Genomic DNA, 72,089 nt, shown 5'->3' on the forward strand with positions numbered 1-72,089 from the left:
ATATTCCATCATGATTCATACATCTGATTAGCTCAATCATTTAGCTTGAGCACATGCCTAGTATCTTCAACTCTTAATGCAAAGTTTACTATGACTTGAAGATTTGGACAATCACTTTGCTCATTTTGTAGCTTAGATGCTTGCCAAATAAGAATGCTATTCTCTTTGTTTTTCTATCATGTCCTCAACAAAATTTTCTTTGAGAGAGCTCTTACCATGTAACAAAGATAAAATAAACTTGACACTATCACTGGAGGTGGGAAAGGAAGGTTAGCTAGCACTAAGCTCCATCTTAATTTTTGACCTTGCTAAGGGAGAGATATTTCAAGTTGGAAACTACTTGAGCTTTGCCTTTCTTTTGAATTTCCTCCTTGACATCCAAGGTTGTGTTGGTTGCAACTTTCACATACACTATGAAAATCTCCAAATGTTCACCGCGCTGTTTTAGCGCGTTTTGTAGAGAGAAGGTGTAAATTCAATGAGAGAAACAAGAGCGAGGAGGGCGGGTTTTTTTTGTGTGTTTAAAGTATTACCGTAACTGTATCCGCTATTATTACCGCTGTTATTACCGCGTTCATTGCCTTCATTATATCCGATGCTAAAATTTAGCGCCTAAACTTTCAAATTATGGATTAACTCCCCCCTCCCCCCCCTCTTCAAATTTTGGTGTTTCCCTCCTCTCAATAAAAATTAAAGAGTATTGTATATACTTTTCAAATATAAAAAAGAAGAGAAAGAAAAAGAGAGAGAGAGAGAAAGAGAAAGAGGGGGGAGAAGGAGGCGTGGGATATAAGGCTCGGTCCAGACGCTACGGCGGAAATGCTTCCCACAGGGGCGTCTAAGTTGCGTGGCAAAAACCTATTTTTTGCAGTACATATCACCTTCCTTCGGGCCTTCCATTTTTCTTCCGGCACCCCCCCACCCCCCGGAAGAGCTGCTGGCCTCTCTCCACCTCTCTCTATTTTTTACCCTTCTTCCTCCAACACCGTTTAGATGAGGCAATGGTAGAACTGCAGAAATCCTTTCTTCCTCCAGCCTCGTCTAAACCTACTCTAAGATTACCGTTGTTTACAACTAAAATAATCATTGTCATTTGATTCACATAATTGAGTATATTCTCAAATCTAAACAGAGGAAGAGGAGGGAGAAAGAGGTGAATGGATTACACGATAAAAAAACTTCATAACTGCAAAATGTTTATGAATCATCTTCCAAAAGATCTCTATATGAAGCATCATCCAATTCTAAGCCCATGGCTTTTAAATGAGTAAAGAGAGAAATTGAATTGTCATTTGTGGATGCATTGCCTGCTTCATCATCTTTGAGTTCTTCATCCTCCATATCATCATCTTCATCAGCATGACAATCATCCTCACTAAGACTTGCTGTCACCAGACTTGATTCATCGACCTCCCTGTCCTCTATTTCCACCTCATCCAAAGACGGACGTGGAAGAGGGTCGAAGATAGTCTCCACTTCATTAGTGGAACAAATGGTTCTCCCCCGAGGTGTTACGAGAATTACGAACCAAAGTTTTGGTTGGTGGATTGTTGGGATATAGATGACCTATAAAATAGAATCTCAAAGTGAGTAACATTGGTATAACTAATGCTACAACAAGTAAATAAGAATAAAAAAAGGTACATATCACTCACCTGCTCACAGTTGCGCGGTAAAACTAAATTGTCATACCTCCCTCTGTGATGCACACTAGAGTCCACCATGTAGAGGCCATTCTCATGTCGTCTAGATATCATGGATGCTTGAGAGTCAGTCGTTGCCTGCATCATCCCCTATGTCATCGCCTACATCATCTCTAGAAGGCTCTAGAAGAATCATAAAGGATCTACAAGAATCTAGAAGGATCTAGAAGATTCTAGAAGTTTCTAGAAACATGGAGAAGATTCTGAAAGAATCTAGAAGTTTTTGGAAAGCTCTAGAAAGTTGAAGAAGGATCTAGAAGGTTCTAGAAGAACTAAAAGGATCAAGAAGGTTCTAGAAGATGGGAGAAGATTTCGAAAGAATCTATAAGTTTTGGAAAGATCTAGAAATTTGAAGAAGGATCCAGAAGGTTCTAGAAGAACTAGAAGGATCAAGAAGGTTCTAGAAGATTCTAACCTCCTCAAGAAGAACCTAGAAAGTCCTAACCTCCTCAAGCACTAGCATAAATAGGTGTCTTGGGCCACAAGCCCCTCAGTCTTGCCAACACTAGTTGTGAGGCTCCTATGAGGAAATCCCTCTTCTAGTTCTTGTCTTATTTTCAAGTCTTGTCCTTGCAATCAAGATTTTTCTTGTACTCAAGTCATGTAATCCAAGTCTTGTATCTAGCTCTCTTAATAAAGTATTAGGTCTTATAATATTAAGCTTATCATCAAATCCAAGGTCTTGTACATTGTGAGCGGCTCCTCTTGCTCTCTTCTAGCTCTATACGCGCCGATAACAAATTGTCAAGACTACCATCTCTTAATCTCTCAAGCCATCATGAAGCCGATGATGGAAGGTGTCATCAACGCATTTCAAAGCATCCAAGCTCAGTTACAAGAACTTTGTGAGAGTAATGCTCAACTTCAAGCAGGGAAACCCCTAATCTTGGGACGAGCGTTGCAAAATCTTCAATGTCAAATTCAAGAGCTTCAAGAGACAAGGACACATCAAGCACAAGCTGCAAGATCTATCTATTCTCAACAACATAAGAAGGAGCCGAAGGTCAGCATGCCTGAAAAACTTGATGGGACTAAATCAAAGTTTAGAGCTTTTCTCCAACAAGTGCGCCTCTTCATTCAAATGCAACGAGAGCGTTATCCACATGATGCCTCTCAAGTAGGCCTTACTGGGACACTCCTCTCGGGTGAGGCTCTCTCTTGGTTTGCTCCCTTACTTGAAAAATAATCTCCTTTTCTTCATAACTTTTAAGCTTTTGTGTGGGAATTCTCGGCAACCTTTGGGGAAACTTATAGAGCAAGGGTTGTTGAAACCAAAAGTAGAAATCTCTGCCAAGGATCGATACTTGCATTCGTCTATGTATCCTAATTTCAACAACTCACTTGTGATCTCACTTGGCATAAGGAATATTTCATTAGACAATTTTAGTGGGGATTAAAGGATGACGTAAAAGATCTTTTATTGACTATCCCAAAGGTTCACACACTAAGCGAGTTCATCTCTCAAGCAATAGAACGTGATAATCGACTATTTGAGAGGAGACAAGAGAGGCATCTTGGGGCACCATTATGACCCCAAACAGAAGTGACACATAATGGCTACACACCTCAACAGGGCCATGAATCAATCATTGAGCCCATGCGAATTGATTGAGCACGGTTTCACCTCTGTCAACCCAAGAGAAGCAATAGCGATGCATTAATATCTTATGTATGTATTGTGGAGAGCAGGGGCACATGGTTCAACAGTGTCCAAGGAAGAGAAGGATGAAGGTTCATGGTGCAATGGCCTCAACGTGTTCGGAAAACATGGACGCACAACCCCAATAGAGACCGACCGGTTGGACAAAAGACAAGCAAAAAAAGGTCTCTTTCTTCGCGCCGCTAATTCCACTTCAAGTTTTATGCTACCAGTCAAGATCCATATGCCAGGTAGCCACATGGATTGTGAAGCATTAGTAGATTGAGGCACAACCGCGTGCTTCATGGACAAAGATTTTGCAAAAGAACAAGGCACGCCACTTGTGAAGAAGTCCAGTTCAGCAACTGTAGAATTCATGGTCGTCCCCTCGCTTCAGGGGATGCTAGGTATGAAACTCGTCCCATAGAAGTAACATTACATGAGCATGTTTCAAGAATAGCGTTCAATATTATACAAAGCCCAAGAAACCCAACTGTTACTGGGCTACCGTGGCTTGAATTACATAATCCTGACATCGATTGGAGGGTTTGGAGAATTGAACCATGAAAAGTCCAAAAGAAGAAGGGAAGGCATAATAGGCATATATATCTTAGAGCCAAGTTCTTCATGCGTGCAGCCAAAAAGTATCCGACTTTCCTGATATTTGCAACACCAACCGACACGTTGACAAAAAAAATCATGGAGGCATTTCCACGTCAATATCAAGATTACAATGATGTTTTTGAGAAGAAGAATGTAGCCTCTTATCGGAGCATCGACCCTATGATTGTGCTATAGAGATTTAGGAGGGAACCCAACCCGCTTTTGGCCTAATATACAAGCTATCTCAAGATGAATTGGTAGAATTACGGAAAAATATTGATGAGAATCTTGCTAAGGGGTTTATATGACATTCAAATTCCCCAGCAGGAGCTGCAATACTCTTTGTAAAAAAGAAAGGTGGAACTCTCCGGATGTGCATGGATTATAGGGGCCTAAACAAGATCACCGTCAAGAATCTCTATCCCCTTCCCTTGATCCTATAGCTTCTTGTGCACCTTGTCAAAGCAAGAATATTTATCAAAATAGATGTTCATGGTGCTTACAACCTAGTGAGAATCAAAGAAGGTGATGAATGGAAACAGCCTTTCGGACAAGGTATGCCCACTTTGAATATACCGTCATGCCATTTGGTCTCACAAATGCCCTAGCTGTTTTTCAACATTTAATGAACGACATCTTTCGGGAGTATTTGGATTAATTTGTGGTAATATATTTGGATGATATCGTGATATTTTCCAAGGATCAAGAAGAGCATGAGCACCATGTACGATTAGTGCTTGAAAGGCTTCATGCATCAGGGTTATATGCAAAGTTGGAGAAGTGCTCTTTTCATCAATCTAGGGTGTAATTTCTTGGTTATGTAATTTCTGAAAAGGGAATCTCCATGTATCCAAAGAAGGTTCAAACCATCCTTGATTGGGATACACCCACCTCGTTAAGAGATGTTTAATGTTTCCTCGGATTTGCAAATTTTTATCGTATCTTTATATAGGGTTACTCCAAGGTGGTTACAACACTCAGAAGGTTGACATGCCATAATAAGTTTCTCTAGGAATCAGAGGCCGCAAAAGCATTTCAGACTCTCAAGCAAGCTTTCACGACTGCACCCATTCTAATTTATGCCGATCCTACAAAGCCTTTCATCCCAGAATCAGACGCTTTAGATTTTTCCCTTGGCGCTATTCTATCTCAAGTAGGAGAGGATGGTCGAGTGCATCCAATGGCTTTTCGTTCCCGCAAGTTCTCAGCTACAGAAATCAAGTATGAAATCCATGAAAAATAGCTCTTAGCAATCATCGACTCCTTTGACACTTGGCATCATCTACTTGAAGGAGCTCCTCATACGATCAGTGTCTGTATAGATCACAAGAATTTGGAATACTTCATGACATCTTGCGTCTTAAATTGTCGCCAAGATAGGTGGAAATATCTTATCAAGGTTTGATTTTCTTATCTCTGATAGACCTAGCCACCGTCAACAAGCTAAGCCAGATGCCTTATCAAGAAGATCCTACCTTGCACCTAGAGAAGGCGACACAGCATTTGTTCAACAAGAGTCCGTGATTTTGAAACCTAAGCAGCTTAAGCTAAACGCCACCATGAGCCAAGCTCCTGAAGATTCTACTTTTATTTCTAAGGTGAAGACGCAAATTGCCAAAGACCCACTTGCTCAGAATATTAGACAACAACTACAAGGACAAGAGGTTAATGAGGACTTTCAAGAAATTGATGGACTAATTTACTATAAGGGTCTTCTCTATATTCCGCCAGGACCAACACGCTTGGAGGTACTTCAGCAACGGCATGATCTTTCATCAGCAGGGAATTTTGGGGTTAATAAGACCCGTGACTTTTGGTGGCCTCAAATGTGGAAGCTTGTCAAGGAGTATGTAGGCACTTGTGACACTTGCAATAGATCAAAGGCCCCTCGTCATCGTCCTCATGGGTTACTCCATCCCTTGCTCATTCCGACCAACCCATGGTCATCCATCTCCATGGATTTCATTGTAGAGCTACCCTTGTCACAAGGATTTGACTCCATTCTAGTAGTCGTGGATCGATTTACAAAAATGGCACACTTCATCCCAACCACTAAAACCATCGCCAGCGAAGGTATGGCCAAACTCTTTCTACAACATATCTATCGTTATCACAGATTACCGGATGACATAGTTTCTGATCAAGGCCCACAATTCATCTCTAGCTTTTGGAAAAGCTTATTCAAGCTACTCGGAGTACAAATCAACCTCTCCTCAACCAATCACCCACCAAGTGATGGACAAACGGAGAGAGTAAATCAAGTTTCCGAACAGTATCTCCGTTGTACTATCAATTATCACCAGGATAATTGGGTCGAGCTCCTACCGTTAGTAGAATTCTCCTATAATAAAAACTTTCATGCCTCCACCCATCACACTCCATTCTTTGCTAATTATGGTCAACATCCCAAACAGGATATCCACAGACACTATCAAGTCAAGAATCCAATTGCTATTCATCTTACACAACAGTTATTTGCAATTCACAAAGAACTTACTATTCATATCAAAGAAGCTCAATCCAAGTATAAGGAAAGTGCAGATCTCCATTGCATGCAACATCCAAAATACAAAGAAGGGGATAAAGTGTGGCTCCTCCGACGTGATCTGCGTTCGTCTCGTCCCTGTCAAAATCTTGATTATCGAAGGCTTGGCCCATTTTAAATTATTCGCCAAATCAATCCAGTCACCTATCGAATCCGATTGCCTCATCCATGAAAATCCACCTGGTCTTTCATGTCTCAGTCCTAGAACCTTGTCACACATCTAAGGTCCAAGGAAGAGCCCTACAACCAACTCCTCCGGTTGAGATTCAAGGACATGATGAATCTGAGGTCGAGAAAGTCCTAGATTCTCGAGTTTCGCGTGCCAGGTTACAGTACTTGGTACGAACCTGCGAACCAACACACAATCTACAGCTTGCATCTCTCAAAGTCCAAGAGTTCCATCAACAACATCCATGGAAGACCATCTCAAGGAACACCACAGCTCCTCGTGGAACTCGTCGCTAAAGGAGGGGTAATGTCATGGATGCTTGAGAGTCAAATGCCGCCTGCATCATCGCGTATGTCATCGCCTACATCAAAAGGCTCTCAATGAATCTAGAAGGATCTACAATATTCTAGAAGTTTCTAGAAACATGGAGAAGATTCTGGAAGAATCTAGAAGTTTATGGAAAGCTCTAGAAAGTTCAAGAAGGATCTAGAAGGTTCTAGAAGAACTAGAAGGATCAAGAAGTTTCTAGAAGCTGGGAGAAGATTCCGGAAGAATCTATAAGTTTTTGGAAAGCTCTAGAAAGTTGAAGAAGGATCCAAAAGGTTCTAGAAGAACTAGAAGGATCAAGAAGGTTCTAGAAGATTCTAACCTCCTCAAGAAGAACCTAGAAAGTCCTAACCTCCTCAAGTAACCTCCTCAAGCACTAGCATAAATAAGGGTCTTGGGGCATAAGCCCCTCAGTCTTGCAAACACTAGTTGTGAGGCTCCTATGAGGAAATCCCTCTTCTAGTTCTTGTCTTATGTTCAAGCCTTGTCCTTGCAATCAAGCTTTGTCTTGTACTCAAGTCATGTAATCCAAGTCTTGTATCTAGCTCTCTTAATAAAGTATTAAGTCTTATAATCAATATTAATCTTATCATCAAATCCAAGTTCTTGTACATTGTGAGCGCCTCCTCTTGCTCTCTTCTAGCTCTATAAACGCTCATACCACTAGACACATTTGCAAACCACTTGCACTCAAAGATGAAGCTATGAAAGGTTCTAAAATGAACCTTTATTATCCTTTCAATAGCTTTGCAGTACCTGGCTTCATCACCGTCTGTGTCAAAGTTTCCCATGATCGCACAATCCATGGTGGTTCTACGCTTGTTAATGTGGCGTGTACGAAAGTGACGACCCTTTGACCACATAGAGTTAAAGGAAAGGCACTACAAAATAGAAACATATATATTAATTTATCAAATACATATTAAAGATAATTTCAACAAATAGTGAACAATATGGTTTAGGTATATGAGTACTCTACCTTTGGTACACAGCCTCCTGCATACTCCCATCCTTTGTTGGTGATGTCTTCTATGCACGCTTTTTCCTCGGTCATTCTCTCATGAATCCACTCTACACCAATGAGATCTGAGAAACATGCAAGGTGTCTATGCACTCGGGGTGCCCTCCTTCCTCCATGTGCTTGTTTCCATGCTTCCCTCTCTTGCAAATGCCTGGACTTTGCCACTGTCCACAAGTCCACCCACTTGATCATAATCTTTGCATTGAGAATGCAAAAGTTATCGACCACTCGGGATAGATTTATATCTATGTTAAGTAGTTTCCCCTTTCCACTTGTCAAGTGTGAAGTCATCCTTGAATCTTCCTCCTCTGACCACATGCGAGGCATTGAAAGATCAACTTGTGCCAAATACTTTGATATGTAAACAAATGCCTCTTGAACAATCCACCCTTCGGCTGTACATGCCTCTGGTTGAGACCATAGCTACACAAAATCTTTGAGAGTCTTAAAAAACCTCTCTAAGAAGAACATCCATAGTGCGTGCACTACTCCACATATAGCTATCTCCTCTACCACATGAAACAAGAGGTGAATTTGACTAAGAAGGAACGATCGAGGAAATGCATCTTCAATGGCACACACAGTTTTTGTTGCAAGTGTTTGAGCATCAGGGAGAGCATCTATTTCGATTTCCTTGGAGCTCACAAATCTACAAGAAAACACACAAGGATACACTAAGTGCTAGTTGAAATTGTTGTGTACATAAAAAAGGTGTAGTCGAGTGGAGTCTTGTGGTGTACCTTACTAGCTCTCCTAATTTGAAAATAGCGTCCCTGACTTTCTTGTCCCAACATATACACATACTCACCCGACAAAATGAACTACAATGTAAATCAGGAAAAGGGAAAGTGAGTGATAGTCATACACACAAACTATAGATAGAATAAGAAGTATGAAGATCGTGGGACTTCAACCCATACAATTGAACGCTTCCACCCTTCTTCACTTTTGGGAAAGCTCCCTTTAGTGACCTCATGTATCCTGTTGGTGTGCGAATAGAGGAAATGCTACCCTTGACCTTGTCTAATTCATCTTTTGCTAGCATTCATGGTGCTTCAGGAAGGACAATCTTTCCATCTGGGGCACGCCGTGGAGTGGCAGAGGTGAGGAGACGTTTTAAAAGCCTCAAATCCTCCCTCGCACCCAAAGAGTCCTTCTTGCCAATAATGTGGTCCCATAGTATTTGGGCTACATTCTTGATTATGTGCATGGGATCTAAGAGGTGTATTTTCAAGTCCTTCGAATATGAAAGCCTTAAAAAAATATGGAATACCTTGACATACTTTTTGGTGGAGGACACAGAGCCGGATTGTTGTTGTGGTGTTCCTCCCAAATGGTTGCCGAATCTGCCATTGTGAGCTTTAGAGGAGTCTTCCCATTTTTGGAGCCTTGTGCTTGATATGCCCTTGGGGTAAGAAACGATGGTTGTTTGGATAGATTACCTTGCGGAATGAATTTGGCCTCTCCATCACCAACGATGGCCCACAAGTAGGACATGAATTGTGGCCCGATGTGGAAAACCTTGCATACATATCATATGGTTAGAGAGATGAGTGAACTAAAGTGAGCTAAAGGGAGCTAAAGGGAGAGAGGGAATGAGGGAAAGAGAGATAGAGGACAGGGGGTTACCAGAAATCTCTCCAAGCCTAGGATAGTCATGCATAGTCCACATAAGGATTCCCCTCACTTGAACCTCTCTCCCCCCCTTTGCAAGTGAGACATCAACGATAGGAATGCCTCTCCATAACTCCTCCATAAAAAAAATGGCACACTTCATCCCAACCACTAAAACCATCGCCAGCAAAGGTACGGCCAAACTCTTTCTACAACTTATCTATTCTTATCACGGATTACCAGATGACATAGTTTCTGATCAAGGCCCATGATTCATCTCTAGCTTTTGGAAAAGCTTATTCAAGCTACTCGGAGTACAAATCAACCTCTCCTCAACCAATCACCCACAAAGTGATCGACAAACAAAGAGAGTAAATCATGTTTTGGAATAGTATCTCCGAGGTACTATCAATTATCACCAGGATAATTGGGTCGAGCTACTATCACTAGCAGCATTCTTTTATACTAACAATTTTCATGCCTCCACCCATCACACTCCATTCTTTGCTAATTATGGTCAACATCCCAAACAGGATATCCACAGATACTACCAAGTCAAGAATCCATCCGCTATTCATTTTACACAACAATTATCTGCAATTCACAAAGAACTTACGATTTGTATCAAAGAAGCTCAATCCAAGTATAAGGAAAGTGCAGATCTCCATCGCATGCAACATCCAAAATACAAAGAAGGGGATAAAGTGTGGCTCCTCTGACGTGATCTGCGTTCATCTCGTCTCTGTCAAAATCTTGATTACCGAAGGCTTGGCCCGTTTAAAATTATCCGTCAAATCAATCCAGTCACCTATCGAATCCCTTGTTGCTTGGTATCCACTAAGCATGTGATCGGCCAAGCTTGAGGAGGTCCAATGAAATGCAAGCTAGTGCTAGAAGAGAAGGTCGACCACAACAATGAGGGGGCTACCTTGGGGGTATACCCCCCCCCCCCCCCCCCCCCCCCCCCAACACACACACACACACGTGCGCGCGCACACACACACACACATTGTGTGAGGTGCAAAGTACAAGAGCTCCATCTCCTTCTCCAAGCTTGTAGAGAAGTGGAGAGCCTACACAAACACTCTTGGCTATGAAATGCAAATCCAACCAAGAGCCATGCTCCAATGCTTAACACCTTCACAAATGACCCAGAAAGTGCCTTCTGGATCAAAAACTTTTATTGGACGAAAACAATCCACAAATCCTTCTACACAGTGGACCAGCTTTAAAACGGCCAAAACTTCCTAGAAAAACAAAATTTATTGCTAAAACACTTCAAATCAAGTCCTGTTACAATCTCCCCTTTTCAAAATTAACTCTGTCCTCAGAGTTGGAAGGAGGGAAATTGTTCTAAAAGAAGTTGTTTTTTGACTTCTTTTGCGCTAAAAGAAGTTGTTTTTTGACTTCCCACCTTCTCCTCTTCTTTTGAACAAGTGCTTTGTATGTGTGTAAACATTCCAAGTAAAATTCCTTGTCTTTGATTGCATCCAATCTTAGCAAGTGTTTTCGGACTTGACTACATTCCATGTCAAACCATTTCTTCTTGGTTCTATCCTTCTTAGACCTTTTGCAAAACATGTGTTTCACCGAAAATCATTCGTTTGCACAAGAGAAAATTACTTCTTTGAAAACTTTCCACTTGCATTCTAATGTTGGGCTCTCTTGATGCTCTATCATGCTTAACGTTTGGTCCACCATATCAGCATATATAAGTGCTTGTTTGAAGTCTAGACGTAGGTACAAATGATTCACATCATGATTGGAGGCTACATGCTCGGGCCGTTTACCACACTTGAGGTCAATACATAACATCCTATGATCCGATTCTGGATTCCATTCACCAAGTGTAAAACTTTGTATGCATTCTAGAGTAGCTTCTGAGAACAACATATAGTCAATCACGCTATCACCATTGTTCTTTCTACATGTAAAGTCATTGGTGACTTGCCATAGAGATACACCATTTGCAATGAGCATTTTGGTACTTTTGCACATATGTAGCAGTGACTTTCTATAGTGATTCAGTTCTTTTGCATCATTAGGACTTCGATTATACATGTATGAGTCATCCATTCTTCTTGATACATGCGGCATGTCGACTTGTTGTGTGTTGTGTTGTAACATATTTGTGTGAGCATTCATGTATCCAGAAACAATGACTTCACCTTGATCCTTGTAATGAGCAATGGCTTCATCTAGTTCAACAAAGGGCTGATCTCTATCCATATTCAAGAGAGCATAAAAGTTGAAGTCATAGTGAGAAATGTAGCAACCAGCCACAAACATGACTTGACCATTTGGTGAGCTGATTGTCATCCATAAGAAGCATTTATACTTATCTTCTTTGACGATGGAAACATCTTTCAAACCCTTTTTGGTCATACATGCTACGCCTTCTTGGCCTCTTCGTTGCTTGCATTTTTGGCCCACATCAAAGAATGCACATAGTACTTATCAAATCCAAGAATTTGTTGCGCATCATGCTCCCATGTTTCGACAAGAAGTATCACATAGGAGTCATTGGTAAGCTCATCAATGCCAATTCCCGCATTCCATGGATACCCGTTACAATTTCAAAAGCTTATTCGCAAGCGTGAGTTGGTCTCATAGATCATATACTTCGCCAACGTCGGGGGATATGTGTTCTCTACGTGAGCCGGCAGGTGTCGGGCCTCTGGCATTGGGAGGTGTGAAAGAGAGAGAACAAGAACAACAGATGTAACTGAATCTGGAAATCAGCGTAATCATCAATTAATCAATTAATACATCTGAGTACAACATAATCTTTAGCCAAGGCGAGCTGTTAGTAGCGCCGTCACTTGGATCATCTGCTAACTAGGAGTTTAAGCTCCCGTTTATAGGATTAACCGGGCCGTTAATGACACTGGACTTAACAAAATGTTGATTCAATCTCTAATGGACGATGGTGATGGAATTTTTTCTTTGCTGCTTTATCTGCTTCAAATACCTCGCGGATTCTGCAAGCTTCGATTCACTCACTGTCTCGATCATCAAGATTTGATTATTGCCAAATATTGTGCAGCTTCTTACTCTATTTGATTTACACTCACTTAATTTTCGTTCTCCATCTCTTCACCTCTTTCTTCTTTAGCTTGAGTCACTTGCTTATGCATGAGAGAGGGATTGCCTTCTCCTCCTTCGACTTCTCAAGCTTATCTGAGAACGAGAGAAAGAACTCCCCTTACCACTTCTTTACGCCTTGGTTGGAGAGCGAGAGAGAGATCTTTCTTCAATGCTTGCCTCTTGTGCCGACTCTCCCAGCCCTTTGCTTTGCCTCCCCTGAGAGAGAGAGAGAGAGAGAGAGAGAGAGAGAGAGAGAGAGAGAGAGAGAGACCCGTTTTGCTTCTCAAGCTGAGAGAGAGAGAATCTTTTCCTTGTCCAAGATCCTCGCATGCTTTCCTTCGAATCCCTTTGCTAAGAGATATCTTTGCCTCCTTTACCTTGCCGAGCATGAGAGCGAGAGAGAGGGAGCTTTGCTCCTTGCTCCGACCTCTTCCTCGCCCTTCGACTCCCTTCAACTCCCACGTTTCCTCCTTCCTCTTGTTTTTGTCTTCAACAACCCCTTAGCTCTCCTTGGTTTCTCTTCCTTCCCTCGTTTTCCTGCAATGCCTTGGTAGCTCTCCCCTTTTGCTCTCGTTTTCTTGCAATCTCCTTCTCGCCTTTGCCTGCTCAAGCCTCGACCTCGATCTACCTTCTCCTCTTTGGATTGCTCTAGCCTCGCTTGGACCCCCCTTCAAAGTACCTTCCTCGCATGCAATTTCCTTGACCAAGCTCCAAGCCTTGGCTTCTTCTTGTTCAAGCTCGAGAGGGAGACTTCGTACCTGTTTAAGCCGAGAGAGAGAGAGAGAGAGTCGTTCCTTCATTAGCAAAGGACCATAGCGAGCTTCCCCCTTGCGCTCTCGGTTCCTTCGTGCATTGCTTCGTTTTCTTCTCCTTGCCCTCGTTCAGCAACAAAAAAAGAACTCCTCTTTTATTAATAGCCCTCTCCCTTTTAATGCAACGATAGTGCCGTTGTTGTGGGAGCGGTGCCGATGACATGGCAGGGCCAAGGCTCGACCAGCATCAAAACCAACGGGAACATCTCCCAATTCGGTCACCATGGACTGTTGCCCAGTTTTCGTTTCATCGGCACGATCATCCGACCCCCAAACAGCCCATCGCAAGCTCCTCTTTGCTTTCTCTGTGCCCTCTCCACTGCCTGCACGCTTTCCTCCCCTTCTTTTTTACTTGCTTTTACCCTAAAGAACCCTTGATTAATTAACTGGGTGGCCATTAGCCATGCCCTTTAGGTGGGCGGCCGATTCATCACGCCATTTAGCGTACATGTCGATCCAAGCATTTTCAGGCAATGGCAAGCACAACATATTTCTCAAACAGTCCTTCATTAACAATATCTTCATGAAAGATGATGCCCACATTACCTTTTGGACAGTGCTATACGCCTTCAATATGCAAGAATAGTATTCGGAGAGTTTTCCTCTCTTTGCATTTGCTCAAAATTACCAATTTTCTGAGCCCTGCCTCTGTTGGATTTATCCCGTAATCATTGCATTCCAAGAGATGACATTCCAAACACAATGCTCCTCGAGCACTTATTGATCTTTTAATTGCACTGTATTCTAGAGTAGCCTGTTGAACCCAAAAACTCCCAGATGGCACTCCGATCGAGCGGACTGGACTAGCACAGAACCGGCCCTCGACGAATCTTTAACGGCTAATATCTTGGCAACCGGGACTCTGATTCGCTGATCTGAGACCGACGCGCTCCATAAAGAGATCACTTTAGGCCCATGCATTAATTTCGTTTCTGTCCCCTCAGTTGTAGTTGCCCAATCCGGTACGGATCTGCAATCGACTTGAACTTGAAACTGACATAGCTTCTTTGCCGTACTCCAATCGACGAGCCGTAAAGACAAGCCAGTAGAGCACTTCAAGCACTGCAGTTTTAGATCATAATCTCCCATCTGTACTCACTTCAAGCATAATCATTTTTGGCATCATTAAGGCATCTATTGGCCCTTTTAAGCCGCATCTGACATACATTAATCATTAAACTTGGCCCGTTGACAAGCCATGATCACTCACCATTAAATGTTTAGGCTTCAAGAAGCTTAGCTTGCATTTTTGTGCTCTTTTTCTCTACATGGCAACGGAGCTGCACAACATTAACCCCCTCTGAACCTGCACAACCTCCGGTTTGTGCCAACAACACTTCAATCTGCATCTGCTACTACAGGTATCTTAAGCTCCTTACCCATCATCAGACTCACATAACTGGTAAACATATGAAAAAAAATGAAATATGGATTTTACCCTATCATTAATGTTCTAGCTTAATCATTAGGTAGCTTCCCATGAAAAATCTTTGAACCGTATCTGTCATATCTTCAAAGCATTCAATCATGGATAACTTGTTTAGTGAACCCCGCCAGACTCAAGTGCTCCAATTAATGATGCACACGGCTTGACCATTAAGCTCTCTTTAATGAACCCTGTCAAGCTCTAGTATGCCTTACTCTGTCTGCACATGGAATGGCCGTCAAGTCCTTTACTTCAAGTTATGTTAGCAGAACCAACTCAATAGATGTGAAGATACTTCATCAATTATCCAAAGAAGTCAACTCGAAGCTAACCATGTAACCTTATTGACTTCATAACCAAAAACTCTTCTGAATTAGTGTAATCTAAGAAACAAAACCTTGTACCGCATTCCTTTAAAAAAATTTGCACCATCCTCCAGGATCATAGGGAAGATACAATAATTTCCAATCAGTAGAGCATAAACATATATTAACCCATAAATATTCATGAAAACCACCTGGATCATATGGCATGTAAAGTAACTGACAACATTTATAGCTAGCATGATAACCTCCTAGGTCATAAGGTAGTGGAAGATCATATTTCAAGTATATTCCATCGCCACAAACTCTCTCATAGCATAGGAACAAAAAGTCCCAAATTCCCATCATAGCAAAACCCAGAGGCAAAATGAATTCAATCACTATGGTTTCCAAAATATCAATCTGCATTTGTGAGTCATTGAATGCCATCACTTCATTTGATAACACAAACACTGGATGGTTGCCTTCTCTAGTAGGCACAAACTCCTCTAGAGCCTCATCCAGAAGAAACATAAGCTCTTTATCATATGTTACAGGATGTTCTTCACAACACTATTGTCACAAGGAACTCGAGATTCCTCTAGCGCACCATCAAGCAGATCCATAAGCTCCATATCTTCCTCCTTGGAAGAACCACCTAGTTTGTGAGTATTATCACACGAAACCTCATGGCTTGTTTCATACATAGGCACGAATTGTTCTGGAAGCTTCACACTCCCATTCAAATATCTTTCCACTTCAATAGCACAAGTCTCAGCATGCATTATAAAGATAGCATCAATTTCTTTTTCCATAGCATCATCATAGCAAACCCTGTCACATGTAGCAGTCATAGACTGATCATCATCATGCAACCCCTCTAAATATGCATCTCCATAATCATAATCTTTGTTTGGGATTACATCAAAAACATATGGATCAACATCAAATACATCTGCATCATCACCAGTGTCTTGAAATGTAGCCATAGACATAAAACCCGCTTGCATAACATGAGCCAAAATAGTTGCTTTTGCATGTATTGTTGAATAAGCATTCTCTTCATGGTCTACACCCAAAGAGCACTCCAAATGGGCATCTACATCACATATTGACTCTGACAAACATAGTGCTTGATCATTGTTAGCAGCTATGCTTGCATGCATAGCATACACTGGCTCTGAGAAACCTGTTTCCTCATTTATGTCACTTTGAGTGGATATGACTACATCCACAAAGTCACATTTTCTTTGAAATAAAGATGTCAATCCCAATCGAGCATAACTTGTATCCACTATGAAATCATCATCTACATGCAACAATGATTTGTCTTCCAGAAGACATGCATCGATAACAGCTTCTAGCTTAGCATTTTCTTTGGCTTTACTTCTTGCAGAAATATGCTCCCAGAATTCATCATAGTTCAGGATCTGCATCTGATCCCCTTCACCTTTACTGAAGACAACCTTAATTCGTTTAGTAATCTTATTTATTTCCCGATCTAGAGTCCTTGAGCTTTCGTAAATAAATTCCTCCGCAAAATACTCCCACCGTGTGGGATATGCTTCTTCCAGTTCTTGAACCTACTTTTTAAAATCCGAGTTTACAACCTCCTCAAAAGCTACAATCATCCGATCTTCTGGAACATTTTGGCTCTTCATCTCAGCTTCGTAACATGCAATAAAACATTCTAGATCATATCCCTGAAAAATATAATACTGCTTCCGAATAGAATCAAGTGCTAGCTCTACAACATCATGAGTCTCCTTTTTTATCTGCATGGCTTTTGCTGCCTATAGATACCACTGAACCAATTCCATCATTTTTGGCAAATCTATAACTGCCAAATTTTTATCAAATCCATTGGCACTGAATCTTCAATAAACTGCTTTAACTGTTCTGGCATCTCCATCTTTACCTCCCACCCCGGCTCGTTTCATGTCAGGTTCACCAAAGATGTCGAGGGATATGTGTTCGCTACGTGAGTCGGGCAGGCGTCAGGCCTCTAACTATGGGAGGTGTGAAAGAGAGATAACAAGAACAACACATGTAACTAAATCTGTAAATCATCGTAATCATCAATTAATCGATTAATACATCTGAGTACAACTTAATCTCTAGCCAAGGCGAGCTATTAACAGCGCCGTCACTTGGATCATCTGCTAACTAGGAGTTTAAGCTCCCGTTTACAAGATTAACCGGGCCATTAATGACACCGGACTTAACAAAATGTTGATTCAATCTCTAATGGACGATGGTGATGGAATTTTTTATTTGCTGCTTTATTTGCTTCAAATACCTCGCGGATTCTGCAAGCTTCGATTCACTCACTACCTCGATCATCAAGCTTTGATTATTTCCAAATATTGTGCAGCTTCTTACTCTATTTGATTTACACTCACTTAATTGTCGTTCTCCAGCTCTTGACCTCTTGCTTCTTTAGCTTGCGTCGCTTGCTTATGCACGAGAGAGGGAATGCCTTCTCCTCCTTTGACTTCTCAAGCTTATCTAAGAACAGAGAAAGAACTCACCTGACCACTTCTTTATGCCTCGTTTGGAGAGGGAGAGAGAGATCTTTCTTCAATGCTTGCCTCTTGTGCCGACTCTCCGATCCCTTTGCTTTGCCTCCCCTGAGAGAGAGAGCGAGAGAGAGAGAGAGAGAGAGAGAGAGAGAGAGAGAGAGAGAGAGAGAGAGAAGCTTTGCCTTGTCCAAGCTCCTTGCATGCTTTCCTTAGAATCCCTTTGCCAAGAAAGATCTTTGCCTCCTTTACCTTGCCGAGCATGAGAGTGAGAGAGAGGGAGCTTTGCTCCTTGCTTCGACCTCTTCCTCCCCCTTCGAGTCCCTTCAACTCCCACGTTTCCTCCTTCCTCTTGTTTTTGTCTTCAACAACCCCTTAGCTCTCCTTGGTTTCTCTTCCTTCCTTTGTTTTCCTGCAATTCCTTGGTAGCTCTCCCCTTTTGATATTGTTTGCTTGCAATCTCCTTCTCGCCTTTGCCTGCTCAAGCCCGGACCTCAAACTTCCTTCTCCTCTTTGTATTGCTCTAGCCTCGCTTGGAACCGCCTTCAAAGTACCTTCCTCGCATGCAATTGCCTTGACCAAGCTCCAAGCCTTGGCTTCTTCTTGTTCAAGCTTGAGAGGGAGACTTCATACTTTTTTAAGCCGAGAGAGAGAGAGAGAGAGTCGTTCCTTCATTAGCAAAGGACCAGAGCGAGCTTCCCCCTTGAGCTCTCGTTGCCTTTCTGCCTTGCTTCCTTTTCTTCTCCTTGCCCTCGTTCAACAACAAAAAAAAAGACTCTCCTTTTATTAATGGCCCTCTTCGTTTTTATGCAACGACAGCGCCGTCGTTGTGAGAACGGCGTGAATGACGTGGCAGGGCCAAGGTTTGACCAACATGAAAATCGATGGGAGTGGCTCCAAAACTGGTCTCCATTGGCTGCTGATGCTTTCTCGTTTCATGAGCATGCTCGTCAAACCCCTCTACCGCCAGTCCTGAGTCCCCCTTCTCTGCTTGTGCCTGTTCTCGTCATCTGCCTGCCATGTCTTCGTTTTTTTTTTTTCCCTTCTTCACACACAAAAGCTTTTTACCCACTGAGCGGGTGGCCACTAGCCCTTGGGCGACCTTTGATTTAGCTTGGATGGGTGGCCCTTAAAGGGCACCCCATTTCATTAGGGCCAAAAATGACTCAAAAAGGGTTGTGTAAGGAATTGGTTAAATTACTAATTAGCAGAGCCGTTTGTGGTCAAAACGGCTCCAAATTTGTCCGTTTTGGTCATTTAAAGCATATTTACGCAATCTAAAGTGTATTTAGGTACATATCTCTAAATATTCGAAAAGATATCGTTTTCTTCACATTCCTTTGTGGCTCACCTCGAAATTTGTTTTCATTTACTTCACTTGGCGGCAAATAGTTGTTTCCACTTTTGAATCTCTCTTTTTTCTCTCACCTTTCACGAGCTTTATCTCTTCTTCTCTGATGCACCTTGTTCTGCTGCTACGTTATTTCCATTATACTTTCTGCTCCTTCATTACTTACAATGACTAATACATCTTCCATTAGTGATAACCGCAAGTTTCAATTGAACATTAAGCTAAGCCAGGAATATGCTACTATACCGAGTGTCTATCAAAGACCAATTACAACTGCAAATGAAGCACAACAACTTCGCAACGAGGGAAAAAAACACATTGATATATGGACAGATGGGAGCTTGTATCCACCGGATCCTAGCACTGGAAGGTATCCATCTTTTCACACACCTCATGATTTGATGATATTTGTTGGTGATGGGGTTGATGGATTACTAGGATATAGTTCTAGGTTATCTCATTTACACATTGATCATACACATTACATTCAATATCTCAAAACTGTTTTTTCTTCAAATGCAGCAAGAAGTTTAGAACTTGAAAACCAAATAGCATCTCTAAAACAAGAAAATCACCAACTTCGAACTTTAAAAGAAACTCCAATAGGATTAAGAGCACGAGTAAAACGAATGAGAGATGTAGTAAACTTAACAGAAGGTTATGAACAAAAAAAAAAAAGATTAAAGATTACTAGAGAACATGTGACTAGTCTTTTAGAATTTAATATGTCCAATGTTCAAGAAAGGGTGAGATTTTTGAACGAGGTAATGAAAAAAAGTGATATTCTTAAACTTTTGAAACTTCTTGAAAATCAAACTCAGAAAAAATTGGTATTTCAAATTTTACTGAAAGATATGGGTTTACTGGCCTAACCTTCTCAAATGCAAGAGGTTTGTGACACAGTGGGGGTGAGTAGAAGGGGTTACAGGGCCATCTCTAAAACTTGGTTTCAGGTTTTAAAGTATTACAAGATTAAAGCTTTTGTGTTGCCTAGGCCTCATAATGTTGGGAAAGTTAGGACTCTATTAAACGAAGAAATACCCGAACATTTTGGAGAGTACTATCATATAGAAGGAACAATGCCATATGAAAAACAAACAAAAAAATCTTCTTTTGAGTATAATGTTTTTAATAACATTTGGATGAGTATAAAAAATGTTATGGTGAGATACTATAATATGCAAGAAGTAGATTGTGAAGGAAACCTTATATTTGTTTTGAAATTGGATGAAGCTCAAATTCAAAAATGTCAAAAAATGGAAAGAGTATCCATATGCCTTATGAATAGAGCATTGGACTATAGCCACGGTAAGCTTGATTCCCCATACCACAAAAGTCAATCAGAAATGGAACTTTGGTGGATCGGAGCAGCTCAAATACCAGTAGAAAATCACGATACATTGAAATTGCTATTTTTGCAGACCGATATCCCTTCTGTTATACAGGACCAAAATGCAGGTGAAAAACTCTGTGTAGATGGCATGGGTGACTTTTTTGTAGAATGGCACTTGAATGCCGACCTAAAAGCATTAAAGTGCATGTTTGGTGTATGTGGAGGTGCCAATACCAAGTATCCATGTCTATATTGCATGGCAAGCACTGGAACAAAAGGATGGCTTGCAGAACACGAGGTTAGAAAAGCACCATCGAGGAATAGTGTTAACGTCATCGACTACCCATCGTCTTCTATGATTTGGGATCCAATTCTAACAATAGATTTAAAAAATGTACATATATGCACAATGCAAGTAGATATTAGAATCTTGGATAAATTGTTTTGACTCCATCTTGACTATGCATATTCCATTAATCCAACTAAACTTGCAGACGAGTGCATAGAAAAATGCGAGGCTTTGTTCTCTCAAATGGGTTTTCATGGTGGTCAAGTGCATCTAAAAAAAGATCCCACTCTTTCAAAAGGAACTGGTGATGTTTTGCAAGATGCTTCAATTGGTGGAGCAAAAGCCAGAAGATTTTTGAGTAACCATGACAACAAACAAGTTGATGCTATGTGGATCTGCTGGAAGGATCTTTGTGTTATAACAACCAATGTCAAAAGTAGACCAGATGTAGCCAACAAACGCATGGAAGTGTGGAAGAAGCTCGACAATTTTTTGAAAGTTTTGAGACAACAAGTTAGCTCTGCTACTTATGCAGATGACTTTAAAAAGACAATAAATCTTTTAATAACTTCTATTACAGATTCTTGGGGAGCAAAAGACATCACATATTACTTGGTGACTATTCAACTACTTTCTAAAGTCTGGATAGTATTTTACTTTGCATCCTATTGAGTTCAACTACCTTTTTTTTATTTTTAGCATATTCTGTACCTGTATGGACCATATTTTGCAAAACAAGGACCCCTTGCAACATGGAATACTCAGGGAATGGAAAACTCTCACTATCAAGCGAGGACTTCTTTTTTCAAATGTACGAGGAAGGGAGGTGGACAAAGAAGGAGCAATGCACTAAAGGAATTATTCAATTGGTTCTATAGGAGGAAATTACAACGGATGAGATCAAACAACCATGCTGCTCAACCACAGATGGAGATTAATGCTTCACTTTGAATCTTTGTATCGAATCTTTCTAAAGAGATCCAAATTCAAAAAAGATATTTTGGTGCAAAAAAATGTCAAATTTACATCAGTTTTTGTTTTTTTTTTTATCTCTAGGCATGTCACCCCTATATCTCAAAAACTTTCTTCTTTTATAGCCCCGAAGAAGGTTGATATTTTTCTCCTCAGCTACTGCTGCATAGCTAGAGTAGCAAAGAAAGTATCCTGCTCTTGAGGCATTGAATCCTGCAGCATATCCAAACATTCGAAGTGCTGCTGCTCTCTCAAGTAGCATGAACTTGTTTGCATTATTTTAAGGGGAGTGTACCCTAAAACCGTGACAATATCTTTAGTGCAAACATTGGCAACTCAGGATCTTCAGGATACTGCATGTGGAAAGCACAGACGGTGGCACTATCCAATGTAGGCATATAGTGCATGAGAGAGGAGGCATCCCTTCTTGAAGAGCCCTCTATTGCTTTCCCTCTCGAGCCTTTAGCTCTCCCAAGAAAATTGTCTTTGTCAAGGAGTTCAATCTGCAAAACAAGACAACGAGTAATTAAAACAAACTTGAAAAAAAAGAAAGATTTTGGTAGGGAGATCACCTTTTGCAACTCATCTTCGGCAATGACTTTTTCTTGAAGGAGATTGCATGATCCGGTCATCTCTCTTATGTCAACTTCCTTTCCAATTTTTTTCAGATTAAAGTCTCTGCCAAAAGATTGGATGCCAAGCTCAACAAGCCTCTTCTCAAAATCCTCATCTTTGAGGGAAGGTTTTTCCTCTTCCACTCTTCTCATGCATCAGGAGCAGGCAAAAAATCTTTATTGGATGTATGAAGATCAAGTGCCAAAAACTCCTCTTTTGACTCTTCTTCTGTGTCAATAAAATCTTTGGCCACCTCAGAAGCTTCAAAAATGGTTGCAATACAGTAGTCCTCCCTCATATTAAGCAGACATTGGATATGATGGAGAGGGATATACTATTTCCCATTGATAAAGAAGTAGGGAAGGTTTGGAATAGTAAGGGAAGCTTCAGCTACCTCTACCTCATCTGTTGGCTCATCAATGACAATACTAGCTCTAAATTGAGCCACATCAAAATTTGCACTCTCCTGCTCCTCAGCTGCAACATCAACTTTCTCCTCTTCTAGAATTTCACTTTTCTCAAGCTACAAAATTGTGGAAACATTTTTATTTTTTGCCTCATCTGTATCTTTCCCTTCATTAGCTTTGCCATGCATGTCAACTTTAAGGAACAAAAAGAAAAGAAAAGCAACTTCTTTTGGAACAAGGTTACAAGGTTTTAAATGTAATTGACAAGAAATGGTAGGTGGACAAACAAAGGAAGTCTTCTTAAAAAATCTTCCAAACCTCCTTCTTACTTTGCTCTTCTTAATTGAGTTTGTAGTATATTCGGTTAGATGACAATAAGTCTTGCCATCTAAAACCAGACACTTGCCTTCAACTACCTCTTCAAACTCTTTGAATTCTTCTACCAAGAAGTCCTTCAAATGGTCTAACAAAGCTGCAAAATCAAACACAGGGTTGAATATTTCATATGCTTTGGTGTACACCTCCATGTCAACACCATCCATCACAGCCACCAATAATTTCTCACTTGGAATCTCCTCCAAAATCTCCTCCCGGCCTTCATTCATGGTAGAGGAAAAGTCGATAGCTGAAGCTAGGTACAAGGTCGAGAAATACGCCCAAAGCGATATAGAGGGAGGAGAGGCAGGGGTAAACTAAGAACAAAGCGCCCGACATTGGGTCTCAGAACCTCACTAGCACGAAGTGATAGGGGTGGGTTCCAAGACTAGCAACTCGCTCGTATCATGTCGTGTCGGTGCCAATGAGAGGCTGACCCCAATTTTTGCAAATGAATACCAGTTCCAATGAAAAACCCAAACCACGCGATATGCGCTGGACACAGGCTGTGCAATTGCCTACCTACACATCGTGCGGGACGAAGCCACACCAAAGCGAACAAGAACCCCAAACGACGTGATAGAGGACGGACCACCGATGTGCAAATGCAAACAGGCGCGTCGTGCGGGACGAGAGGATTAGTACACAAAAACTAGTAATAACTCACGTCGTATGGGACCAGTAAACGTGCAACATTAATAACATTCGAGACCAAGCTTTATATAGGATCCGAAATATGACCGTTATTGACACATGTCAGCCATGCATATGTGCCAAGTGGCCTGCGTACAACGGTCCTCATACGAATGGTCGTATGTACATAAAGCCTTGTCACCTACTCATTGTTTGATTTCTCCCATACTCCACATTCACGTCGTGCTGTCCTCAACTACTCGCACTTCGACTCATCTGCACTTTCGACTCCTCCGCATTGTGTGTAAACGTCCACTAAGCCAAGCCAGCTTCTTCTCAAACAACGTGACCCGGATGTGTCCAAGCATGTGGGTGTACCTTCTATCGCTTCGTGAAGGTCGTATTTCTTAAAAAAGTCTAAGCATCCCATACGATGCGATACGGGCATGTTGCAAAGTCTAGGTGAGCCTCTTATCGCGTCGTGCAGGTGTTTTTGCTAGTCTTACTAAAAATTTCCAGAGCTCGCATACGACGCGATACGGTGATATTCTAGGATGTGGGTGTGACCTCTATCACGTCGTACAGGACGTTTTGTGAGTTTTCTTTGGAGGTTCCGGTGTTCACATATGCCGCAATAAAGATGTATTCCATAGCCTGGGTCACCCTTCTAACGCGTCGTGTTGTTGTCACCCTTCTATCTCTCCCCAATGACATTCTCTTCACACACGGCGCGATAGGAACATCTTGCAGGTTGTGGGTGATGCGTCTATCACATGGTGCTGTGTTTTTTTACCCGAATGGCGAGGACTAAGCAGACTGCAAGGAAGGTCTACCAAGCTCCACCTAATCCAGAAATAGATGTTGAGAAAGATGCAGAGAAATCACCCCCTCCACTACCTTGTCAGAGGCCCAATGCTCAAAAAAGATTGAATTATCATGTGAAATCCCTAAGAGAAATAAGAAAAGCACAAAAGTCTACTTGTCTACTGATTCCAAATCTCTCTTTCATGAGAGTTGTCAAGAGATATCAGATAGACTTGTAAGCATGATGAATATCAAAACTTTTGTCTCAGTAAGGTGGCAATCTCAAACTGTGATGTGCCTTCAGGAAGCTACTGAGTATTTTCTCATAGACTAGGATCTTAGAGCCTTCCAAATTTAAAACATCCCTCCTTCTAGAAAGATTCTGGGGTTGTCCTTGAGGATGTTACACATGAGTACGAGACAAGAAAGGCCGAAGATATCAAAGCAGGAAAGGAAGTTGAGAGGGAGAAAGACATGATATCAGAGGATGCTATCCTTAAAGAGCATCCAACTCTCTTCTTTATGAGAAAGTCACAGGCCAAATGGTGGTGGATGTCTCCTTGTTTGGAGATATTGAGGCGTATTTGGACATATTCCCTCAAGACACAAGTATGCTTGTAAATCCCAACATTGAGCTTGGTGACACTGTGCTCTATATCTGTCTCAGGTATGTGTTGCTTCTTTGATAATTATTAGTGCATGTCCAAGGCAGACAGGCACAAGGGCCTCATTGGGGCTTGTGTTTTCTTTTCCAGGTGTCTTATGAGGGATCTTCCAGAGTCTCTAGCTATGCAAATTTCCATACTTGACCCTCTAGTGACACAGTGCCTTTTTAACAAGCAAGGAACCCTTTCAAGTCTTTTTGATGATTTTAACATGCTGACCTGCAATTACATATTATACCCCTATGTTGAAGGGTAATTCTTAACTCCTTACATGTTATTTTTAACATTTTGTGGTATTCTTAGCTAATTGTTTTTTATTTTGTAGAGGAAATTGGAGTCTTATTATCTTCAATATTTTGGAGAAAAATATTATATTTATGAATTCATTGTCAAGTATCCATGGGAAAAGTAAACTGTAAGTATGAAGCATAATCTATGCTTGCTGATGGCCCATTGTTTTCTATTAGTAGCTTTTTGATTCAATGTCTTCTTGCAGTGTTGCCAAAATTATTGTTGGTCTGAGTACCACAAATAAGGATTACAATATAGAACCTTTCAAGTACTACAATAAAAAAGTGCCTTTACAGACAAACTCAACATCTTGTGGATGGAGGGTGCTTGCAAATGCATGGAGATATCTTGAGTCAAGGTGCCGGATGACTACACTCACTGTAAGTGTGGCTCATGTATTTATTTTGATGTTTTATGTATGTATGTACTCATGTCCTTTAGTTCCTTTTTCTATTTTTTTCAGCTGCATGACTATCCAGATTCTTGGGTCACGTGGGTGAGAGAGAAGGCTGTTTCTATGGTTTTGGAAAGATCAATAAATCCAAATGATCCAGAATCTCCTTTGCCACCAAAGAAAGGTAGAGCCACCAAAGGTTTGGATACAAAGAAAATGAATCAAAGGAAGAATAGTCCTGCAAAGAAGATCCATACAAAGAAAAAGGATCACAAGAAGAGTCCTTCCAAGGGGAAGAGTCCCATGAAGCAGAAGATCCATTCCAAGGGGAAGAGTCCTACGAAAAAGAAGATCCTTGCCAAGTGGAAGAGTCCCACTAAGAGCCCTACAAAAAAAACAGCAGATACAAAGGGCCATCCATTCCACTTACCATTGAAATTCAAGGTTCAAAAGCGTCGTACACTTAAGAATAGTAAGGGGGAGGCACCTAGCTCACCTTTCAAGCTACCATTCATGTTGCCAAAGAAGGTTGCCGAATCACCCAAGCCAGCCAGTCCTCAGGAGCCCAAAGCACCAACCCCTGCCAGGTCACCACCACCACCCACTCTTGAACTCTTACAAACTAGAGAGCGAGAAAGGTATACATTTGAAAAAAGTAGGTGATTTGTCATGAATGCCCTTGTTTTGAGAGCCTTCTGACATAAATTTCGTATCTTTTGACAACGCTTTTGTGAAATATAAAATAGAATAAAAGAAGATACTTCATTACTTTGAGCCACAAATGTAATGAGCTCTCTCGCCGAAAGCACCCAAATATAGCAGTTTCAGCCTTATGATCAAGACATTTAGCGGTTCTCTGTCAAAATAGGACCACCAAAACCCACAATAGAGGAGACAAGAGTGCCATACTTTTGTATACGTTGCAAATAACTATTGGACTATTCCTTAATCCTTAAATTAACAAAAAACCCTTTTTGAGTCGTTTTTGGCCCTAATGTAGCATACATATCGACTAAGGCATTGCGAAACACAGTTTAGCATCCCCGTCCAACAATCTAATCAGGGAATCTCTCACCTCGAGGTAAATCCCGCAACGAATGCATTCTAAGACACCACATTCTAAACACGAAGCTCTTCAAGCACTTTTTGTGCTTTCGTAACGGCAACATATTAGGCATACACGCCGGCCATCCTCGTCAAGGCTCTCATTAGCCCTAAATGTACAATGCTGCCCATATCAGCATCTCGAATAATGCCAAGATTACCTAGCTCAGTAGTGCCAGCAATTGTCATCGGCCTCAAGCTCTATTATCTAATCAAGCCGAACTCTCTCTTAATGAGTTGTAAATACCTATAGACGTCTCAAACTTCATAGAATGTATACAAACCCTACTGAGGCTGCAAAATTCCCAGATGGCACACCGATTGAGACGCCCCCGCCGGTGAATCTCTAACGGCCCATATCTTGGCGACCGGGACTCCGATTGCTGATCTGAAAAGACCAACGCGCTCCACAAAAAGAGCACTTCAGGCCCATGCATTCATTTCATTTTTGTCACCTCAGCTACAATTGCCCAATCCGGTACGGATCTACAACACAATTGACTTGAGCTTTAAACTGCCATAACTTCTTCACTGTAGCTCCAATCGACGAGCCGTAAAGACAGTCCAATAGAACACTTCAAGAATTATAGTTCTAGATCATAAAATCCCATATGTGCTCACTTTAAGCATAGTCCTTTTTTACATCATTAAGGCATCAGTTGGCCCTTTTAAGCCGCATCTTGCATATATTAATCATTAAACTTGGCCTATTAACAAGGCCTGATCGTTTCTCACTAAATGTGTAGGCTTCAAAGAATCTTAGCTTACATTTCTCTGCTCTTTTTCTCTGCATGCCAACCGAGGTGCACGACATCCACACCCTCTAAACCTGCACAACCTCCGATCTGTGCCAACTGCACTTCAATCTGTATCTGTTAAAGGTACCTTAAGTTCTTTCCATCATCAGACTCACATTACTGGTAAACCTGTGAAAAAAAAAATAAGGCTTACACCCTATCATCAATGTTCTAGCTTAAGCATTAGGTAGCTGCCCATCAAAAATCTCTGAATTGTATCTGTCCTATCTTCAAAGCATTCAATCATGGATAACTTGTTCAGTGAACCCTGCGAGAATCAAGTGCTCTAATTAATGATGCACACAGCTTGACCATTAAGCACTCTTTAAGGAACCCTGTCAAGCTCAAGTATGCCTTACTCTCTCTGCACACGGAATGGCTGTCAAGTCCTTTACTTCAAGTTCTGGTAGCAGAACCAACTCAAAAGATGTGAAGATACTTTATCAATTATTCAAAGAAATCAACTAGAAGCCAGCCATGTAAGCTTATTGATCGCATAGCAAAAAAAACTTTTATGATTTAGCATAAATCTAGGAAACAAAACCTTGTACCATGCAACTTGCTACAACAGATAACTGGTACTTTTCAAATCTGGAACTTGCACTTCAGTAGCCCTCGAGATCAAACGAGAACCCAATCATTTGTCCCATTCTGAGCATTCCTTTAAAGAAAATTCACCATCCTCCAGGATCATAGGGAAAATACAATAATCTCTAGGAATTACAGCATAAACACAAATTAACCCACAAACCTTCATTCAAACTGCCTGGATCATACGTCGTATAAGTCAATTGCCCAGGACCATGCATATACCTGTCACCTCCGGGGTCAAAAGCTAGCTCAAAATCCCCTACATCCTAGGGTAACATCAGATCCCAAATAGCATCAGGTAGCACCAGATATTGCCATATTCCCTGTGCAACTGGCTCATCCAATTGTCGATTATCAATCATAGGTAAAAGCATTGGCAGTGCACCTTCACTCTCACTAGTATAATAATTCTGATCATGCATATCTGAATATCTCAAGTCAAAAGATGCATTTGAAAACAATTCTCTATCTCGTAGAGGCTCAAAATCAAGTAGTGCATAATCTAACAACTGCATCAGATCATCATCGACTGCATCTGAACAAAATTTCTCATGCATCATTTTGAATTGATTGGTATTTTTAGCATCTGTGTTTGAGAACTCTTCCAAAGCTTCATTCAATAAGCACATAAGGTCTAGGTCCACCACTAAAGAAGGTTCCTCCATCTTGTACATCTCAGGTTGCTGTAAACTAAGATTTCCACATGTGACATGCATACTAAATGCATCTGTTGTAAACTACTCTTTAAGTCTTTCACCCTCATCCAAATATCTTTGCACTTCTGTAGCACAAAATTCAGCATGCACATGGAAAATTTCATTTACTGCCATGTCTGTATCATCAGCATAATGAAACCAATCATATTTAACATCAAGAGATTGCACTTCACTATGCAGCCCCTCTGAGTCAACATCATTAATTTCATGATCATTCTGCCATAGTGTGAGCCCTGTGTCACAAATTCTTGATAAAGAAGAAGTTTGATCCTCCTCTAAATCACCAACAAATTTGGGATCAGTCTGCCAGTTGAATAGATATAGGTCATAGAAGCGTTTCAAAGGAGGATTTTTCACCCCCTCTGATTCATCATCATCACATTTAAGATCAATTTTCCAATTTGGTAGCTGTGCTTCACAAAAGCTTGTCATCAATGAAGGAGTATGTAGGCCCTCTGAATCAAGCACATACTTTTTCTTAGCCAAGTCCTCAGAATCTGGTACATCCAAATTTGGTAAATCTGGCATACCAAAATCCATGGTTTTGCTGCTCTCAACAATAGCCCTGCTTTGACCTATGACATATGTATCATTAATCAACTCTTTGGCAAAACCTGTACCAGTATTATCAATCACATCTATGGTAGAATCTGCACCAGAAACATTTTGCTCTAATTCTGGTTCAATAGCAAAAGTATCAGCTCTGTAACTGAATCTTCCTGCATGTCTACCTGAATATGACTGCCCTCATTCACCTGCACATCTTCCTGAGCTTTAGCCAATTCATTGTCTTGATCCCATGATTTTTTTTCTTTATGTACTGCATGCATAGGCTCTTTGCAAAATTCATTTTGTGTATACCGAACTGTATGTGTAGATTCTTTGAAAAATTCACCCTCCGTATCCTGAAGTTGTAAAGCCTCACCCTCAAAGACTTCTACTTCATGCACAACATCTACAAAACCCAACTTTGCATACACAGCTTCAACTATGTCTTCATCATTAGCTTGTAAGACGGTAGCATCTTGCACAATAAACTCATCAATCACAGCTTCTAACTTTGATCGTACTTGTCCTCCGATATCTGCGTATAAGTCCGGTAGACTTGAACGAGTCTTTTCTTGATAGATTTCATACTCCTCATAACGTGATTGCACAATAGCTTCTTTGAAACATTCCCAATCGTCGTTGCAAGCTCTGGTAACCTCTTGAATCTGCTCCTTCACATTTGAACTCACTAACTGCTCAAAAGATTTGATCATCAATTCTTATGGTATCCCTCTTACCTTCGTCTCCAACTCATAGAACTCTAGGTATCCCTCTCGATCGTATCCAGAGGCATCAAAGAGTCGTCTCTCATCGTATACTGCATCTAAAACTGCATCCAAAGATTCATCCATTTAATTTTTCTTTTTTACGGTCTCTATTTCAAGCAGAGACCCTTGAACCAATTGAAGCATCTTTGAAAAATATGGAGCTGTTGACTTATTATCAAAACCGCTTGCACTTAGCTCTACAATCATCTTCATCATCTACTCTAAATTCTCCATCTTTACCTCCCACCCTGGCTCGTTTCACATCGGGTTCACCAAAGATGTCGGGAGATATGTGTTCGCTACATGAGCCGCGCAGGCGCCGGGCCTCTAGCTGTGGGAGGTATGAAAGAGAGAGAACAAGAACAACAGATGTAACTGAATCTGTAAATCATCGTAATCATCAATTAATTGATTAATACATCTGAGTACAACTTAATATTTAGCCAAGGAGAGCTGTTAACAGCACCGTCACTTGGATCATCTGCTAACTAGGAGTTTAAGCTCCCGTTTACAGGATTAATCGGGCAGTAAGTGACATTGGACTTAGCAAAATTCTCCTCCCTTGCTTAGCTTCAAGAACAAGATCGAAAGAGAGTTTGAGAGATCTTTGCCTCCTTTGTCTTGCCGAGCATGAGAGCGAGAGAGAGAGAGAGAGAGAGGGAGCTTTGCTCCTTTCTCCGACCTCTTCCTCGTCCTTCGACTCCCTTCAACTCCCACGTTTCCTCCTTCCTCTTGTTTTGGTCTTCAACAACCCCTTAGCTCTCCTTGGTTTCTCTTGCTTTCCTCGTTTTCCTGCAATGCCTTGGTAGATCCCCCCTTTTTCTCTCGTTTTCTTGTAATCTCCTTCTCGCCTTTGCCTGCTCAAGCCTCAACCTCGATGTGCCTTGTCCGATTTGGCTTGCTCTAGCCTCGCTTGGAACCCCCTTCAAAGTACCTTCCTTGCATGCAATTTCCTTGACCAAGCTCCAAGCGTTGGCTTCTTCTTGTTCAAGTTCAAGAGGGAGACTTTGTACTTGTTTAAGCCGAGAGAGAGAGAGAGAGAGTCGTTCCTTCATTAGCAAAGGACCAGAGCGAGCTTCTCCCTTGAGCTCTCGTTGCCTTCCTGCCTTGCTTCTTTTTCTTCTCCTTGCCCTCGTTCAACAACAAAAAAAAACTCCCCTTTTATTAATAGCCCTCTCCCTTTTTATGCAACGACGGCGCCGTCGTTGTGGGAACGGCGTTGATGAGTGGCAGGGTCAAGGTTCGACCAGAATGGAAATTGACGGGAACAACTCCCAATTCGGTCGCCATGGACTGCTTCCAAGTTTCCGTTTCATTGGCACGCTCATCCTGTTAGGAAATAAGACGTAGCTAAATAGATACTTGAGTAGATTACTTAATGGAGAGAGACAGATTTACATACACGAGATTATAGAGTAGAGAGAGAGAGAGAGAGAGAGTACACACGATATACGTGGTTCACCCAATGTGGGCTACGTCCACGGGAAAGCAGCCACTCATGATGGATTTAGTACTTCAAAACAAGAAGTAGTTTACAAAGGGATTATACCCTTAATGGATCTCCCGCCTTGCTTCACTCTCACCACCTCACACTCACCTTGTTGCATCAACTTCACACTATTAAATGTGTCTAGAAATGGCCTCCTTTTATAGGCCAAAAGGGTTGCCCTCTCTCATGAGAGGCAGCCATGTGTAGCCTCCCTTGTGTACATAAGTCCAAATCAGACCCTCCAATACGCCCATGTGGGGCCGCCCTTGAGAAGACAAGTCCGCTTTTAAATTCGGCCACCGGCCATTGACTTCCGACCACCAGCCATCGGCCCCACCGGCCATTGACTACCGGCCAACCGACGGTGGTTTTCCGACCACTTTCCGGCCGCCGGCCGGCCATAATATTCCGGCGAAAAGGAATATTCCAGCGAGGGAAAAAGAAAGTTCCCCTAAAGTTGCCCTTGGTTTTTGACTGTGTGAAAATGTTGCTTTCCAGTGAGTGATTTACCTTTACGCACGATGGCTTCTCCTCATAATGGGGGCCTTACAAATGTGCGCTTTTACCATATAAAAATACAAGGGTAAATCAGGCTCCATACTTAACAATCTCCCACTTGGAGTCTGATCTCCAAACCAAACCTGTGACTGCTTTTCCTTCTCGCTTCTTATCCTTGAATGCCGATTCAAGATGAGCAAAAGCTCAACTTCTCCTTGTTGACCACCTTTGTAAACATGTTTGCAGGATTTTCACTTGTATGCACCTTTCCTAGCTTTAGCTGTCCCTCTTCCAAAAGAGTGCGTATCAAGTGATATCTCACCTCAATGTGCTTTGTCCTTGAATGAAAGGCTGAGTTCTTCACAAGATGGATAGCGCTTTGACTATCACTGTACAAGAAACAATTGTCTTGTTTGAATCAAAGCTCTTCTAAGAATCTGTGAAGCCACAGAATTTCTTTGCTTGCCTCCGTCATTGCTACATACTCTGCTTCCGTGGTAGAAAATGAAACCACTTTCTGCAGCTTTGAAGCCCAGCTTATTACTGCGCCTCCAACCGTGAACACATAGCCAGTAGTGCTCCTTCGAGTATCTTTGTCACCTGCCATATCTGCATCAGCATACCCTTCTAGAAAAATATCAGTTCCTCCAAAATACAAATCATTTGTTGTTGTCCCTTTTAGATACCTAAGTATCCACTTCACAGCTTGCCAATGCTCTTTACCTGGGTTGTCCATGAACCTACTCACAACTTCCACTGCATGTGCAATGTCTGACCTGTCCAGACTATAGCATACATTACAGAACCTACCGCTGCAGCATATGGAACTTTAGACATATAGGCTATCTCCTCTTGTGTCTTTGGACACATATCCTTCGTTAGTTTAAAATGACCAGCCAAAGGTGTAGAAACTGGTTTTGCATTTTGCATTGCAAACCTTTCTAGTACCTTCTTGATGGAATCTTCTTGAGATAGCTTTATTGTCTTCTTCGTCCTGTCCCTTGATATTTTCATACCAAGTATCCTCTTTGCAACACCTTAATCTTTCATTGAAAAAGATTTAGACAGCTCCTCTTTTAGGTCTTTGATGTCCTGCATGTTAGCACTTGCAATCAACACGTCATCAACATACAACATTAGGATGATGAATTTCCCATCTCCCAAATTCTTCGTGTAGACGCAATGATCCGAGTTGCATCTTGTGAATCCATGATCGAGCATCCATCGATCAAACTTCTAGTACCATTGTCTTGATGCTTGCTTTAAACCATACAAGCTCTTCTTTAATCTGCAAACCATTTTCTCCTTACCTTTTATTTCATACCCCTTTGGTTGAAGCATGTAGATTTTCTCCTCTAAGTCACCGTGAGGGAATGCCGTATTTACATCCATTTGCTCGAGATTTAGATCATGAGCATCCACAAGGCTTAAGACAAGCCTAATTGAGTTCATTTTTACAACAGGAGAATATTTCATTGAATTCAATACCTTTCTTTCGAGAAAACCCTTTTACCACAAGCCTAGATTTGTACCTTTTCTTCCCACCTTCTTCTTCCTTCACCTTGTACACCCATTTGTTTTGAAGTGCCCGCTTACCTTTAGGCAACTCAACCAACTCCCATGTTTGGTTGCGATGTAGTGAGTCCATCTCCACTTGCATGCTCTTCGTCCATTCTTCTTTGGATTCATGTTGCATAGCTTCTTCGTATGATTCTGGCTCTCCAGAATCAGAGATCAAGAGATGGTTGAAGGAAGGAACAAACCTTTCTGGAGGTCTACTTGCTCTTGTAGATCTTCGGGGAATAGGTTGAGGCTCCTCATTTGGTTGACGTTGTTGCACATTGTCACCGTTTGGAGTCCTTGAGTCTTCACCGTCCTCAAACTCCATGTACTCATCACCTATTTCTTTTGTTTGTTTTATTTCCAAGTAATCTTTGTACATATTTTGTTCGTTAAAAATTACATCCCTACTCCTTAAGATTTTACCATCTTCAGGATTCCATAGGCGATACCCAAAGTCACCTTCTCCATAGCCAATGAAGAAACACTTTTTGGACTTTGCATCTAGCTTTGATCTTAGGCTTCTATCTATGTGCATGAAAGCCTCACACCCAAACACTTTGAGAAATGCATAATTCACCAGTTTACCTATCCATGCCTCTTGTGGAGCTCCCCCATCCAATGCCGTTGAGGGTGACCGATTGATTAAGTACACATACGTACTTACAACTTCCGCCCAAAGCTCAAGCGGTAGGCCTACATGTAGCCGCATGCTTCGTGCTCGCTCCATGATTGTCCTGTTCATCCTTTCCGAAATCCCATTTTGTTGAGGCGTCCTTGGGGTTGTCCTTTGCCTCCGAATGCCATTGCTAGCACAAAAGCTTTCAAAAGCTTGGCTGCAATATTCGCCTCCATTGTCGGATCTGAGGCATTTAACCTTGGTAACTGTTTCATTCTCTACAAAGGCTTTCCACCTTTGAAATATGGAAAATACATTGGATTTATTCTTCATGATATAAACCCATGTTTTTCTAGTCGCATCGTCTATGAATGTTACATAGTACAATGAGCCACCAAGTGATGGTGTACTTGCAGGACCCCAAATATCAGAATGAACCAACTCAAGTTTTTTATTTTTTCTTTTAGTTCCTAATTTTTGAAATTTTACCCTCTTTTGTTTACCATAAACACAATCTTCATAGAACTCTACGCCCACTTCTTTCAAACCTAGTAGAAGCTTCTTTGTTTGAAGGATTTTCATTCCTTTGGCACTCATATGCCCAAGCCGGTAGTGACACACCGCACTCTAAACTTCTGTAGTTGCTGCACAAGCTGAAGGTTGCGTGCTCATAGTACACAAGTAAAGTGTACCAACCTTTTCTCCCTAGGCAACCACCAAAGATCCCTTTGAGATCTTCCACCGTTTGTTTCCGAATGCAATGTTGTGACCTTTATCGTCCAATTGTCCTGTAGAGATCAAATTTTTCCGAAGAGAAGGAACATGCCTAACATCTTTAAGCTTCCATTCATTTCCGTTAGCAGTTTTGACAAAAACTGTACCTTTGCCGACAATCTCACAAGCTTCATCATCTCCCAAGTATACATACCCAAAATTACCTTTGGTGTAATCTTGGAAATGTTGCTTGTGTGGTGTCGCATGGAATGAAGCCCCGGAATCTACTATCTAGGAATTAGACACATTGTCTAATGAGAGAATTAGAGCATCTTTCTCTACTTTACCTGCCACATTGGCCTCCGATGTTGGCTTGTTGTCTTGAGACTCAGTCTCCTTCTTCTTCTTGGACCAGTAATCCTTCTTGACGTGGCCCTTCTTTCCGCAGTTCCAACATTCAAGAACTGACTTTGTGCGTGACTTGCTTCGTCTTGAGCGATCACGACCCTTCTGGTTTTTAAACCTCTCCTTAGGCCTTCCTCTTGTTTCCACTAACAATGCAGCACTTGATGATTCTCCTGTGCTTCTCCTTCGTATTTACTCACTTAGGAGAACACCCACAATATCATCAAACTTAAGATTATTTGTACCAGAGATAGAATTACTTACAGCCATCACAAGGCGGTCCCAGCTATCTGGTAGAGATGATAGTATAAGGAGAGCTCGCACTTCATCATCGAAATTGATTTTCACCAATCGAAGTTGACTTATGTTTGTGTTAAAGTCATTTAGGTGTTCTGCAACTGAACCATTCTCTGCCCTCTTTAGATTGAACAAGCGCTTCACAAAAAATACCTTATTGGATGCCAATGGTTTCTCGTAGAAGTCATCAAGTGACTTCATCAAGTCCTTCGTAGTCTTCATCTCCGAAACATTGAAGGCCACCGTTGACGCCAAGCTTAACCGGATTGTTCCCAGTGCCTTTCGATCAAGGACAATCCATGCTTCATCTGCCATTGTTGCGGGCTTCTTCGCAAGACCACCTAGTGGCAAATAGAGGTCCGTCTGGTAGAGATAGTCTTCAATCTACATCTTCCAATGTTGGTGGTTTTTGTCGTTGAGCTTCTCAATCTTGCGCTTCCCTTCCTCCGCCATAACTCCCACTCAATTCAAGGAATCCTTTCCTTGAGATAATTTAGATACGAGACGAACGATGGAGCACAGCGAGAACACAAACCAACAAATTGTCAATCCGAGGACGTAGTTGACCCGACTAGGGCATGGAGGCAATCTCTGGGTTGTCAACCCTGAGCTAGCCACGAACAACACTCTACAGTCACTAATCCTACCACAGCACTACCATAAAGCAAAGAAACAGACAACGCATCCTACGAAACACTACAAGCTCGAAACAGTCTCAAATCATATCGGAATGACTCAAAATCGGAGGGTAAGACTCACAAGGATATATCCTATGTGGCCAAACACCTAAACCTTGAAAACCATAACTGTAAGACCTCTAATCGCTGTTGCGATAGACTCAAAACAGCAATTTCCAAAGTGTCCGGAATTGATCTACAAATACATCAACACGAAGAGCTTCTCGCCCTGATTCTAACGACTACTTGATCATTCAGAACGGATGTCGTTTGAGGTACTTATAACCAAATATAGCTTGTAGGAGACGGGCTTACAATGTGGTCCTCGGCTTGCATTGCTTGCGTCGACGCGAAGAGCTTCTCGATGCTAACACGCTCCTACTCTCATATCTGTGTTGAAAGAGAAGGAGAGAGCACAGAAGTAGAACCCCAAAGTGTGTAGAATACACACATGAGATGATGTATATATAGAGGGGACCTGGGTGCCATATATAGAGAAGCCATATATTGAGTAGCTTCACATATAAGCTCAACACCCCCGCTCAAATAAGGGTCCCTAACGGTGGATGAAAAAACCCTTGGGGGATCAAGGGAAAAACCCACAGCTCTATATACACCCACCGTTATATTATTAAAATCATTGAATATACAAATGTTTACGAGGAGCTACATCACTCTTTTTACAATGAATGTTTTATGAGGAGTTACATTACTCCTATCCTATCAAATACAATAATGAATACAAAGGTTCAATAAAGAGGTGTAAAAGCTATCGATTAGCTTGTAATGAAAAGTGTCTCCGTGAATCTGCTGTGTAGCTTGTCATCAATATCGCATCACCAAACATGTCTTCATGTTGTCATCAATATGGCATCACCAAACATATCTTCATAAATCTTTTATTGTCACCAAGTTTGTCTTCATAAAATCAATTATTTGATCAATCCTACATAGATCATAGACTCCAAAAAAAAAAGCATGTCATGAAAATTATTAGCATCGTTAATGAAATAATTACGTTCACAATGCCATAAGAGATGGTTCGCGACGCCACTCTTTTGACGACATATATACGCACGACAACATATGGTACATAAAGTATAAACGTAAAAGTACAAAATGTGTGATTACGTGATACAAATGATATGTGTATATACTACATAAAACAACATTTATCAATGTAGTGATCAATGAATACCATCAAAGTATTAACAAAATATCATCATTATATCAATAAAAATGAATAAATGATCATGGTATCAACGAAAAGCATCATGATATCACCGAGAATATTCATTGTATCAACGAAACAACATCATGGCATCACCGAGAATAACCATGGTATCAACGAAACATCATCATGGCATCACGGAGAATAACCATGGTATCAACGAAACAACATCATGGTATCACCGAGAATAACCATGGTATCAACAAAACATCATCATGGTATCAACAAAAATCACCATGGAATCAACGAAATATCATCATGGAATCACCGAGAATAACCATGGTATCAACGAAATATCATCATGGCACCACCGAGAATAACCATGGTATCAATGACATATCATCATGGTATCAACGAAAATCACCATGACCAAAGTATTAACAAAACATCATCATGGTACCATCAAAATCACTATGGTATCAATGAGAAATTATCAATAAAACGACGTAAACTATATCTCTAAAAGAATAATTATACGAGAATCAATGAACGAGTATATCATATAACAAAAGATCATGTACCAACAGTAGCTCGATAGAATTTGGACGATCATCAACGGCTCGACTGAATCGGAACGATGTGTACCTGGCTTCTGCAGCAAAGTTACGTCAGTAACAAATATATGATTGATGAAGAAAAATATAATTGAGAAGTTTTCAATTATGAGAAAAATCAAAAGCAAAAAGTAAAATTTTGATTTTCAAACATATTCGCAGTCCGAGACGATAACCCAAAATCGGTGCAGAATTTAGAGAAACTTTCTTCTGCAAAGTTATAGACCACATAGATTCCAATCCCCATCGCGGGTAGTTTCTTCTGTAAAGTTGTAGAACACATCGATTCCGGTCTCTCACGCGGGTAGTTTCTGCAAAATCGTTTTCAATAAGCAGAAAAATCAAAAACAAAAAACGGAAATTGCTTTTTAGGTATGTACGCAGTCCGCGAATGATAACTCAAAATCGGTGCAGAATTTGAAAACACTTTCTTCTGCAAAGTTGTAGACCACATCGATTCCAGTCTCCTAGGCGAGTAGTTTCTGCAAAATCGTTTTCAATAAGCAGAAAAATCAAAAACAAAAAGCAAAAATTGCTTTTCAGGTATGTACGCAGTCCGCGAACGATAACTCAAAATCGGTGCAGAATTTGAAAACACTTCCTTCTGCAAAGTTGTAACCCACATCGATTCCGGTCTCCTTGACGGGTAGTTTCTGCAAAATAGTTTCCAATTAGCAGAAAAATCAAAAACAAAAAGCGAAAGTTGTTTTTTAGGTATGTATGCAGTCCGCGAATGATAACTCAAAATCGGTGCAGAATTTGAAAAAACTTCCTTCTGCAAAATTGTAGACCACATCGATTCCGGTCTTTCTCGCGAGTAGTTTCTGCAAAATCGTTTCCAATTAGCAGAAAAATTAAAAAAAAAACGCGGAAGCTGTTTTTCAAGTATGTACGCAGTCCGTGAACGATAACTCTAAATCGGTGCAGAATTTGAAGAAACTTCCTTCTGTAAAGTTGTAGACCACGTCGATTCCGGTCTCTCTAGCGAGTAGTTTATGCAATATCGATTTTGGTCAGGAGAAAAATCGAAAACAAAAAACATACTGCTCTGATAGCATGTTGAAAGAGAAGGAGAGAGCACAGAAGTAGAACCCCAAAGTGTGTAGAATACACACATGAGATGATGTATATATAGAGGGGACCTGGGTGCCATATATAGAGAAGCCATATATTGAGTAGCTTCACATATAAGCTCAACAATCTGCAATGTGATTAGTGTGCGCGACGGTGTGTGTGTGTGAAGATCACAACTCTGTGCTGCAGAACCCACGCCTATATATTATTTGAGATAACGTAATGTGTTTTTTTACAAAGACTTACGTTCGAGCTTATATACAAAGCCTTAGGTTCTAGCTAAATAGATACTTGAGTAGATTACTTAATGGAGAGAGACAGATTTACATACACGAGATTATATAGTAGAGAGAGAGAGAGAGAGAGAGGGAGTACACACGATATACGTGGTTCACCCAATGTGGGCTACTTCTATGGGAAAGCAACCACTCAATGGCTTTAGTACTTCAAAACAAGAAGTATTTTACAAAGGGATTATACCCTTAATGGAGCTCTCACCTTGCTTCACTCTCACCACCTCACACTCACCTTGTTGCATCAACTTCACACTATGAAATGTGTCTAGAAATGGCCTCCTTTTATAGGCCAAAAGCGCTGCCCTCTCTCATGAGAGGCAGCCATGTGTAGCCGCCCTTGTGTAGATAAGTCCAAATCGGACCCTCCAATCCGCCCATGTGTGGCCGCCCTTGAGAAGACAAGTCCGCTTTTGAATTCGGCCACCGGCCCCACCGGCCATTGACTACTGGCCAACCGAAGGGGGTTTTCCGACCACTTTCCGGCCGCCGGCCGGCCATAATATTCCAGCGAGGGCAAAAAAAAGTTCCCCTAAAGTTGTTCCTGGTTTTTGACTGTGTGAAAATTTTGTTTTCCGGTGAGTGACTTACCTTTACGCACGATGGCTTCTCCTCATAACGGGGGCCTTACAAAGGTGCGCTTTTACCACAGAAAAATACAAGGGTAAATCAGGCTCCATACTTAACACATCAGACACCCCAACAACCCATCGCAAGCTCCTCTTTGCTTTCTCTGCATCCTCTCCGCTGCGTGCACGCTTTCCTCCCCTTCTTTGTTACTTGCTTTTACACTAAAGAACCCTTGCTTAATTAACTAGGCGGCCATTAGCCATGCCCTTTAGATGGGCAGTCGATTCGTTACGCCATTTAGCGTACATGTCGATCCAAGCATTGCCAAGCAATGGCAAGCACAACATATTTCTCAAGCAGTCCTTCATTAACAATATCTTCATGAAAGATGATGCCCGCATTACCTTTTGTACAGTGCTATACGCCTTCAATATGCAAGAATAGTATTCAGAGAGTTTTCCTCTCTTTGCATTTTCTCAAAATTACCAATTTTATGAGCCTTGGCTCTGTTGGATTTATCCCGTTATCATTGCATTCCAAGAGATGACATTCCAAACACAATGCTCCTCGAGCACTTATTGATCTTTTAATTGCATTGTATTAGAGTAGCCTGTTGAACCCCAAAAACTCCCAGATGACACTCCGATCGAGCGGACTGGACTAGCACGGAACCGGCCCTTGACGAATCTTTAACGGCTAATATCTTGGTAAACGGGACTCTGATCGCTGATCTAGGAGGAATGACGCGCTCCACAAAGCGAGCACTTTGGGCCCATGCATTAATTTCATTTCTGTCCCCTCAGTTATGTTGGAGCTATATATGGCTCACTATACTCAACTTGGTCTCACCTATATATTTGTATCTTGTCCTCAATATGAATTAGTCTTTGGGAACGTATATGGTGTGTCTCTTGTCTCGTCTCTCTCTCTCTCTTTCTTTGTACATCTCAACATGGTATCAGAGCGGTAACGATCACGCACTGATTCAATTCATGGTGACAAAACAGTATGTGTATGCGATTCGAATGTAAGATTCAAAATTGCTACAAATTTTCTTTTTTGAGCGTTGATTCTTGTTAACTGTGGTTGTTTTGTGTTAAGAAGAATATGATTAGATTTATTGCTAATCAATCTAATCGTTGATTACGTTTTCTTGTCGATGACACCCTGAACTTCATCTCAATTTTTTGGGGTCTTCTGCTCAAAATTTGGAGAAACGGGAAAAATGCCTTGGAGCATAGCGCCATGGCACTTTTCATCCAAAACTTGTTCGTCTCCTCGAGCTCTTCGATTTGAGTTCTAGGTTTGCATCAATCGGAGCTCGCAGCAGAAAGTTATGTTGTTTTTAGTGCAAATTGAGCTCAACGCAGCTTTCTTCGTCGTGCATCTTTGTGAAGCGTCTGCGATCGTTTTTCTAATTTTGGCATGAACTTTTTCGAGAAAATTTAGCTTTTTTTTATTCGTATTGTGGCCGTCAATCTTGCATCTCACGCCACTCTATTTTGAGGACTCTTTTATTATTAACGTCTCCTTTACCCTGCCTTTTTTGGGTGACATCTCTCACATCTTTGGACGTTCCTTGAGCATCCTTCTTGCATTTATCGTTGACAAAATGCAGTCCTCATATTTCTCTCATTCTCAATTGCGGCCTTCACCAAATATGGTGTGCAGATTCTGCGATCTTATCTTATACGTCTTCTCGCAACAAGATATGGCTATGACTATTCTCATCAACGGCTTTCCTTCTAGCCAGCGTTCTGTTCCTCCTTTCCAAGGCCAAGGATTTCCAGGCTAGAAAGCAAAGATGTTGTTAATTCTTGAAGGCGATGAACTATTTGATGTTGTTCTTGGAAATCGTGTTATTCCACCTCAGCTTGTTGATACAGATAATGATAATGTGCTTATCACTGAAGGACCTATATTTGAAGATTGGAATGTTGCCTATACAGATTGGCAAAGACGTGATAAAGCAACTCTTTGGTATATTCTTTCTTCTCTTACTGATTCCCTTTTGCTTGATATGTATGAACTGCCTACTTCCCACGACGTATGGAAGTACCTTATTGCAAACTTTTAGAAGAAATCTGTTACGGAAATACTTTATTTGAGAGGGTTTATTAACAAGTTACAATATGAAGTTGGTATTGCCATGACGGGACATATTGAATATTTCAAATCTATTATTAATCAAATTGCTACTGCCGCTGATCCTGTTCCACAAAAGCAACTGATTACACTTCTCCTTGATACGGTGAAGGACTCTTCTTATGATAACATTGTTACTATTCTCTCTAATAAAGATGGTCTTGATTTCGACCAAGCTTGCATGTCTTTGATTGAATACTCTCAACGTCAAGAACGTCGTAATGCTGGTCACGATACAGCTATGATTTCACAAGAGGATACTGCATCACAAAAGATGGAACGTGCTTTTTATGCTCGAAGGCGTCCATTTCAACGAGGAAACCGCAGAGGTGGCCGTCGCGGTAATATTTTATCTCGTCTCAAATTTCCTTATAAGAAATGTTCTTACTGCAACAGAAATGGCCATACTGAAGATGATTGTTGGGCACGTCAATATGATGAAGAACACAATATTACCACGAAACAACCACATTTATCTAGAGACTCTTTTTCTTCTTCTTGTGAATATTGTGGACGATCTGCTCATCCCACTCATATGTTCTATAAGTGTCGATTCGACACAGATCGTAATAGAGCATATGCTGCTGAACATCGAAACAACATTGTACCAGAAACAAGCTGTGTCCTATGTTCAGTTGCTTCAGACAGAATACTTCATGTAGGTGATGGATCACTTTTTATTGTCGATTTTGGTGCTACAGGAAATATGACATATCAGTCTAAGTGGCTCCATAACTATCATCCACTACCAGTTCAACGTGTTTTTGATCTTGCTGATGATACTACTTGTCAAGTAAAGGGTATTGAAGACCTATATCTTGGTACCTTATCTTATTCCACTCGGATTTTGCGAGGAGTATTACATGTACCAGATCTTCAACGTAATCTTCTTTCAGTTGCTAGACTTGTTGATCTTGGTTTGTTTGTTGGATTTGATCATACCAAAAGCCAAATTGAGAAAGATGGATAGACTATAGCCACTGCTCCTTCAAACGGTAATTTGTTTGAACTCTCTCTCAACAATGCTGTAGCAAATGTTGTCACTGCTTCATGTGATCATGATTGCAAAGTATGGCATCACCAGTTTTTTCATGCTGATTTCTTAAAAGTCCTTGATCTTCAACGTGGTGATCTTGTTCATGGCATGGATCCTAAAGCCCATCCCCATATGGGAATTTGGGAATTTTGTGCTCTTGGGAAACACAATCGTTAACCCTTTCCTCTTTCAAATACAACTCATTCTCATGACATATTGGATCTTGTTCATACTGATATATGTGGACCTCTACGTTCTTCGAGATCCCAATATCGCTACTTCATTACTTCATTGATGATTTCTCAAGGTATACGACAAACTAGTCGTCGCCTTAAGAAGCTTCGTAGTGACAATGAAGGCGAATATGTTTCTCAAGAGTTTGTGAGTTACTATGCTGACAGTGGAATTCATCATAAACATACTATTCCATATTCGCCTCAACAGAATGGCTTTGCTGAACGAAAGAATCGCACTATTCTCAATGATGTAAGATGTACATGATGCTGATTCATTATGGCTTATCTCGTGTTTTCTGGGCTGAAGCTACTTTGACAACAGTATTTATTCAGAATCATCTTCCTACTACTGCACCCTCTTGTAAGATACCCATCATAGCATGGATATGTGACATTCCTTCTGTATCTCATTTTTGAACCTTTGGATGTATTGCTTATATTCATGTTCCCAAAGAAACATGAACAAAGCTTGATGCTCCTAGTATTAAAGCTATTTTTATTGGATATTTTGACACTTCCAAAGGCAATAAATTCTACGAACCTTCCTCCAAGAAAGTAATTGTGAATCGTGATGGTACTTTTAACGAACAGCTTATGGGAGGCTCATGGTCCATGGATGATTCTTGTCAGGACACGGGTCTTGTACCCTAAGAACTAGGCTAGGCAAGGACTACGGCCAAGGGCCGGGCTAGGCAGTGTGGACAGGGGATCCGTCTCGGGCAAGGGGCTAGGAGCCCACCCTATAAAGGGAGGTTGGGAGGAGGATCTACTGGAGCCTAGTTGCCTAGTTTCTTACACTGGTATCAGAGCTGGCAAATCTCTTCCACTCTCTCTCTCTCTCTAGGCGTGGTCATCCTTGGCCTCTAAAAATATGCCCCTATGGTGAGAACCACTACTTTTTAGAAGCTTTTTCCATTTTTAGACGGGGCTCTTGCCAAAACGGGGGGCACCTTTCCTTTTCGGACACGAATCCATGGTGCAGGATTCGACGAGTTTACAGGCTGAAGGGGGCGCCCTCAGATGACAGAGGCTTGTGCCGCTGCATCTCGGCCGTAGCCGGCTTGTGCAAGGGGAACCGAGCCCGTCTTCACCCTCCTCCTCGTCGACATCGCTGCTACGCTGAGGAGCTTCAAACTTTCGGGCTTTTTCCACACTACAGAGGCCCATTGGCCATTGATTAAAAGCCTTGGCTGCTACAGGCGGTCTTTTCCACAGACCATACAAGCTTTCGTTTTTCGGCGAGCATACGTGACTCAAGACGAGCATCTCGATCAAGCCGAGCAATTCGAACTAGGAAAATTCGGACAGCCGATCAACTCGAGTCAGGAATATTTACTAGGGTGTTGTAAATTTTGCACTCGAACACGGTGACCATAACTTCTTTACTAGAACGTCAATCTTCGTCGACAACAAATTGTAAGTTTTCGATCAAGTATCCAACATCACGGATTGCTTAAAGCTTTGCCGACCAATCTAATTAGCAAGGCTAATCATCGGCTACGGTGCACACTACGGCTACGGGACTATATGTTTGGAAAACAAGGCGGCTTTAGCACGAAGCTTCACTGCTACGACACGCAGTAGCTATACTTCACAAGTAATACGGACATCAGGTACTGTTTTCTCTTTGTTCGCACAACACTGATTCTCCATGAGTGCGGAAATTGATACTCAACACATGTTCGACTTCTAATATATCGAATGGGCTCCACCTGTGGATGTCATGGGGCCGGATACTCTCACGGAGAGTACCCTCGTGGCAATAGGGATGGATGGTGCAAACTCAGGTGATCCATCTTGGTCTCCTCATTTGTCAACCCCTCCTCCACAGAGCGTTTTCGTGCTATGACAGGTACATAGTGGGAACGCATGCTACAAGATCTATCTTGTAACTTTTTAGATACATAATTATCTTTTCTACAATGTACATATGCATATTTAAGTATAATAATAAGCCTTCTATCTCATCCTATTATTTTTCTCAAGGGTAACCTATCCTTACTTTACCATCAGAAAATACTATGGGAAAAGCTCAATAGCTCCGCCTCTTTAACTTGGGGCAAAAAGCATTGATTCTTTATTTCTACTATCTCATTATCATCTCACACCCTAGCTAGATCCTATATCTAGGGTAAACTCCAATATATATATATTCTATGTTTTTTTTATACTTTTCTTATATTTCTTTTTAAATAGCTACTAGGAGGGAATGAAATCCTAGTGGGACACTAGGTGGCATGATTTCAAAGATACACTTATTTTAATGCATTATTGCAAGCATAATTACAAAACTTTGTCAAGGAGCAATGTCATGCTTTCATATGGCATGAGGTGTCCTTTGGAATTAAATAAAATTCTAGGCTAAGGGGACCACGGGAAGACTTTTGCTGCCAGAAATGGACCCTATTTTGATGAATTTTTTACACAAGGTTCCAATCTGAATTGTAAAATGATTTAAAATTAAAAATCGTAGCTAATGAGCTGAAGTTTCTGCCCATATGTTTACTTTTTTATTTGGAGCCACGGTTGAGAAGATATGATCAAAATACTGGACCCTAGTCTGCCCACATCATGTAGGGACAGCTCATTTCCAACTTTTCCAATTCATATTCACACTGGCTCCTCTCTTCTTGTGTAAACCCTTGGGGGTTCCCTTCACCTATAAAAGGGGACCTCTTCTTTCTTGAAAAGGAACTCAAGCATTCAAGCCATTGATGAGAGGAATTCTTGAGGGAGTGAGTAGTAATGCCTAATTGTACTTAGCCCCATGAACATAAGCCCAAGCCTACACTTTCTCCTAGAGGAAGACTAGCCATTCTTGTATGCTATCCTTGGAAGATCAACTCTAATCAAAGAAGGTGTTGTACTTGGCGTATCAATCAAAGTGGAGTGCTCCCCTCTTCTTCTCTCTCCATCAATAATGGTGCCGAAGGGTTTTTCAAGTAAGATGTGTTCTACATTGATGTTTTCTTGATTTCTTGTTGTTTTCTTTTTCATCTCTAATCCGACATATATATATATATATATATATATATATATATATATATATATATATATATATATATGTATCTAATCTCATCTCCTTAACCAAACCTATCTCTTTCATTCTTAGTAATTCATCCTCTCTGCAAATTCTAGGTTTTCTTTTCTACAGGTACATCTCTCCCCGCATTATCCTTATTGCCTACGGGCAAGAATAGGGCGTGGGAGGGAAACTTCTCATCTCTTCACTTCTCTCATATGTACATTTCTCACATACTATCCTAGATGAATAACCCACATGATGATCATTTCTATCGCTTTCACTCTGTACGATCTATTAGAATTAACGTTGTCGTGCTGTGACACGTACATAGTGGGAACGCATGCTACAAGATCTATCTTGTATTTTTTTAGATACATAATTATATTTCCTATAGTGTACATATGCATATTTAAGTATAATAATAAGCCTTCTATCTCATCCTATTATTTTTCTCAAGGGTAACATATCCTTACTTTACCATCAGAAAATACTATGGGAAAAGCATCAATAGCTCTGCCTCTCTAACTTGGGGCAAAAAACATTGATTCTTTATTTCTACTATTTCATTATCATCTCACACCCTAGCTAGATCCTATATCTAGGGTAAACTTCAATATATATATATTCTATGTATTTTTTATACTGTTCTTATATTTCTTTTTAAATAGCTACTAGGAGAGAATCAAATCCTAGTGGGACACTAGGTGGCATGATTTCAAAGATACACTTATTTTAATGCATTATTGCAAGCATGATTACAAAACTTTGTCAAGGAACAATGTCATGCTTTCATATGGCATGAGGTGTCCTTTGAAATTAAATGAAAGTCTAGGCTAAGGAGACCACATGAAGACTTTTGCTGCCATAAATGGATCCTATTTTGATGAATTTTTCACACAAGGTTCCAATCCGAATTGGAAAATGATTGTAAAATGAAAATCGTAGCTAATGAGCTGAAGTTTTTGCCCATATTTTTACTTTTTTATTTGGAGCCACGGTTGAGGAGATATGATCAAAATACTGGACACCAGTCTGCCCACATCATGCAGGGGCAGCTCATTTCCAACTTTTCCAATTCCTGTTCACACTGGCTCCTCTCTTCTTGTGTAAACCCTTGGGGGTTCCCTTCACCTATAAAAGGGGACCTCTTCTTCCTTGGAAGCAACTCAAGCATTCAAGCCATTGATGAGAGGAATTCTCGAGGGAGTGAGTAGTAATGCTTAATTGTACTTAGCCATTAACATAAGCCCAAGCCTACACTTTCTCCAAGAGGGAGACTAGCCATTCTTGCAACAAGCTAACCTTGGAAGATCAAATCTAATCAAAGAAGGTCTTGCACTTGGTGTATCTATCAAAGTGGAATTATTCACTCTTCTTCTCTCTCCCATCAATAGTGGTGCCGAAGGGTCTCAAGTAAGATGTGTTCTACATTGATGTTTTCTTGATTTCTTGTTGTTTTCATTTTCATCTCTAATCCAACGTATATATATATATGTATCTAATCTCATCTTCTTAACCAAACCTATCTCTCTCATTCTTAGTAATTCATCCTCTCTAGGTTCTCTTTACTACAGGTACATCTCTCCCCGCAGTATCCTTATTGCCTACGGACAAGAATAGGGCTTGGGAGGGAAACTTCTCATCTCTTCACTTCTCTCATATCTACATTTATCACATACTATCCTAGATGAATAACCCACATGATGATCATTTCTATCGCTTTCACTCTGTACGATCTATTAGAATTAACGTATGGATTAGCCGTAAAATATACTTTCAACAACGTATAGTGTTTCTCTTTGGCTCTGAAAGGCTCAATGAAATACTTCTATCACCGGATCCCATCATACTACCTCTCATAGACTATAATTTTTCTTTTGATGTAAGCGTAGTTATCTTGCTATGAACCAAGAGGATTTGTACACACAATTAATCCCAATCACTAGACAAAATATATATATTATGGTAAGCACAAAACTAAAATTCCAAAGAACAATTCGTAGCTTATTTGGTCAGCCAAGATTGAATGCCATTAACTCATCCATTAACCCTTTCATATTACCCATGATACGATATGACCATAGCCTTGATGTTTTCATCTTCGTATTGTTTTGACATTCTCTTTTGCGTTCCTTCTTTGTGTGTGTGAATGCAAGAGAGAAAGAGTGACTCTTCCTTGATTGCACTTCTTTCCAAACCCTAGTCTTCATGGCATCTATGGTTTAACTCCTTCATATAGTTTTTGTTGAGTTCTCTCACAAACTATCACAGCCATAAGCCCGGTGCTTTCCTAGCAAGACCGCAAATTTATCGACATATTTTTGGTGAACCCGACGCGAATCTCCTAGGGTGAGAGTTTGTGGGTAACCATGGGTGATCATGTTGAGCAACAGGGTATGCATTTTGACCCAACAACAATGCAAATGTTTCAAGCATTTTCAATGTTCATGCAACAACAACATGCTACTGAAAGAAGGGAGATTTCATCAACGAAGGCCATACAAGCGGTCATCAACAGAATGGATCAGTTCAATGGCAAAGATGTAACCAAGTACTTACGCGAGTATGTGAAGGAGATGGAGCTGCATCGCGTGTCAGAAGGTGAGATGATTCAAAGCTTTGAGCTAGTTGTTGCTCCAGAAATTAGGGAGCATGTTAGGGCAATTAAAGATGGGCATGGGAGAAATTGGGAAGAACTCAAAGTAGCTTTAAAGGAGGAATATTTCATGGAGGACTCGGAGAGAGTGACCAAAAGGAAATTCTTAGAATGGGTAGTCAAGCCAAAGCAAGGACTATCAATAACAAAGCTACTTAGGGAATTTGAGCGGTGCTATGCACAACTCAGTAGGACAGAAAGGGCCACACTAGATGCAGATAAGACAGATCTTTTCTTACAAGCTGCAGGTAAAGAGTTTCAAGAAAATTTGGAGCTTCTTCTTGAAGATAGAGATGATGAGCAAGGACTAAAGACCGACTGGAATGAGGTTGAAGGTGCTGTCTCATTGCTTGCCAAACGACAAAGAAGAAGGGACAAGATGGTAGTAAACACTACAAGTCCTTCCACCTCAACTTCTGACAAAATGGTAAAGCCTACTTTTATAGCTCCTAAGTTTGATGAGTCCATGCTAGATGAGCTTATGAAGGGAATGCGTGACTTGAAGGTGAAGTTTGCAAAGCTTGAAGAAAAATGCCAACCATTAGGGCCACTTCCTAGGCAAAGACAACAGCCCAAAGAAGGGTTTGTTAATAGATGTATTTGGTGTGATAGTACAGACCATGTAAGAAGGGATTGTGATGATTTTACTGATGCTTTGTCAAAAGATGTTGTCTTTTTGAAGGATGGTAAAATCCACTTAAGAGAGATAGGTCTACCCTTGAGAACTAACTTTGGGAAGGGGGGAATGCAAACCTTAGTTGAAGATATGGAAACTAAGCATGCCACCTCTTCAATTGAGGCAGCTACTTATGGAGTAAAAATTGAACATTTTTGTGATGAAGAGGTGAGTGACCATCAAGGTCTAATTTGGCCAAATGTCATGCAATTAGCTAAAAAGGTAAAGCTTACAAAAGAGATTCTACATGAAGAAGGTGATTGCATACGTCTAGAAACAGGATGGAATGATCTAGTGGACTCATTGTCAGTGCATGCCTACATTACAAAATGCCAACAAAATGAGGCAATTGTAGAAGAGAAGCGCAGACGTGAGAATGCTGATGAAGGACCATCAAAAAGAGCTTCTAGAAGTGGGGGAAGAAGCGACTCAATGCCTTCTCAAACACCCTCAACACAAGGAGCATCTCCACCTAAAGTACTCATGGAGGAGTCTACAACAGGAAAGAAGAAAGAGCCAACGAAAGGTAAGACAAAAGGCCCAACTTATAAACTACAATCTGATATTGAGGTTGCTACATATTTAAAGAAAGTCTTGGAGGAAAGGATCTTGAATAGCAAGATTGAGTTTACTCTGGGAGAAGTTCTTGGCATTGCAAAGCGTGAATTCCATGAGGAGATCATTGACATCATCAAGAGAAAGAGGCAAACCCGTGCTGAAGTTTCTCGTCCACAGGTTGAAGGGGAAACCTCAAAGACACAAGGGATGCAACTGCAAAATAAGGAGAATGATGGAGTTGTGGTAGGATGCTACCAATCTAGTGGGAGAGTGAAGCAAGTGTATTTCTCAAATGATGATAAAGAAGTTGAAGATATTCCTAGGACTTACTATTCACGAAGTCATTGGGAAAGGGCTACTACAGAAACTTTGGTCAAGGTAGGTGATCTTGAAGAGCCATTTGTTGCCTTGATTGACCATGGTTCAGAAATAAACATAATGTCAAAGAGTCTCTACAACAAATGAAAATGGCCGATGGACACAGATCATGGTTGGATGGTAAAAGTGGCAAACAATTCATCCGGTGAATTGTATGCAGCATGTCCAGGTGTGAAGGTAATAATAGGTGATGTAAAGATTGACCAAAACTTCTTTATACAGGATACATCTTCATATCATCTCATCCTTGGACAACCCTACATTGTGGGAGTTTGAATGGAAACAAAGGTAATGGACGATGGTTCAGCATATGCTAGAATACGTAGCAAAGATGGTAAACGAGCTGTCCAATTTCTCACAGTCTGTGTAAACCATGAAAGAAATCGTGACAACCTCAGAGAACATACTCTACCAAAGGTAAGCAAAGAGTTTCATGATCATAGAGAAATGATGGGTTTTGGCCAAGTACCATTGTAAAGCGGGATTGGAGTGGTACAAAAAGAAAAAGGGTCTCGGTTGATCCAAAAATAGGTGAAACTTTCTCGATGAGCTCCTTGGTAACAAGGAATGGATCAGTATGTTTTCCAAAACTTGAAGATTTGAAGAGATATGAGAGACAATATGTGAATAATGTACAAATAAGCATGAAAAAGAGTGGGTTGCTAAAGCCTACTGAAAATGTTTTGGGTTTGTGTGAACAAGTTTCTTTTGTAGATACTATGGGTGAGCTTGATGCTATAATGAGGTCTAGTTTGCATCTTGAAAATGAAGTTGTGGAAGTTTGCTCTATGGAAATGTATCAAGTAATAGAAGCCTTTAAAGAAAGCCAAACAGTTGGCCCAGAAGTCCATGTTGAAACTAAATACAAGAGTGTAGCAAAGAAGGTGAAACCAGTAGCTTCACCCTTACCACCCAACAACAAGGAAAAGATTGAACAGGCTTCTTTACAACCAAGTTTGCGGAATCCTAAAAAGATCGGGCATACCTTCACAAAGGAGTCCTTTCAAGAGTTGCAGATTGGTTGCGAGGAGTTTCTAACACAGGAGGAGACAAACTGCTTCAAAGAAATGCTTTCAAAGCATGGTAAGGCTTTTGCATTTGAGCCACATGAGATAGGATGTGTTGATCCTTATATTGTAGCTCCTATGGTAATTTTCACAATACCTCATGTGCCTTGGAATCTGCCGCCTATTCCGGTTCCAAAGGCTCATTTGCCAAAGTTAGTAGAGCTACTGAATGAGAAAATCAAAATGGGAATCTTGGAGCCTTCTTGTGCTCCATACTCAAACAGGTGGTTCACAGTTCCAAAGAAGAATGGTTCTCTACGTTTCATCCAAGATATGCAACCAGTGAACAAGGTGACAATTAGAAATGTAGGAATACGTCCAATTGTGGATGAATTTGCAGAGGCATTTGCAGGGAGGGCAATCTACTCAATGGGGGATCTCTACTCAGGGTATGATCAATTTCAGCTTGCAATCGAAAGCAGAGACTTGACAACCATGAGGACACCTTTGGGTTTGGTAAGGATGTGTACCTTGCCACAGGGAGCAACCAACTCGGTTGCACATATGATGAATTGGATGAATAAGGTCTTACGTGACTTTATTCCTCAAATCACAATGCCTTTCATTCATGATTTGCCTATCAAAGGATGTGAAGAAAGTGACAAAGATGAAGCTTTGGATCTCAAGGGATGTCGCAAGTTTGTGGTAAATCACATAAATGATTGTGATAAAATTTTGTCTAGGTTGGAAGAAGTGAATCTTACATTGTCAGGGAAAAAGTCTATTGTTTGGTGTCAAAGAAGTGCTCATTGTGGAGCACATGTGCGGGCCATATGGTAGGAAACCTTGTCCATCAAAGGTAGATGCCATCCAAAGAATGAAAGAAATATGCACTAGCATCACTAAGGTTAGAAGGTTTCTGGGAGCATGTGTCTTCTATGTTATTTGGATTCCACATTCTGCACATGTAGCTGATCCTCTTTATCAGCTGCTTAGAAAGAATCAAAAGTTTAAATGGATAGAAGCACATGTAAAATCCATGAAAAAGCTAAAGGAGTTACTCCAGTGAGCAACGACTTTGAGAAAGGTAGACTATGAGTGTCAAAGGCCAGTGATTGTGACAGTAGATACCAGTCCTACAGGGATTGGATGGGCAATAGGGCAAGATGACAAAGAAGGACACAGGTATGTGGTAAGATTTGGAGCAAAGGTACTAAGTGCTCGCCAAAGCAACTATCCACAGATAAAGAGAGAGTTATGGGGTATGGTTACAGCCTTGAAAAGTGGGAAAGAGTACCTAATTGGTGCATGTGTGGTTGTAGAAACAGATTGTCTACCACTTCTTGGGATGATTACAAGCTGCTCAACACCAGACATTGCTATGTTGCGGTGGATTGCCTACATTAAGTCCTTAAATCCCGAGTTTAAGAACATTGCAGGTAAAGACAATACAGTGGCATATATGCTATCAAGGGCAAGGTATGAAGATGAGTCACAAATGATTGATGAGGGAGATGATGTAGGCACAAAATTCTATTCTATCTCTCATGTCAAAGGTAATAATGTCTACATGACTAATTCACTTGAATTGTTCTTGAAAGATCTTTATGAAGGTGATTGGCTTTCTATTGGAAGGTACTTGAGTACTCTAACAAAACAAGATGATTGGTCTGAACAAGAATTCAAGAGGATACGCAGGAAAGCATATGGGTACTTTTTAAGGGATGGTTACTTGTGGAAGCATCCTAAACAAAAGGGTGCTACACCACAACGGGTTATATGTAAAAAAGAGACTCAAGTAAAGCTCATGCAAGAGTTTCATGAGAGTCTATCGGCTGGACACAGGGGTGTGTGGGCATCCTTCTCCAAGTTGAAAGAAAAATACTGGTGGAAGGGTATATATAAAGATGTATCTCAGTTTGTAGAGTCATGTGTAACTTGTCAAATGTATTCAAATGTTCGACATCGTGATGGATTGCACCCTACATATCCACTAGCCATGCACTATAAATGGGTTGTGGATCTAGTCACGATGCCTTTAGGACTCTGGCAGATGAGGTACTTGGTTCTTGCATGAGAGGACCTAACTAACCAGGTTGAAGGAAGAGCATTAAGAGCTAAGACCACAGAAGCTGTGTGCAAATTCCTTCTTGATGAGGTGATTTGCCGTTATGGTTGTGTGGGAAAAATCACTGCAGATCGAGGTGAACTGGATGTCGAAGAAGCAAGGGAGTTCTTTTCTAGATTAGGGATCAAGCTTTCTCTTACTACAGCTTACAACTCTGAAGGCAATGGAAAGAGTGAAAGAGGGCATCCTCCTATCATCAAAGCTTTGGCCAAGGCTTGCAAAGGAAGAGTTGGTGAGTGGCCAAAATTGTTACCATATGCTTTATGGGCTGATCGTACAACACATAGCTCAGTAACTGGCTACATGCCTACGGAGCTAATGCATGGTCAAAAGCCAGTGATGCTGATTGAGGATACAATTCCCACATGGAATGTACTACCTTGGTAAGAGGGACTTAGTAGGAAAGATCTCCTTGCACTGCGTATAAGGCAGCTAGAGAGAAGACCTGGAGACATTGAAGCTGCAAAAGAACGACTCAAAAATGCAAGGTTGAAAAACAAGGACTATTTTGATAAGCGTCATCGACTCAGGAGCAAAGCAATTGACAAAGGTGACTGGGTTTTAGTGTATGATAGTAGCCTTGATAACCAGCACACAGTCATGCGTAAGTTCTCAAAAAGATGGTTTGGACCGTATGTTGTAAAGCATGTGCATGAAAATGCTACTTACAGCTTGTCTGAACTAGATGGTACAGAAGTAAAGATTCCCATTGCAGGAAAAAGGATTAAAATGTTTAAGAGAAGAGGAGACAATGATCTAGAAGATATGGATGAGGAAGAAGAGAAAAACACAGGTGAAGATCAAAGTGAACATGAATCTCTGGAATCATTTAATGAAGAAGAAGACAAGGAAGATGTACAAGAGGTCTAATCTTACAAAGAGACAATGTGGCACATACCGGAGGATGTGCAGGTTTAGAGGGGGTGGATGTCATGCTGTGACACGTACATAGTGGGAACGCATGCTACAAGATCTATCTTGTATTTTTTTAGATACATAATTATATTTCCTATAGTGTACATATGCATATTTAAGTATAATAATAAGCCTTCTATCTCATCCTATTATTTTTCTCAAGGGTAACATATCTTTACTTTACCATCAGAAAATACTATGGGAAAAGCATCAATAGCTCTGCCTCTTTAACTTGGGGCAAAAAACATTGATTCTTTATTTCTACTATTTCATTATCATCTCACACCCTAGCTAGATCCTATATCTAGGGTAAACTCCAATATATATATATTCTATGTATTTTTTATACTGTTCTTATATTTCTTTTTAAATAGCTACGAGGAGAGAATCAAATCCTAGTGGGACACTAGGTGGCATGATTTCAAAGATACACTTATTTTAATGCATTATTGCAAGCATGATTACAAAAATTTGTCAAGGAGCAATGTCATGCTTTCATATGGCATGAGGTGTCCTTTGGAATTAAATGAAAGTCTAGGCTAAGGAGACCACATGAAGACTTTTGCTGCCATAAATGGATCCTATTTTGATGAATTTTTTACACAAGGTTCCAATCCGAATTGGAAAACAATTTTAAAATGAAAATCGTAGCTAATGAGCTGAAGTTTTTTCCCATATTTTTACTTTTTTATTTGGAGCCACGATTGAGGAGATATGATCAAAATACTGGACCCTAGTCTGCCCACATCATGCAGGGGCAGCTCATTTCCAACTTTTCCAATTCCTGTTCACATTGGCTCCTCTCTTCTTGTGTAAACCCTTGGGGGTCCCCTTCACCTATAAAAGGGGACCTCTTCTTCCTTGGAAGCAACTCAAACATTCAATCCATTGATGAGAGGAATTCTCGAGGGAGTGAGTAGTAATGCCTAATTGTACTTAGCCATTAACATAACCCCAAGCCTACACTTTCACCTAGAGGGAGACTAGCCATTCTTGAAACAAGCTAACCTTGGAAGATCAACTCTAATCAAAGAAGGTCTTGCACTTGGTGTATCAATCAAAGTGGAATTATCCACTCTTCTTCTCTCTCCCATCAATAATGGTGCCCGAGGGTCTCAAGTAAGATGTGTTCTACATTGATGTTTTCTTGATTTCTTGTTGTTTTCATTTTCATCTCTAATCCAACATATATATATATATATGTATCTAATCTCATCTCCTTAACCAAACCTATCTCTCTCATTCTTAGTAATTCATCCTCTCTAGGTTCTCTTTGCTATAGGTACATCTCTCCCCGCAGTATCCTTATTGCCTACGGGCAAGAATAGGGCTTGGGAGGGAAACTTCTCATCTCTTCACTTCTCTCATATCTACATTTCTCACATACTATCCTAAATGAATAATCCACATGATGATCATTTCTATCACTTTCACTCTATACGATCTATTAGAATTAACGTATGGATTAGCCGTAAAATACACTTTCAACAACGTATAGTGTTTCTCTTTGGCCCTAAAAGGCTCAATGAAATACTTCTATCACCGGATCCCATCATACTACCTCTCATAGACTATAATTTTTCTTTTGATGTAAGCGTAGTTATCTTGCTATGAACCAAGAGGATTTGTACACACAATTAATCCCAATCACTAGACAAAATATATATATTATGGTAAGCACAAAACTACAATTCCAAAGAACAATTCGTAGCCTATTTGGTCAGCCAAGATTGAATGCCATTAACTCATCCATTAACCCTTTCATATTACCCATGATACGATATGACCATAGCCTTGATGTTTTCATCTTCGTATTGTTTTGACATTCTCTTTTGCGTTCTTTCTTTGTGTGTCTGAATGCAAGAGAGAAAGAGTGAGTCTTCTTTGATTGCACTTCTTTCCAAACCCTAGTCTTCATGGCATCTATGGTTTAACTCCTTCATATAGTTTTTGTTGAGTTCTCTCACAAACTCTCACAGCCATAAGCCCAGTGCTTTCCTGGCAAGACCGCAAATTTCTCGACAACGTATGGATTAGCCGTAAAATACACTTTCAACAACGTATAGTGTTTCGCTTCGGCCCTGAAAGGCTCAATGAAATAATTCTATCACCGGATCCCATCATACTACATCTCATAGACTATAATTTTTCTTTTGATGTAAGCGTAGTTATCTTGCTATGAACCAAGATTATTTGTACACACAATTAATCCCAATCACTAGACAAAATATATATATTATGCTAAGCACAAAACTACAATTCCAAAGAACAATTCTTAGCCTATTTGGTTAGCCAAGATTGAATGCCATTAACTAATCCATTAACCCTTTCATATTACCCATGATACGATATGACCATAGCCTTGATGTTTTCATCTTCGTATTGTTTTAACATTCCCTTTTGTGTTCTTTCTTTGTGTGTGTGAGTGCAAGAGAGAAAGAGTGACTCTTCCTTGATTGCACTTCTTTCCAAACCCTAGTCTTCATGGCATCTATGGTTTAACTCCTTCATATAGTTTTTGTTGAGTTCTCTCACAAACTCTCACAGCCATAAGCCCGGTGCTTCCCTGGCAAGACCGCAAATTTGTCGACATATTTTTGGTGAACCCGACGCGAATCTCCTAGGGTGAGAGTTTGTGGGTAACCATGGGTGATCATGTTGAGCAACAGGGTATGCATTTTGACCCAACAACAATGCAAATGTTTCAAGCATTTGCAATGTTCATGCAACAACAACATGCTACTGAAAGAAGGGAGATTTCATCAACGAAGGCCATACAAACGGTCGTCAACAGAATGGATCAGTTCAATGGCAAAGATGTAACCAAGTACTTACGCGAGTATGTGAAGGAGATGGAGCTGCCTCGCGTGTCAGAAGGTGAGATGATTCAAAGCTTTGAGCTAGTTGCTGCTCCAGAAATTAGGGAGCATGTTAGGGCAATTAAAGATGGGCATGGGAGAAATTGGGAAGAACTCAAAGTAGCTTTAAAGGAGGAATATTTCATGGAGGACTCGGAGAGAGTGACCAAAAGGACATTCTTAGAATGGGTAGTCAAGCCAAAGCAAGGACTATCAATAACAAAGCTACTTAGGGAATTTGAGCGGTGCTATGCACAACTCAGTAGGACAGAAAGGGCCACACTAGATGCAGAGAAGACATATATTTTCTTACAAGCTGCAGGTAAAGAGTTTCAAGAAAATTTGGAGCTTCTTCTTGAAGATAGAGATGATGAGCAAGGACTAAAGACCGACTGGAATGAGGTTGAAGGTGCTGTCTCACTTCTTGCCAAACGACAAAGAAGAAGGGACAAGATGGTAGTAAACACTACAAGTCCTTCCACCTCAACTTCTGACAAAATGGTAAAGCCTACTTTTATCGCTCCTATGTTTGATGAGTCCATGCTAGATGAGCTTGTAAAGGGAATGCGTGACTTGAAGGTGAAGTTTGCAAAGCTTGAAGAAAAAGGCCAACCATCAGGGCCACTTCCTAGGCAAAGACAACAGCCCAAAGAAGGGTTTGTTAATAGATGTATTTGGTGTGATAGTACAGACCATGTAAGAAGGGAGTGTGATGATTTTAGTGATGCTTTGTCAAAAGATGTTGTCTTTTTTAAGGATGGTAAAATCCACTTAAGAGAGATAGGTCTACCCTTGAGAACTAACTTTGCGAAGGGGGGAATGCAAACCTTAGTTGAAGATATGGCAACTAAGCATGCCACCTCTTCAGTTGAGGCAGCTACTTATGGAGTAAAAATTGAACATTTTTGTGATGAAGAGGTGAGTGACCATCATGGTCAAATTTGGCCAAATGTCATGCAATTAGCTAAAATGGGAAAGCTTACAAAAGAGATTCTACATAAAGAAGGTGATTGCATACGTCTAGAAACAGGATGGAATGATCTAGTGGACTCATTGTCAGTGCACGCCTACATTACAAAATGCCAGCAAAATGAGGCAATTGTAGAAGAGAAGCGCAGACGTGAGAATGCTGATGAAGGACCATCAAAAAGAGCTTTTAGAAGTGGGGGAAGAAACGACTCAATGCCTTCTCAAACACCCTCAACACAAGGAGCATCTCCACCTGAAGTACTCATGGAGGAGTCTACAACAGGAAAGAAGAAAGAGCCAACGAAAGGTAAGACAAAAGGCCCAACTTATAAACTACAATCTGATACTGAGGTTGCTACAGATTTAAAGAAAGTCTTGGAGGAAAGGATCTTGAATAGCAAGATTGAGTTTACTCTGGGAGAAGTACTTGGCATTGCAAAGCGTGAATTCCATGAGGAGATCATTGACATCATCAAGAGGAAGAGGCAAATCCTTGCTAAAGTTGCTCGTCCACAGGTTGAAGGGGAAACCTCGAAGACACAAGGGATGCAACTGCAAAATAAGGAGAATGATGGAGCTGTGGTAGGATGCTACCAATCTAGTGGGAGAGTGAAGCAAGTGTATTTCTCAAATGATGATGAGGAAGTTGAAGATATTCGAAGGAGTTACTATTCATGAATTCATTGAGCAAGGGCTACTACAGAAACTTTGGTCAAGGTAGGTGATCTTGAAGAGCCATTTGTTGCCTTGATTGACCATGGTTCAGAAATAAACATAATGTCAAAGAGTCTCTACAACAGGTGCAAATCGCCGATGGACAGAGATCATGGCTGGATGGTAAAAGTGGCATCCGGTGAATTGTATGCAGCATGTCCAGGTGTGAAGGTAACAATAGGTCATGTAAATATTGACTAAAACTTCTTTGTACAGGATACATCTTCATATCATCTCATCCTTGGACAGCCCTACATTGTGGGAGTTTGAATGGAAACAAAGGTAATGGATGATGATTCAACATAGGCTAGGATACGTAGCAAAGATGGTAAACAAGCTGTCCAATTTCTCACAGTTTGTGTGAACCATGAAAGAAATCGTGACAACCTCAGAGAACATCCTCTACCAAAGTTGAGCAAAGAGTTTCATGATCATAAAGAAATGATGGGTTTTGGCCAAGTACCATTGTAAAGCAGGATTGCAGTGGTACAAAAAGAAAAAGGGTCTCGCCTGATCCAAAAATAGGTGAAGCGTTTTCAACGAGCTCCTTGGTAACAAAGAATGGATCAGTATGTTTTACAAAACTTGAAGATTTGAAGAGATGTGAGAGGCAATATGTGCATAATGTACAAAAAGGCATAAAAAAGAGTGGGTTGCTAGAGCCTACTGAAAATGTTTTGGGTTTGTGTGAACAAGTTTCTTTTGTAGATACTATGGGTGAGCTTGATGTTATAATGGGGTCTAATTTGCATCTTGAAAATGAAGTTGTGGAAGTTTGCTCTATGGAAATGTATCAAGTAATAGAAGCCTTTAAAGAAAGCCAAACAGTTGGCCCAGAAGTCCATGTTGAAACTAAATACAAGAGTGTAGCAAAGAAGGGGAAACCAGTAGCTTCACCCTTACCACCCAACAACAAGGAAAAGATTGAGCAGGCTTCTTTACAACAAAGTTTGAGGAATCCTAAAAATATCGGACATACCTTCACAAAGGAGTCTTTTCAAGAGTTGCAGATTGGTTGCGAGGAGTTTCTAACACAGGAGGAGACAAACTGCTTCAAAGAAATTCTTTCAAAGCATGGCAAGGCTTTTGCATTTGAGCCACATGAGATAGGATGTGTTGATCCTTCTATTGTAGCTCCTATGGTAATTTTCACAATACCTCATGTGCCTTGGAATCTGCGGCCTATTCCGGTTGGAAAGGCTCATTTTCCAAAGTTAGTAGAGCTACTGAATGAGAAAATCAAAATGGGAATCTTGGAGCCTTCTTGTGCTCCATACTCAAACAGGTGGTTCACAATTCCGAAGAAGAATGGTTCTCTATGCTTCATCCAAGATATCAAACCAGTGAACAAGGTGACAATTAGAAATGTAGGTACAGGTCCAATTGTGGATGAGTTTGCAGAGGAATTTGCAGGGAGGGCAATCTACTCAATGGACAAAAGTACATGTAAAATCCATGAAAAAGCTAAAGGAGTTGCCCCAGTGAGCAACAACTTTGAGAAAGGTAGACTATGAGTGTCAAAGGCCAGTAATTGTGACAGTAGACACCAGTCCTACAAGGATTGGATGGGCAATAGGGCAAGATGACAAAGAAGGAAACAAGTATGTGGTAAGATTTGGAGCAAAGGTGCTAAGTGCTCGCCAAAGAAACTATCCACAGATAAAGAAAGAGTTATGGGGTATGGTTACAGCCTTGAAAAGTGGGAAAGAGTACCTAATTGGTGCATGTGTGGTTGTAGAAACAGATTGTCTACCACTTCTTGGGATGATTACAAGCTGCTCAACTCCAGACGTTACTATGTTGCGGTGGATTGCCTACATTAAGTCCTTAAATCCGGAGTTTAAGCACATTGCAGGTAAAGACAATACAGTGGCAGATATGCTATCAAGGGCAAGGTATGAAGATGAGTCACAAATGATTGACGAGGGAGATGATGTAGGCACAAAGTTCTATTCTATCTCTCATGTCAAAGGTAACAATGTCTGCATGACTAATCTACTTGAATCATTCTTGAAAGAGATTTATGAAGGTGATTGGCTTCTTATTGGAAGGTACTTGAGTACTCTAACAAAATAGGATGATTGGTCTGAACAAGAATTCAAGAGGATACGCAGGAAAGCATATGGGTACTTTTTGAGGGATGGTTACTTGTGGAAGCATCCTAAACAAAAGGGTGCTACACCACAAAGGGTTATATGTAAAAAAGAGACTCAAGTAAATCTCATGCAAGAGTTTCATGAGAGTCTATGGGCTGGACACAGGGGTGTATGGGAACCCTTCTCCAAGTTGAAAGAAAAATACTGGTGGAAGGGTATGTATAAAGATGTATCTCAGTTTTTAGAGACATGTGTAACTTGTCAAGTGTATTCAAATGTTCGACATCGTGATGGATTGCACCCTACATATCCACTAGCTATGCACTATAAATGGGTTGTGGATCTAGTCACAATGCCTCTAGGACTCTGGCAGATGAGATACTTGGTTCTTGCATGAGAGGAACTAAATAACCAAGTTGAAGGAAGAGCATTAAGAGCTAAAACCACAGAAGCTGTGTGCAAATTCCTTCTTGATGAGGTGATTTGCCGTTATGGTTGTGTGGGAAAAATCATTGCAGATAGAGATGAACTGGATGCCGAAGAAGCAAGGGAGTTCTTTTCTAGATTAGGAATCAATATTTCTCTTACTACAGTTTACAACCCTGAAGGCAATGGAAAGAGTGAAAGAGGGCATCCTCCTATCATCAAAGCTTTGGCCAAGTCTTGCGAAGGAAGAGTTGGTGAGTGGCCAAAACTGTTACCATATGCTTTATGGGCTGATCGTACAACACATAGCTCAGTAACTAGCTACATGCCTGCGGAGCTAATGTATGGTCCAAAGCCAGTGATGCCGATTGAAGATACAATTCCCACATGGAATGTACTACCTTGGCAAGAGGGGCTTAGCAGGGAAGATCTCCTTGCACTACGTATAAGGCAGCTAGAGAGAAGACCTGGAGACATTGAAGCTGCAAAAGAACGACTCCAAAATGCAAGATTGAGAAACAAGGAATATTTTGATAAGCGACATCGACTCAGAAGCAAATCAATTGACAAAGCTGACTGGGTTTTGGTGTATGATAGTAGTCTTGATAACCAGCACACAGTCATGCGTAAGTTTTCAAAAAGATGGTTTGGACCGTATGTTGTAGAGCATGTGCATGAAAATGCTACTTACAGCTTGTCTGAACTGGATGGTACAAAAGTAAAGATTCCCATTGCACGAAAAAGGATCAAAATGTTTAAGAGAAGAGGAGACAATGATCCAGAAGATGTTGATGAGGAAGAAGAGCAAACCACAGGTAAAGATCAAAGTGAAGATGAATATTTGGAATCATCCAGTGAAGAAGAAAGCAAGGAAGATGTACAAGAGGTCTGATCTTACAAAGAAATAATGTGGCACATACCGGAGGATGTGCAGGTTTAGAAGGGGTGGATGTCGTGCTGTGACACGTACATAGTGGGAACGCATGCTACAAGATCTATCTTGTAACTTTTTAGATACATAATTATCTTTCCTATAAAGTACATATGCATATTTAAGTATAATAATAAGCCTTCTATCTCATCCTATTATTTTTCTCAAGGATAACCTCTCCTTACTTTACCATCGGAAAATACTATGGGAAAAGCTCAATAGCTCCGCCTCTTTAACTTGGGGCAAAAAGCATTGATTCTTTATTTCTACTATCTCATTATCATCTCAAACCCTAGATAAATCCTATATCTAGGGTAAACTCCAATATATATATTCTATGTTTTTTTTATACTTTTCTTATATTTCTTTTTAAATAGCTACTAGGAGGGAATCAAATCCTAGTGGGACACTAGGTGGCATGATTTCAAAGATACACTTATTTTAATTCATTATTGCAAGCATGATTACAAAACTTTGTCAAGGAGCAATGTCATGCTTTCATATGGCCTAATTGTACTTAGCCATTAACATAAGCCCAAGCCTACACTTTCTCCTAGAGGGAGACTAGCCATTCTTGCAACAAGCTAACCTTGGAAGATCAACTCTAATCAAAGAAGGTCTTGCACTTGGTGTATCAATCAAAGTGGAATTATCCACTCTTCTTCTCTCTCCCATCAATAATGGTGCCGAAGGGTCTCAAGTAAGATGTGTTCTACATTGATGTTTTCTTGATTTCTTGTTGTTTTCATTTTCATCTCTAATCCAACATATATATATATATATATGTATCTAATCTCATCTCCTTAACCAAACCTATCTCTCTCATTCTTAGTAATTCATACTCTCTAGGTTCTCTTTGCTACAGGTACATCTCTCCCCGCAGTATCCTTATTGCCTACGGGCAAGAATAGGGCTTGGGAGGGAAACTTCTCATCTCTTCACTTCTCTCATATATACATTTCTCACATACTATCCGAGATGAATAACCCACATGATGATCATTTCTATCGCTTTCACTCTGTACGATCTATTAGAATTAACGTATGGATTAGCCGTAAAATACACTTCCAACAACGTATAGTGTTTCTCTTTGGCCCTGAAAGGCTCAATGAAATACTTCTATCACCGGATCCCATCATACTACCTCTCATAGACTATAATTTTTCTTTTGATGTAAGCGTAGTTATCTTGCTATGAACCAAGAGGATTTGTACACACAATTAATCCCAATCACTAGACAAAATATATATATTATGGTAAGCACAAAACTACAATTCCAAAGAACAATTCGTAGCCTATTTGGTCAGCCAAGATTGAATGCCATTAACTCATCCATTAACCCTTTCATATTACCCATGATACGATATGACCATAGCCTTGATGTTTTCATCTTCGTATTGTTTTAACATTCTCTTTGGTGTTCTTTCTTTGTGTGTGTGAGTGCAAGAGAGAAAGAGTGACTCTTCTTTGATTGCACTTCTTTCCAAACCGTAGTCTTTATGGCATCTATGGTTTAACTCCTTCATATAGTTTTTGTTGAGTTCTCTCACAAACTCTCACAGCCATAAGCCCGGTGCTTTCCTGGCAAGACCGCAAATTTCTCGAGAGCGTGTTGGACATTCTCGAGGATGATAGTCAACTGCCAGATACCAGGGAGTTTGTCACTCGACAGGACTGGAAAACTTTGATGCACGATTTTGCAAGCTCGCTGTCAGGGTTCAAATCTTGGTTACACAAGTAGAAAATCTTACAAAAATAATTTACAGAATGCTACCAGAATCAGCTCTCCGCTTGCCAGCAACCCAGGGGGTTGCAAATTTACCAGTTATGACGAAAGAGGTCAAACATGTCCACAATACTTCGGTTGTCGGAATGCATCGGGGCACGACCAATGTGGTCAAGAAGCGCCTATCACCATCTAAATTTCAACGTGCAAAAAGTCAAAAATTATGCTTTATTTGCTTAGGAACACATCAAAAAAAGCAATTCCCACATGTCGGAAAACTTCAGCATGATGCATGAGTTTGTGCTTTGCCCTAAACTCCAATTTTGGTGCACGGCACCGTAGTTATATGGCTTTTTGAATATGTTAGGAGCAGACCTTTTCTTATACTTCGATATGGAATTTTTCAGCATATGGCTTTTCCTTCGTACTTCGATTACCTCGGCAACAAGAGCAGTTGGCAACCAAGTTTGGGACACCTACATTATTCAGGATATCATCTCATCGAATCCTTACCAGTCTAACCGGTACAAGGCCCTTATGGTTTTGGGCTCTCACTTTTGAGGCCGTCACTCTCGCCAAGGGCTTACCACTCTACATGCACGGCATGCTAGCTAGGTACAATGAATTCCATCACTTGTTGGTTTATGCTTCCGCTATAACACCAGACACTCTGTCAAGGACAAGATAAGTTTTTTATTGTTTGACATGATTTTTGGGTTGTTGTCAACGCACAACAACACTAAAAGAACCTAAAACTTGGACTTGATTCATGGGCAGAGTGCCAATGCTAAGTTGTTCTCATACAATCACGACCCCTGCAAGATAAGGGATCGGAACGAGTTCTATGTTTTTCTGTTGCCTCTCTTGATGACAGAGTTACACTGACAGATTGTGAAATGCTTTTAGGATAAGCTGCAATTCAGGCATAAGATGTCTAAGAACACACATTCTGGGCACACACTCCAACACTTAAGGCAAGTTCCTCAGCCCAGCATGCTCTTCTTCTCTCTCTCTCTCTCTCTCTCTCTCTCTCTTTACGAGAAATATGAAAATCTTCTAAGAAGCTTTTGATACATGTTTTGCTCGTGAGTAAGCCTGAGCCAAGGTGTTCTAGCTCTCAGCTAACATGTGGCTAAGATGCTACTCAAATTAGTCTTCATCGGTTTGTTGATTGAACACTATTTTGCATAAGGGCTACGAGCCGATGTTCGGATACAGGTAAGACCCAACTATTGGAATTCTTTGTGTGATTGTTTTTAAGATATACCCATGGAAGTACACATCGACGTTAATGGACAAGCACGAGTCTTGTCATTACGGATGTTTACAATTTCGATTTTTCCCCTACATGTTTTCAGTGCGACACTCAAGTTGAGTTTTTTATAAATCTTAAACTCACACTAGATGCTCTCTACCACGGAGTATAGACGCAGCAATCATTTGTGACAGCATGGCTGTCCATAAGAGATCGGTAGTTCACTTGTGTGGGTCTCCTGCTCTCTCTATAGCACTACGGAGTGTCTATAGACATACTGTTTTGGGGTAAGACCCGTAAGACCCGACAGGTGAGTGCTACATCACCCCATAGGCATTAAGGATCACAGTTCGATCTGCATTGAGAGTCACAGTTGATCTCTCCCAGTTATACTTTCAAGGAAATAATTCCGCAATCTACGACACTGTAATAGACGAACACAGTTTTCAAGTTGATTCCAATCAACCTACACGGTTGACTATGTTGGTTAATGTTACCTGCTAGTTGAGCAGTTTCTACAACGGGTCTTACCAAAGGGTTTGACTATGTAGATTTTAACCAAAGGGGTTGGATTGTGAGGGCAACACCCATGGTTCCCACTACAATGATGTTGTTTTTTCATGTAGGAGACGTGCTCCTCTCCATTTGCATACGGGTAAGTGAACATTACGTTCAAATCTCCAGGTATGCATCTATTGATTTGGTGTTATTCCACTTTTAGTATGCTTTGCTTGGTTTTTCACGACGTATCAGTACGCTTCAATGTTACAAATCCATGCCAAGGGCATGTCGGCACAACGTCTTTTGGGCCAAGTGTCCAATCTATCTTGCAGCCTTATGCTATTACGAACCTACTTGTAAGGTTCAATTTGGCATATGTTGTCACATGGGAACAACATGGTCTAGGAACTCAAGGAGTTCGGTTTGGCCAGTGTGGAGCAATGAATGAGGGTCCCTCGCACTCGTGTCGTAAAGTGTTTAGAGCTACCTCCACACACAAGTACACCTTGTACTTCTAGGATGTTCTTTTTCAGACATCCTTAGTTGAGACATATTCCACATGTGGCGAATATGAGTCTCTGGGACTGACACTGGCGCCCCTATTTCAAATATGTGTCACGACAAAGTCCCTAAGTGCTGGTCGCATCTGTTTTCTAGACCATTTTTAGCACCATGTATCAGGAGCAATTTCGTGGCCAGAAATTGTCGGATACTTAGAATGACTTGTTAAGATACAAGTACTACTAAACAACATTACAGATGGTTGTTTATACATATAGCAAGGCTATAAGCTGTTAATGAAAAAGTTTCATTGTTTGTATCTAGAAGTGATCACTACTTCACCTTCTATTATGATTCAGACGTTTAAGCAGAGCTTGCAAAAGATTGCAAATGAAAGTATTTAGTTTCTTTTCAGAACTATTTACATTCCTGTTAATCTGTGCTAGGCGCATCACATCTACCATAAGTATTGGCAAGAATTACCATGGAAATACAAGTTCGGATCTGCTTTTTGCTAAATGCATGCACACTAGGTGTTATGGGCCCTAGTGTTTAGCAAAGGCTGATTTGGAACGGCATGCATATTCCTCAAGTTGTTGCTTATGAAGCATTTTGCACTTTATGTTCACTATCTCTATGAGATCACCTTTGAGTCTATAAATCACCAATAGAGGTCATGGCTCGGGTTTGGCATTTGTGGATCTTTTTGTGTCAATGAATTTCTAAATAGATGAGTTTCTCCCTATTCTAGAATTTGCTGAAGTACGATTTTCGACTTTGAACACCTCTTGTGGTGGGGTTGGAGATTGTGTCAATACTTTCATACGTCAAGGACTTACCAGGTGTGCTGACAGAGCATGTTGGCAAGTAACCTTCATTAGGGATGAACATGTAACGGACTGTTCAAGATACTCAAGTGAGTAGAAAATCTGGCTCACAACTGCATGGAAAGTTACGCCAAGGTTTCCTTGCATTATTCCAGTACCTTCAGAAGATTTGAAAACTGGTTATGCCTTGGGACAACTCTTAGTTGTGGTTACTCCTTTCCAGTACTCAAGTGAGTTATAAATGGAGTCACCATTTAAACCCAAGTGACTCTTAGTTGTGGTTACTCCTTTACAGTACTCAAGTGAGTTATAAATGGAGTCACCATTTAAACCCAAGTGACTCTTAGTTGTGGTTACTCCTTTACAACACTCAAGTGAGTTATAAATGGAGTTACCCTTTAAACCCAAGTGGTTGCAAACGGACAACAATGGTGAAAATCAAGATATTCATCTTGGTTTCATTGAACGTCCTCACTGCACCAATTATCGGTCATACAGACAAACTGGCTCACTTATGGGACGTCAATAAAGAGAACACCAGTATTCTTAAGAAGATGTTACTATTTGTGTTTTCGAGGACACAAACTCTTCCTTAAAGGGGAAGTATTGTCAGGACACGGGTCCTGTACACTAAGAACTAGGCTAGGCAAGGACTACGGCCCAGGGCCGGGCTAGGCAGTGTGGACAGGGGATCCCTCTAGGGCAAGGGGCTAGGAGCCCACCCTATAAAGGGAGGTTGGGAGGAGGATCTACCGGAGCCTAGTTTCCTAGTTTCTTACAATTCTGATGATACTAAATCATTGCTTCAGGCTTTTCCATTTCTTTCAGATCATGAAACTCTTCCTATAGAGCAACTTTCCTCTTCACATACATCCATTCCGAATGTTGCCAATGATGATATTGATATTTTTGTTGATCTCCCTATTGACTTTGAACATGGCTCATGTCATGTTTATGATGATGATATTGCTCATAAAGCTTTTTCTACTTTTGAAGATCCCATCACTTATGATGAAGCTATCTCTTCACCACAAAAGAACCAATGGCAAGAGGCTATGGAAGCCGAGTACGATTCTCTTATTTCTAAAGGTACATGGATACTAACTCAATTATCTCTTGGTCGTACAGCTATTAAATGTAAGTGGGTGTATAAGACAAAAGTAAAAGCAGACGGATCTTTCGACAAGTTCAAGGTGCGTTTAGTTGCAAAAGGTTACTCCCAAGTAACTGGTGTTGATTATCAAGAGACTTTTTCACCAGCTGTTCGCATTACAAGTGTTCGAGTTTTATTGGCATTTGCTGTTCAATTTGATTTAGAAGCTCATCAAATGGATGTGTGAACTGCTTTTCTTAATGGTGACTTGGAAGAGGAAATGTATATGGAACAACCAGAAGGGTTTGTTATTCCAGGTAAAGAAGACCTTGTTGCTCAACTCCATAAGGCACTATATGGTCTCAAACAAGCTTCGCGAGCTTGGTATACAAAATTTGATCTTTTTCTCACCTCTAAAGGATTCATCTCTTGCTCTTCAGACCCCAACTTATACATAAAATGCCAAGGTAGCAGTTTTGTGATTCTTGCTCTTTATGTGGATGATACCATCCTTGTTTCCAATGATTTGGGATTTCTTCAGCAAAAGTGAAAAAGTTATTGTCTTCTACATTTGATATGGTGGATCTTGGAGAGATTCACTGGTGTCTTGGCATTCAAATCCAATGGAACCGCACAAAAGGTATTTTATTCCTTCGAAAATCAAAGTTTATTGCAAATACTATTCAAAATTTTGATATGGAATCTGTACATTCAGTCAACACACCTTGTCTTGCAAGCTCTATGAAGAACACTTCTGAAAATGGCGGTCAACTTGACACAAATCAACCCTATGCTAACTTGATTGGATGTCTTCAGTTTGTTGGCATGAACACTCATCCTGATATTCTATTTGTGCTGCTAATTATCTTGGACAACATCTTGCATGTCTTTCTCTTAAGCATTGGTCTGCTACAAAGCGTGTATTGAAATACTTGAAAGGCTCACATCGGATTCTATGAAATCTCTTTCTCTTTTGGGTTACATAGATGCAGACTAGGCAAGGTTGCATTTTTCTATGCGATCTACTAGTGGAAATTGCTTCTTTATAAATGGTTGTCTTGTTTCTTGGACCAGCAAGAAACAATGTTGTGTTGCACTTTTTACGACTGAGTCAGAATATTTTGCGGTATCACTTGAAGCTCGTGAGTTGATTTGGCTTCGACAAATGCTGGTTGATATTGGTCACTCTCCTCTTTCTAGCACACCCTTGCGGTGTGACAACCAAAGTGCTATTAGTCTTGCAAAAGACTATGTTCAACATAATAAGTCAAAGCACATTGTTGTCCATTATCATTATGTCAGGTATGAAGTATGCAAAGGAACCATTATGGTTTAACACTGTCCAAGTGACCAGATGATTGCAGAAATTTTGACCAAAGGCCTCAACGAGTCACGTTTCATCCTCTTGTGCTCGGAGCTTGGAGTTGCTTCGGCCTCACTCTTTCTAGATTCGCTTCTTTGCTATTGTAATAGCTTTGTACGTATGACATTGTAATCTTTTAGGTACCATGCACTATGCACACTCCACATTTGCACATTGTGATCTCTGAGTCACTTGAAAATTTGTACATAGATGCTCAATTCACTTTCACATCATGATCGATGGTTCATATTTTCACATTGTATAGGGGCTTGGGTTTTTCCCTTGAACTCCCCAAGGGGTTTTTCATCCAAAGCTAGAGACCTTTGTTTGAGTGGGGGTGTTGGAGCTATATATGGCTCACTCTACTCAACTTGGTCTCACCTATATATTTGTATCTTGTCCTTAATATGAATCAGTCTTTGGGAGCGTATATGGTGTGTCTCTTGTCTTGTCTCTCTCTCTCTTTCTCTCTACATCTCAACAAGTTGCAGTTGCCCAATCCGGTACAGATCTGCAATCGACTTGAACTTTAAAATGCCATAACTTCTTCACTGTAGCTCCAATCGACAAGCCGTAAAGACAGGAAAGTAGAGCACTTCAAGCACTGCAGTTTTAGATCATAATCTTATATCTGTGCTCACTTCTAGAATAATCATTTTTGTCATCATTAAGGCATCTGTTGGCCCTTTCAAGCTGCATCTGACACACATTAATCATTAAAGTTGGCATGTTAACAAGACATGATCACTGACCATTAAATGTTTAGGCTTCAAGAAGCTTAGCTTGCATTTCTGTGCTCTTTTTCTCTACATGGCAGTGGAGCTGCACAACACCGTCTCCACATAAATCCGGCTCTCTGTTGTCATGTTCATTAAATCCTCTCAGTATTAATATTGTTGATGCCGAGTTAATTAAGTACTATGGTTATGTTTCTATCACTAATTAAGTTCAACCTCTATGTTCTCAAAGAAGTCTCACAAAAATGCTCACTCTAATTCTCTTAATTCCGCTATTCTTAAAGTTTATAGGCCATTTCCATTATAGTACCTACCCAGAATATCTTAATAGGTTCAATGTGCTTCCCATCCTTAGGACCCTCATCCACTCTAGAGATGCAAAGCACTTGATAAAAATGGCTAAATTCAATGAGCCTTGTGACGATTGATGCAAATGCTTGTGAATTAAAATAATCACATGCTCATCTTGGTCTAATCACCTTCACTTCCCCAAAATTTCTCAACAAGCTCAAGGATGTTAGTATGTGTGATGACGTGGCTAGAGAGGTTTGAAATTATTTTAAGGAAAACGCAAAAGTCACAATTAGAAAAGACCCAGCAAAAGATTCTTTTGTAAGTTTTAAGGTTAAAAACTATGATGTAAAGGGAATGAAATAATGTTTCTCTTTTTTGTGGTAGAACCAGCAAGGAAGCAGAGACACCCAAAATTTGAATGTTGTCTTTTATCCCGTTACAAAAATTAGATATTTTGTAACGGTTTTAATCTTTGGCATTTAGGCACAAATCAACAAAACGAGTCTGCTTCAAGTAAATGGATTGTGATTGCATGTTTGACAGAAACTATGATAATTACCAACAATTTTCTAGTCAACATCGAAGCTAATATTTTGATACATAGGTAATCTCTCTTCTTTTCAAAGAATTCTATTTT

Source organism: Adiantum capillus-veneris, chromosome 15, assembly GCF_014529385.1.
Source record: "Adiantum capillus-veneris isolate H3 chromosome 15, ASM1452938v2, whole genome shotgun sequence".
In the NCBI taxonomy this organism is placed as follows: Eukaryota; Viridiplantae; Streptophyta; class Polypodiopsida; order Polypodiales; family Pteridaceae; genus Adiantum; species Adiantum capillus-veneris.